Source organism: Candoia aspera, chromosome 2 (assembly GCF_035149785.1).
Source record: "Candoia aspera isolate rCanAsp1 chromosome 2, rCanAsp1.hap2, whole genome shotgun sequence".
Lineage (NCBI taxonomy): Eukaryota > Metazoa > Chordata > Lepidosauria > Squamata > Boidae > Candoia > Candoia aspera.
In genome coordinates, this window is record NC_086154.1 from 14,944,040 (window position 1) to 15,004,987 (window position 60,948).

The following is a 60,948-nucleotide window of genomic DNA, read 5'->3' on the forward strand; positions in this document are numbered from 1 at the left end:
GCAGTGTAAAAAAAAAAATCAAGATGGTGGTCATGACCACACAAAGCTCCACCCCTTTTTACATGTATCATATGTATGTAAATAGGTTGGGGTTTCAATCATGCAGTTGTGACCACCATCTTGACTTTTTTTCCCCTCTTCCCCATTGTGGACACCCCGCTATGTTCCACCAGCTGCCAAACATAAAAGATATTGCTGCAAAAAAAGTCAGAAATCAACTCCACAAGAAGGCTAAAATGACTTTTATTAAGATTGACTATAGTAACAAAATCTTGCAAGCCTGACTGCTTTTCTCCCCCACACACACACACACCTTATACTCATGGGAATTAGGGAGGTGTATGCTTGAACGCGTACCTTCTTCTTGTTTTGGAGTTAAGCCATGTTTTTCCCCTTGTCGCTTTGGTAATGGATCTAGCCTATCTCTGTCAACGTCCTTACATCTCTACATCAGGTGAGAGTTCCTAACACATTCGGAGGGAAGTCACTGGGTGGACCTTAAGAGGTCCCATCAATGGGAGAGCTGGAGGCAGAGTACTATGAGAGGTCTCGCCAGTGGAGCAGGGTTGAACTCAGAGCACAATGAGGGTTTCTGCCAATGGGAAGTCAAAGGTTGGGTAAGGCAAGAGTTGGAACCTGCAGCAGGATGAAGCAAGAATTCCTGCCTGTAGGAGGAAGGAAGAACATGCATGGCCTATTCTCCTTTAAGGGCCCACCCTTGCCATTTTGGGACAGTCTTCTAAAAAGCAGCTGACAAGTTGTGGAACAGCATCAGTGACAGAAGATTGGAAGAACAAAGAAAACTGAAGACTAGAAAGAGCTGAAGGACATGGGAGGAGAACAGTAGTGTCTGGATGAGGCAACCAACTTTCTCTAAAGGCTTCAGGCAACGGTCAAACGGAGCAGCCTAGAGTGGAAGTTCAAGTGGTCCAAGTGTTGGAGAAAATCTGAGGACTGGCAAATGGTTCAGGCTGCAAGTTCATGGCTGGTGCTTTGGGGTAATGCCAACACTGGTACTGAAGGAACTGACATATCAGGGCAACACCATAAAAGCTTGAACAATGGGAGCAGACTCCAGGATGGCCTACAGCTATCGCAGTCCTTCAGCAGTGCCCAGCAAGCCATGCAAGTGACTAGGCAACAGAAGCCCCCATGGGGAAGCTGGGCTCATGATGTCAACCCATATCCTGAAGGGGCTTCAATCGGGGCCATCATCTTGACTTTCTTTTTACCTCTCATCCAGCAGACTCCCCTGGTGGGGAGAGTAACGGAGGGTAAGGCCCAGATTAAGGTTATAAATTGAGAAAGGCCCAGATTAAAGAAGAGTTAAAACAAAATACAGCAGAGATTCTGAAAGGAAAAGATAAGGAAACCAAGTAGAAAATATAGGATTGTAAATCATAGAATCATAGATAATATAGAACAGTAAGAAATAGATAAGACAGGAAACAGGAACTCTGTAGGATAACTGGTAAGAAAACTGTTAGGGATATTTTGTAGCACTTTTCTAATTAAAAATCTTATTTAAGAGTCTGCCTCCTTGCTTGAGCCCGAGACCATCTCACCAAATGAACCTGCAGGCTGAGTTCACAGTTCCTAAGTGTGGAGACTGGATGGGCCAGAACCTGTGCAGTGTGTTTTGCTGCAATTTCCTATTCAATTCAATGGAGCTAGGAATAAATTTACTGGGTTCCTCGGTGTTTTGAGAACACGCAAATCTGGAATGGTTTCTAAACTGTCATGAAGACCTGTGTGGAAGTCCCCTCTCTGTAGAACGAGCTCCTATGACTTTAACATTGAAAAGTAGAATATTACTCAAGAAATATCATTGGACGTCAAGAATATGGTTTGTGACCTATCAGTACTTATTAGGATTTCCTTGTACAGTATGTTTAAATATGTACATCCTCTTATTTTCAGATTAAATGAATGGGTTTTCCTCCCCCAAACCTCCCTATGTGAACAGAAATTAACTTAAGTCAAGGTACACTTTGGAAGGGGTTTTTTTCTTTGCTAATTGCAGGTTACTAAATATCAGTTTCATACATTAAAATCAGGAGCAGGATAAACAATGTCTTCTAAAAAGGGTGAGATAACTCACATTAAGAACTATAAGAGCCACAGTGACATAAAAGGGGGTTAGTGACTATAAAATAGAGACAGCCAAGTAAACCTGTCTGTCTGTCTAATTTATAGGGTTGCCCATCTAACCACTGAAACTCTGGGTGGCCATATAAATTTGATTAATACATAAATACATTTGATTCTATTAGACGTAGAATAAATAGGCTATTCATAACTAACTATAAGAATATTAGTTGAATGTATATGTACACACATTCTGCTCCTGCTTCCATCCAAATCCCTCACACCTTTGGTAAATGTGTAATGTGATTGTCTAAATGCTGACAAACATACTCAGAGGCCAGTTTGTATTCACACTTTCTGGCTAAAACTTCATGTGGTGTCCTGGGGCTTTGCTTAGTGTATTTTTGATGCAGTCTTCTCCAACAAAACACATCACAAAACAAAACACAAAGGCTTCTTTGTTGGAGTACGCAAGAATGCATTCCTGCCCTGGATGGGGGTTGGACATGATGATCTTCAAGGTACCTTCCGACTCTTTGAGTCTATGGTTCTAGGAAGGCAAGAGGGCAGGGAGCTGAGGTAGACCCCTAGGCCCCTCCTGACCCAGTTGCCTCATGTGCAGGATGTGAAAGGAGCTTGATTAATAAAGGGAAATGTATGAAGCGAGCAGGAAGTAGAGATCCTTGAAGAAATCTCCTGAATCTCCCTACTAATCTTATGAGTTGATGTGACCACCTTCATCCTAAACTGATTAGAACTGGTCCTTCACTGCAGATGAAGGGAGAGTGTCTATACCACTGTTTCTCAACCTTGGCAACTTGAAGATGTGTGGACTTCAACTCCCAGAATTCCCCAGCTAGCCATGCTGGCTGGGGAATTCTGGGAGTTGAAGTCCACACATCTTCAGGTTGCCACGGTTGAGAAACACTGGTCTATACAGAATCTTCTAGAAGACCAACATATACATGGCATGATGTAACCTTGCTTGGCTATTCATAATTAACAATAAGAATATTCTGCTTACACATATCCTGCTCCTCTTCCATCCAAATGCCTTTTCCCGTTCTCAAGGAAGGCCCAGTGGTCATTCTTCTTTTTAAAACAAAGGTGCACCTTGTTCCCGCTCTCCAGCTTGAAGGTTGGGACATTCCCCGACAGAAACACAGATCCATCAGGATGTGCAGGAAACCCCTTTACACACCAGCCAGATGTGCAGAGGGGAAAGGGGAGAATAGCGTGTGATCCTTTTTATTTGTTTGTTTATTTTTATCCCACCTTTATTATTTTTTTTATAAATAACTCAAGGTGGCGAACATACCTAATACTCCTTCCTCCTCCTGTTTTCCCCACAACACGCTGCTGTTGTGGTACACACTGATCATTGTGGAGATCGTTATGTCACACGCTGATCATCGTGGGGAGCAGCGGAGATCTGTGTGTTCCCGCAACCCCCACCATGCATTCACAGCTGGATCTGCCTCAGAAGGCAGCATCAGAAGAAACAAACCATTTTAACTTTCCTAGTACAAAAAGGTGACTTATGTGCTGTTTCTTTTTCTACACCGCAAAGCAGGAAAAAGTGGTGTGACCAGTTCAGGTTCTCTTCTTCCTTCCATCTCATCAATCACTTTGAGGACACACACAAATGAACAACAGGCTGACTGAGCAAGCAGGAAACACAGGGCCCAGAGGCCTTGGGAAGACTCTGTTTTCCTCGAAAAGCTGTGGTTTGAAGCAAAGTTATTTTTTCCAGGCCGGGCCTTCATTTTTTTCCTGTTTTTCCAAATTTGCTCCAGCTACTTTTGACGGGCTCCAAAAACTTTGCTTTGCTCCAGCAGAGAACAAACAGCATGTTTGATGCTTGCTGTAAATATACTTCAGGCATTTGTCTGTCTTCCTCTGATGCCAGTAAAGGTTTGGGATTTCAGCAACTTCGCTTTGGGGGCAGATTTTCTTGGCAGAAAAGCAAAAGTGGCATACAGTTTTTCAGAATGTAAATAGGTAACTTGCTCAAACAACATGGTCTATGATTTAAAAAAAAAGTACAGGTAATTCTTGCTTAACAATCATTTGTTTAGTGGCGGTTCAGACTTATGACGGTGCTGGAAAATATGCATTGCAACCAATCCTCACACTTATGACTGTTGAAGCATCCTGCAGTGACGTGATCACGATTTGGGTGCTTGGCAGCTGGTTCACATTTATGACCGTTGCAGCATCCCATGGTCACGTAATCACCATTTTTGACCTTCCCAGCCAGCTTCTGGCAAGCAAACTCAATGGGGAACCGCATGATTTACTTAACGACCATGTGGTTTGCTTAACAACTGCCCAAAAAAAGTCATAAAATCAAGTTGGATTCACTTAATGACAGCTTTGCTTAGCAACTGAAATTCCAGTCCCAACTGTGGTCATTAAGTGAGAACTACTTGTAAAGTTAGATTGGATTGTACTCTGCAAAATCTGTAACTGAGAGAAATAAAACCAGTAGGGCTGACTTCTTTTTTCCACCAGCAAATATTATGAAAGAATCTTCGGGCGTTATATATATTATATATTATATAATATGTTATATATTATGGTTATAAATGAACTATTGTAAGAAGAATATTTTTTGCAGTATTAGGACTTAATTTCTCATTCATTTTCTACATCAGCGTGGACAGAAGGTGGTGTATATAGCAAAATCAAACAGTTATTGAAGAAACCATTAAAACTGGAAAATATAGGATAACACCACAGTTATTCTGAAAACATAGGCAAAAGCGCCAACGTAATAAACTTCAAGCAGCTGTAACCCTAGAGAGAGAGGGTAAAATATAAATGCATTTATAACTGGTGTCAAAAAGATCGGAAGCCGCTCCTTTATAATCTTTTCTTTTTTTCTGTTTTCTTTCTTACTATTCTTATTTTTTTGTTTCTTTCTTTTCTAATATTTGTATTGTTTTTACCTTGTTAAAGATTTCTTCAATAAAAATTATATTTAAAAAAACAAAATAAACTTCCGGCAGCAGAATATTAAGAGGGCATTTATACTGTGTGTGTGTGTGTGTGTGTGTGTGTGTCCGTGTTTGTGCATGCTTGCGGGGGGTGGTGGTGGAAGAAAGGCTCTGTGTGAATTCTTTAGTGCTGATTGTGTTGCAAAATGCCATCAAAATTGGCAGGAGGTAGTGCTGGCCCAGGCTTATTACATGTCTTTAAAGGGACTAGGTTCAGAGGAGGACAGAGCTATGGATCAGGCCAGCAGTATGAAACTCCTGTGTTTAAAAGTAACTTGTCACAGAATCCTAGTTCTATAGAAGCATAGAAAGCCTGTAACCTTGTTGTGTTTGTGGTAGGGTGGCCACCCACCTGTCACCACAAAAATGAGTGCATATAGGTAGTCCTCTACTTACGACCACAATTGGGACCAGAACTTCTGTCGCTAAGTGATGCAGTTGTTAAATGAATCACACCCAATTTTATAACCTTTTCTGCCATGGTCATTAAGCGAATCTAGCTTCCCCCATTAACTTTGCTTGTTGGAAGCCTCCTGGGAAGGTCACAAACGGCAATCATGTGATCCTGGGACACTGCAACTGTTGTAAATACATGCCAGTTGCCGAGCGCCCAAATTTTGATCATGTGACTGCAGGGATGCTGTGATGGTCGTAAGTGTGAGGACCAGCCATAAGTCACTATTTTCAGTGCTGTTGTAACTTTGAACGGTCATTAAATGAATGGTCATAAGTTGAGGGCTACCTGGTATTTGCATTTCACAGGCACGTTTGCAAATTTAGAATTGCTGTTTTCATTTTAAATCGAAGAACAGTATCTCTCATCCAGTATCTCTCATCCAATCAGCTATGTTTTGCTCCTTCTGTTTTCCTGGAACTGCTAATTGGTTGGGCTGTTTGCAGACCCCACTCCGTTCTCTCTTCTTAAAGGTTTTCAGCTGAGCTCACAACACAGCAATCTTCCAGTAAAGGTTTTTCTTGCAAAACAGCACATCCAACCATCCTGGTTTTTGGATTTCTCTGTAGCATCTGGCTAGCCATTATGGGTAGGCTCACAAAACATGCTGACCCACTAACAAGTCAATTGCATTTTAGCCAAGCTGGGTGAATCCAGGCTAGGTGGCCACTGTGCGGTGTGGGCTCAGAAAACTGGGTTGAGGGAAACACCATCAGGCCTGTGAATCCAGGCATTCAGGTGTCCCTCAGGAGATCCATTAAGACCTTCATCCAAACCAGGGTGTCCACCCTGTAGTTCAGTGGTTCTTAAACTGGGAGTAGTTACCAGTTTACCAGGTACTTACAGGGAGGTAATTTGGGCATATCCTGGGGGTAATGAAGCAATTTGTAATTGCCTGTGAGTCAAGGATCCCATTTGGGAATGTTGTTGCCAAGACACTTGTGTAAAAACAACAAAGTCTAACCTTTTTTTTTTTTTTGTGGGGATAATGGCATTACTTGGGCCTGGGAAAAGGGGTAATCAAACAGTTTAAGAACCACTGCTGTAGGTGTTGGATTGCCCTTAGCTATCAGAGATGCTGAAAAACATTCTGACGAGTATCGAATTTGAGAATAGATGTGCATTAATCAGCTACATGCAACCTGATCCTGCTAATTCCAGCTCCCCCTCTTTGACAGGCTCAGCATTCTTCCCGTCTTTTTATTCCAACCGCCAACACCACCCCCCACCCTCTGACAACCAACACTTGTGCAATTGTTCCCCAGGAGAAATAAATAAATCTCCCTTGCAGACAGCCAGTTTGCATTGTAACCATTTGCCTGAAAGTAGCACTTTTTGCAGCTTGCAGTTACAGTAAATCCCAAGCCCTAGGCAGGCAAGCCTAGACGAAACAATTATTTTGAAAGGTCATTGCATTTCTCGGTACCTCACTTTCTAATCCCAAGGGCATCTGCAGGGGAATTAAGTGATGTATTTTTGGATTATGTGTATCCACATTTTGCTATGTTATTAAATGTAACCACAAAATGTAATGTCAGTATGTGGGGGAAGAGCCAACTGGAGGATTTCTGGGAGTACTTAGTAACTTGATTAGATTCCACTTGTCAGGATTCTCTCTACGCGGAGGTAAAAAACGATACTACTTAATGGCTGTAAAGTAATATAGGTAGTCCTTGCTTAACAACCGTTTGTTTAGTGACAGTTCAGACTTATGATGGTGCTGGAAAAACTGGCTTATGACTGGTCCTCACACTTATGACTGTTGCAGCATCCCCACAGTCACATGATTACAATTTGGGTGCTTGGCAACCAGTTCGCATTTATGACCGTCGCAGCGTCCTAAGGACCCATGATCGCCATTTTCGACCTTCCCAGCTGGCTTCTGGCAAGCAAAATCAACAGGGAACCACGTGAGTCACTTAACAACCACATGGTTCACTTAATGCTCACAGTGATTTGCTTAATGACCACAAAAAGGTCATAAAATTGGGTCAGATTTGCTTAATGACCACTTTGCTTAGCAACCAAAATTCTGGTCCTAATTATGGTCATTAAGCGAGGACTACCTTTATGCTCCTTAATGTTTGTAATAGGAAGCTGATTGATAATAAAATATATAGGTGCTCCATTCCCATCATGTCTACAGCTGTCTCTTTAAGCAGTCTCCAGCTGCTGAGAGCTACTACATCAGTGTTTTTCATGCTGGCTGGGGAATTCTGGGAGTTGAAGTCCACACTTCTTAAAGTTGCCAAGTTTGAAAACACTGCACTACATTGTAATTGAAAACTTTTCAGGACCATCACATAAGCCAGAGGTTGGTAATAAAGTCTGAAATTTGGTAGGATTTGGGGCAAGAATGTAAAATGCTACAAGATTTTAAGACAGAATGCCAAAATGTGATTAGGACTATCTTTAAAATATATTTTCATTTTAGTACCCACACTAAGGGTGCAGTGGTCCCTGGTCTACATTAAGGATGAGAAATCTATGATCCTTTGGGTTTTTTAAATATAAAGTGCCATGAATCTCAAAATAACAAAAACAAAACACAGAACCAAAATCCATTGTCAGTGGTCAGACATGATGGGACTTGTAGTTCAATATCAAGAGGTCCCCATTATGCATCTGGGGACAGATCAGATACTGATGAATGATATTATTTATGATTTTATTGAATTTTAAACTGTTTTACTGTGAACCGCCCAGAGTCCCCCGTATGGGGGAGATGGGTGATGATAAAAATATGATAAATAAATCAATAAATCTCCTGGAGATGGTCTATCCATCTGCATTGCAGAGCTGAAACTTGATGGCCCATAATGAACCATCATCAGTCAATGATTCAATCAATGATAGCAGAGAGCAACTTAGACAGTTTGCCTTCTGGTAAATGGGTGATTGTGAATGTGCAAGTATGTGTCAGCCCTGCGAGGTAGTCCAGACAAGAAGCACACCCAGAAGTACTAGCTCTACTTTATTGTAAGGTTACATGAACAGAATCTTGCAAGTCTGAAAGTACATGTCCCCCCTGTCACCTTACAGGCCAAGGAACTAGGGAGGGTCCCTTCTGAGATGTTTACCATGTCTACCTTCCTTCTGTGGGCTCAGCTGCCACTTATCCAACCGTTGCCCTGGCTGAGGCATTTCCCTGTGTCTCCCAAGGTCATTCCCACATATCATTACAGTATTATTGTAGAATGTGCCTTCAGCCTAGTTACACGAAGTAATGTACTTGCTGTAGTTTATCACCATGTGTGGAAGCATGAAGGGGAAGGTGTTCACAGGCACCAGCCAGAAGGGGGAGATAGAGATCTCAGTGCAGCTCCCCTGGGAGAGAACATTAAAAAAAAACTTTGCAGTCTGCCAGCGGTTTGCAAGATGTTGCATTTTAAGAGCAGTTTAAGAGAAGCTGATTTAAGGAAAAGAACAATATTCTATGGCGGTGTAGTACAGGCAAAGGAAAACCCTTTTCTCTCTTTTTTTTTCCTGAATTGAGTTGAATGAAAAGGAGTAATCCCAACAAAGAAGGGGGAGAATAATAAAATCAGATTTCTCCATTATCTTATTAAAAATCAGTATTGGAGTCAATTATTGTCTGTATTTGACTTTTCTTTAAAAAAATGTCTATAACGTCCTCATTTTTCCCCCTCACTTGAAAGTACAGTGCTTCAACTCTGTATCTGCAGAATCATTGTTTTATCTTCCGGATCATCATTCCCATTAGAAATACTGTTTTCAGAATTGATTGCTTTTGCTTTATTTCCATTCAATTTTAATCATGTTATATGGTTCTATCATTGTTTTATTTACCATACAGTATAGATTAAAATTTAATTATAAAAAGTTGCAGGTAGAGGTATTTCTTGCACAACTCTAACCCCAATGAAATTTTTGTAGTTTTTGTTTTGGAGGGGGGGCACGTGAGACACAAATTCATTCAAAAGGTGGGGGCAGTACCGTGAACTCCGGCTTTAATTGATTTTATTGCCCTTCTTTCCCGGCATCTCAGGATCTGCTCTGCAGTGCCTGCAGTGTAAATTCACCATTTTCGATTTACCATGCCACACTTCTGTTGTCACCTGTGAAAGTGGGCAAGTTTGTGCTATCATCCATGGAAAAGCTGGTAAGGATTTTTTTTTAAAAAAAATTTCCTCCCTGTCTTCACCTGGGCTGTTTCCCCAGGTGCTTTATCTGGCATCACTTTGTTTTTCGGAATAATACTTTTGAATAGGTCCCCATAGAACCTAGTTATGGAATAAACAACTCTGGGATTCCTAATCAACATCAAGTACAAGTAGTCCTCGACTTACGACCATTCATTTAATGATGGTCTGTTAAACCGGTCATTTAACAACAGCCTCAGAATGTTGTTAAAGCACTTCCAAGCATTGCAAAATGTTGCACCACCCCCATGGTCACATGATCACATTTCAGGTGCTTGGCGACCGGCTCGCATTTACAACCAGTGGCAACATCCTGTGGTCACAATCAGGTTTTATGACATTTTTTGCCATTTTCAGCAAAAAATGTCCATTGGGGAAGCTGGATTAGTTTAATGGCCACCACAAAAGGGTCATAAAATGGTCCTGTGGTGACTCGACTTACAGCCACAACAACTTACAACGGAAATTCCTGCCCCAATTGTGGTCATAAGTCAAGGATGTATGTACAAGTAATGTCCTTGTAATGTCCAACCCGTTCACAACAACACAATAATGGGGTGCCGTATGGGTGGCGGGGGATTGCCAACACATGCCTCTCAATCCATGTCTTTTTTGTCCTGATCTAGCTGGCCACAAGCTCATCAAGCGGAAGAACTGTGTCCCACAGGGGAACTGTAGCAAGAACGATACCGAGACCTTTCTGAGCATCAAATACGTCACCAGCTATGAGTGCTGTGAAAGCGATTTCTGCAACTAGGGGGCCACCCTGCCCTCTGCGCACCTCTCCCTGCCTCTGCTCCTGGCCATTGGAGGCGCCTGGTTCCTTCGTTTCCTCTAATCCTCAGCCCGGGAAGGAGAGAAGACAATCTCTACAAGATGCCAAAGATTAAGTCTGCGGCCCTTCTACCCTTCTACCTGGGAGTAAGATCCACAGAGCTCTAGCCACGTAGCCGATTGCACTATAACCCTATCAAGCACTGTATGAAATAGACTCTCACCTTTTCCTTTTATTCAAAAATGCATCTGTTAATTAATCAAGGCGTATCCTCTATATCTTAGAGCATATGAATGAAGCTTTAGGAGCTGAACCTGGCTTAACGCTCCTCCTTTTCCGTCTTCTCGGCCTTCTGTTTTCCACTTCTTTTCCGCTTATTCTCATTCTCTGCAAGGCTTTCTTTGAAACAGGGTTGGGAAACGAGGGTCAGACCAGCGAGAGTTGTAGCGGCCCCCTCCAGGAAGGTTATGGTCAAGAAATGCTGGTGGTGGCCCGGGAAATTTCTCACACCAACCCCCTTAGGCCCCTTTTGAAGCCTTTCCACCCCTTGAAAAGCCGCTGCCTAATCTGCTTTGTACATTTTGTTCCTTTCCCAGCCCATAGGCGTAGCATTATGTTCTCTCTCCCAGCCGTCCAAAGCCTCATTTCACAGGATTTTTCCCAGCTACGATAATGAGTTTTGCCTTTTCCTCGGCATGGGTGGGACTTGTCACCTTCCCGCTCTCCCAGCCTTCTCCTGATGACAGGGCCATGTCAATGAGGGAGACAGGCCACTGGAGGGTGGCTCCCCCAATGCAATTCTGCCCTCCAACCCCACCCCCCATTCCACTAAAGAAATACCATCTGCGGCCTGCCTGGGTCCATATGCACAGACGTTCCGCTGAGCAGCACCGGGAGGTCTTTTGAGGCAAGTGATCCACTGGGTGGCTGATGAAAGTATGCCAAGTGCTGCTATTTTGGGGCTGCCCACGAGAGCCAGCTATGTTATAAAGGCTGCATACATAACATTCTGCAGAGGAGGAACTGGCTCCTGCACACCACATCAGGAAGGATTGCTGGGTTTAACCCTACATATACACCTACGTGTCTGCCGTCATCCCAAATGCCTGCAGGCATTTTTCTTGCATCCGTACTCAACACGTCACCCACATTCGGTTGCCGTCTCCTGAATTCGGCAGGCGCAATTCAAGCCCCTTTGTCTTGTTTTTTTTGATGCCCCCGTATCCCTAGTAGCTGCTTCCTGGAATTACCTGGAACACAGGTAAACCTGTCCACTTTGCCTTCACATGTTGAATTATTCCTATTTCCACATCTGTTTGTTTTAAGGTCAACATTTGTACACCTTTTCTCTGACCATATGCATTTGCATACACACTTCCTCTAGTACAGAACAAATGTTTTCTAAGATACACATAAGTAACAGGATTTTTTTTAATGTAATACATTTTTACACATACATTCCCCACATGTATACATCCTTGTGCTTTTTTTTTTAGCTGTGAATATAACAATTAAATGGCACATATAGTAGCTTCATTCTCCATTTTAGGTTCTGAAAATGCAGATTAATCCAAGTTTGCTTTAGAATGCAAGCTGAATAGATTTCTCCTTACTCTAGTTTGGACAAGCAGGATAAGCTAGATAAATCTCTGATCTGGTGCAATCATTCCCTTTTTTCTCCTGCTTTTAGCTTCTCAAAAAGGCAATGTTGTCAACAAGACCTATCTTTCAAATTAAGCATTCTACAACCAAGTTGAGAATGCTTAATTTGTAGCAACCTGTAGTAACTTAATTTGTAGTAACTCTGTAGTAACCAAGTTATTACAGAGTGCTCAGAGATGGAGCTGGGAAAATGCTTTCTGATCTTTTAGATTTGCTACAGGAAAAACAAGGAGTCTCACCAAGGAATTTCAGGAAATTGTAGGCGGTACTTGTATCCAAGAATGCTAATTGTTTTAGACAACTTTTTTTTGTTCTCCAAATATTTGTTCAGCTATCATTAAAGCTTTAAGCCACATCTTTCATTTTCCTCATTAGCAAGAATAGCTCAAATTAATGGAGTAAAGTATACACTGGTCCATGACTGTAATAAGGATTCAGTTAGATGAAGTAAAATATTAAGATGGGATCCTCCAAATACAGGATTTGCAAAACAGAAAGCAATATAGGATAATTGTATAGATGGGGTAGAAGCAAGGATGTTGGAAGATTGGAAAGGTATAATGAATGGTGTTTGAGTAAACTAAATTTAATTCATTTTATTTCATTTTCTCTTTGGCCTTTAATTTCTTTTGCTTACTATTTTACTTTTCTGCACTTTATGTAACATTGCTTACCCTGAAAGGGAATAGAGAGATTGGTGTGCATATATTTACTTTTTAAAATTGCTTTACGTTTGATATTAGAATTTCAGAATATGCTTTCAAGCAATGAAAAAAGCAACCCAAACTAAACAACTATACAACTTCCATAACGTAAAACTGAACATTCATTCTGGCTACTATATATTTTTTAACTGGGAAGTTGAAAGGGAAGAATTTATATGGAAAACCTAAGTGCATTGTAGTTCTAAATATGACCTTTTGGCTGTATTTGTATCCCCTCTTATCTGGAAGCAAGTCCCATTGAACTTAATGGGTCTTACTTCTGAGTAGATATGTATACAAGTATTCTGTAAAAAATAAACTTGATTCCTCCACACATTTGGGTTTTATTCCTTTGTTCTCTTTTTCACTCCAACCTTGGCATGATTTACAGCACTCCTAAAATATGGAATGAGCAAAGACTTCACACCTGCAGATTTTGATTAGCTGCTTCCACACTATACACACATTTACAGCAACCTGCTTTACTGCTTTACATTTAGGAGATAATTGAATTATTAGCTATATCCAGGCTAATGAAGTACTTGTACTTTCTTCTGCTGGTATCTGAGATACCTACATCTGCTGCTCTTGTTATTTTGGAAACAAGTCCAGAGGGTCACCATTCCAGATAAAATTTAATGACACTAGCTTTCACGTCTTGGTTGTTTTTCAAGTTCCTACATTATCCAGACTCAGCTTTTTATTGGAGATGCAGTTCCAGTAGCATTCTCATCTTGGTGACCACTAGAGGCACTAGACTGCAAGCTAGAGACTTCCTTTTTCTCTGTTTTCCTTTTCCTGATTGGATGACTGATACTCCACCTCTTCCTGTCAACCAACCCTGCGGGAAGAAGCCACTGAATTATCAGAAGAATCTGAACCAGGATTCTCCAAAAAGTTCCCAACAAAGGGGTTATGGATGGGCCCAGGGAATTCAAAATCCTTGGAGAAAGCAAGGAACTTAGCATGGAGAGAGGAGAAAGATCTCAGGCAACTGAGAAACTGTAACACCCTGATCTTGAGCGAAACCAAAAGTTGCTGTTAAATTGTCAGCCTTGCAAGGTAGTCCAGACAAGAAGCACACCCAGAAGTACTAGGTCCAACTTTATTGTAAGGTTACATTAACAGAACCTTGCAAGTGGTTCTGAAAGTGTCCTAGCTCGGTCCAAGCACACACAAATTCACAGAGAGGTGGTAGCAAACTTCTACGAGGTGAGTTTTTAAGCAATAGCAAGCAGCAGAGGGAAAGCCTTGTGCGAACGCACACATGCACACAACAGCAACCAAGTCCCCACAAGTCCAGCAAAACTTGCCTAAAGAGATAGTCCAAAATCAAAAGAGCAGGCACAAGAGTGGTCAGGCACACCCAGGGGTCCAAAGCATCAGCGAGGTCGTCGGCCAGACCAGGTTCAGAGTCACAATCACACGGGTTCGAGTCCAAAGGCAAGGCGCACAGAGTCTGGGTTCGTGAACGGCTGTCACCAATGGAGAGGCTCGAGCTCAGAGCTCTTCTTCAATAAGAGCAGTCCTGGTGTGGCTCAGTTAGGAGGGCAAGGCTCCTTCCTTCCTGAATTACTTTGCTCTGCTGTCTTTGCTGCCTGCTGAGCTCTTGCGTTGGGAGGGGGTGGTGATTCCATGCCCTCATCTCATCGCAGGGAGTGACGGCAGCTGTCCCTGCTGATTGCTGGCCAGCCCCTCCTCCTCTGCCTGCTCAGGCAGCAGTTCATCTGGTGACCCCGGAGCTGACTGTTATCTATGGCCGCTTCTGGAGTTGGCTGCCCTTTTACATCTGAAGATTCTGACTCTGAATCTGAGCCCACCATGCAGAAAGTACATCTCTCCTGCCCCTCTCCTGCTCCCTTTTACAGCCCAAGAAACTAGGGAGGGTCCCTTCTGAGACATTTGCCACACCCCCATTCCTGCTGCGGGGTCAGCTGCCTCTTATCTGACCATTGCCTAGTCTGTAGCTCTTCCTCCTGTCTCCCAAGGTCATTCCCACAGACCATTACATAAATTGTCATCTTGAACACGGCAGAACTGAGACATTATTCAATACGTTAATCATATTTATGACTGGTAACGCATTTTAAATTTAGTTCAGTTTTGGTCCTTGTCGATTTCACTCTTGCATTTTAGGGCAGTCTCTGGCCATTCCCAATCTGAATGAAGCCCTTTCCTCCCAGAAGGCTATGCATGGCTATTGATTATTATTTTCATGGAAAACAATGCAGAACTTGCAACAGTGCATGAAATAAACACATGTCCACCTTTCTGCAATTACAGCAAATCTTAACACTCCAGAAGAGGGGTCTTCCATTTCTTCCGTGAAACTGCTTTGGGTTCTAATGGGTTCTCCCTGGATTCAAACCTCACTGGTGCCTGATACAGCTGTGCATGTTCAGATATCAGGCATCTGGGCTACATGTGAAAGTGGTGGCAGCTGCTTTTATAAGGCTAGGAGGTTTTGGATTGTCCAGTCATTTGGCTGAAACACGCAGCAGCTGGTAACTTGGCTGCCAGAAATGTCATCTCGGCATTCCTCAACCTGGTGCCCCACCAGATTTTATAAGGCTAGGAGGTTTTGGATTGTCCAGTCATTTGGCTGAAACACGCAGCAGCTGGTAACTTGGCTGCCAGAAATGTCATCTCGGCATTCCTCAACCTGGTGCCCCACCAGATGTCTTGGGCACGTCCTATCACCGTACTCAGTTCTGCTACTGCCTGGGATTGTGGCAATTCTAGTCCAAGACATATGGAGGACACCTGTAGAGGACATCGGGAAGAGCCTCAAAGGACGGGAGGAAGAGCCGCTACCAAGAGAGTGGTCCCATAAAAGGGACCTGAGCCCAGGCCAAGAAATTAATTTGAGACAACGTCTCAGCCAGGAGCATCCCAAGTTCACATGAAAATGAGGGAGGGAGGGGAAAGCACATTCAGACTTGCTGGATTCTGTTACTGTAGCTGGCCAGGGAATTCTGGGAATGGAAGCCCACACATCTTAAAATTGTCGAGTTTGAGAAACACTTCCCTAGGAGATCTCTAAGGACCCTTCAGCCTATGATTCTATCAAAAAACAGGAGCAAGAAAGAAATCCCAGTCCCTCTCACACATGTGAAAGGGCCCTCACCCCACCTCCAAAAATCTGTGCAGCTTCTGTCACCAAAATGTCACCTTCATTCTTCTAAATATTTGCTAGCTTCAGTGCTCCTGCAGCCAATTCACTGGGCAATTTCTTAGCTGATGCAGCTGCCAGCCACTCTCTCCACGTTGACTACAGGTAGTCCTCACTTAATGACCATTTAGTGATGGTTCAGACTTACGATGGTGCTGAAAAAACTGACTTACAACTGGTGCTCACACTTAGAACCATCACAGCATCCCCACAGTCACGTGATCACGATTTGGGCACTTGGCAGCCAGTTCACATTTATGACTGTCGCAGCATCCTGCAGTCACGTGATCGCCATTTCCGACCTCCTCAGCCAGCTTCGGGCAAGCAAAATCAATGGGGAACCACATTATTCACTTAACAACCATGTGGTTCACTTAACGATTGTTTTGTTAATTGTGTATGCATAAAATAACCTAATGCCCCCTGAAAGAAATCCCAACAGGGCAATGTGCTGCAGGAAGAAAGGCCTTGTGCCTTCTCCCTTTAACTTGCTTACTCTTGAGTAATTCTTTCTCTCCCCCTTACATAAAGCTTTCCCTTTAATTCCCTTTATTTCCTTACGTTGCCTTTCTGCAGGCCAGCCTTTCTCATCTGGGGTTGTATGAGAGATCATGATTTAAAACAAAAACATTGCTTTTGGCTTAAGCCAGTTACTTAACAGAAATCTAATATGTTTGCCTTAGGAGTTTTTAAAAGTTATGAAAGGGAATGAAAGAGATTAACTTCAAGAAAGGTAAGCTAAGCATAACTAGCTGTTGTTCTTTTGCAGAAAGTCCTTTTTAATTTTAAATACAGGTAGTCCTCACTTAACGACTGCAATTGGGACCAGCAACTCTGTTGCTAAGTGACATGATCATTAAGTGAAACATCATGTGACTGTGCCTGACTTACATCAGTTCTGCTGCAGTTGTTAAGCAAATCACCCACCGTTGTTAACTGAGACATCATGTGGCTGCGACTGATGACTTCCTGCCAGCTTTCCCATTGACTGCTTGTTGGAAGCTGGCTGTGAAGCTCACAGGTGGCGATCACATAACCGTGGGACACTGCAACAGTTGTAAATGGGAGCCAGTTGCAAAGTGTCTGAATGGTGATCACATGACGTGAGGAGGCTGCGACAGCTGTAAGTTCGAGGACAGGTTGTAAAGCTACTTTTTCAGCACCGTTGTAAGTTTGAGCAGTCGCCAAACTGGGCAGTCATTAACTGAAGACTACCTGTAGGGGGGAAAAAGATGATGTTTGCAGGTACCATTCCTCATTAGCATCTTATGATAAGACTTTTAGCCCCACTTGGTTAAGGTAAAAGAAGGATTTTTTTAAATTAATTTTTCAAGATATAATTAAGACACATAACGCAGAATATAAGACCGATAGAATACAAGTCAAAAAAAAGAAACAGGAAAAACTAAAAAGGAAAAAGGAAAAACGTAAGTTTCCTTTAACTATATTGTGACTTGCACTAGAGGTGATATCCTGGGGTGGGGGGGACCAAACAAACAGAGTAAGCTAATACGTTGGCCAAAATGAACAGATCCCCAGAAAAATATCATTCTCTACTCGAAAGACCATTGACAATTATTACTGGATTATTAGGTCTGCAGCTCCCTGATCTCACTAATGTATTGTGAGCTGTAGATATAACAATTTGCATGAAGGGGTTCATTGAGACCTGAACCTCAATTCAATCCAGGGTAAAAATTAAAAAAAAAGTTGAGAACTCATGCTTCCAGGCTCAGTTTCTTTTGCTACTCTCCTTTCTTGCTGTCCCATCTGGGAGTCAATCTTGCACTCAGAAAGCATCATATCATTTTATACCTTTCCCAAACTCCCAATTTCATCTCCACTCTTTGGAATAAACCCCACACCAACCATTTCTAATTCTGATTTCCTTACTGACTCCAAGCTGTCTAACGAACAGCCTATTATCTGTCTGTGAGTGAGTGTGGGGTTCGCTCCCTGTGTATATACAGTAGCTTACCCTGCCAGTGTTGGTGGCTTGTGGTTTTCTGCTTGGGAGTTCCCTGATTGGGGTATTGTTTTCTGCTTGATCGTTTGTCTGGAGTTAATCCCTGCTTATCTGAGTGTCGGCTGCTAGGCAGGATGCGTTCTGGTCTTTTTGTTTCCTTCTGAGCTTTCTGTTGTCTCTTTTGAATGATGTGTAAATGTGGTTTTTCTCTATGTGTCTGTTGATGGCTGCTTGGTCTGAGTGCCAGGCTTCCAGGAATTCCCTAGCATTTTTGGATTTGGCTTGGTCTAGGATGCTCACAGGTTCCCAGGTGAAACTATGGTGGAGTCTGTCCATGTGTTGTGAGATGAACGATAGATACTAGTCTATTGAAAAACAGTTCACACTAACCAAGCGCTCCATTACCAAAGTGACAATCCAACCTCCCACAAGAGAAGCTGTGTAAGAACATTATTCAGACGAGTTCAAATGCACTGCAGCAACCCAGAACACCTGAAAAAGGAAACAGATTGCCTGCACAACATCTTCCTACAAAGTGGATAACCACACAACTTTATCAAAACGTGCCTGACCACCCAACCCACTACAGCCCAACCAACAGAAACTATGAAAAGGATAACACTGCCATACATCAGAAGCGTCTCAGAAACAACCAACAGACTATTACAACCACACGGCATCACCGTAGCACACGAACCAACTAAAGCCGTCCAAAACCAGAGAGTAAGACCTTTGGCTCCCTTAACGTTTTAATATCCAATGTTGAAAAGATGGTCATCCTGAGTATGCTCCACGGTGCTACACAGAAAATTATTGAAGTGAAAAACCAGAAAAAATGTATTTCATACTGGAAGAAGTCCCTCACTGGAGAACTCTCACCTTGAATCCATAAGGGAGAGCAGTTAAAACCATGACTGACCACTTTGGAAGAACATTGGATCCAAATTGGAATCACCATTCAATACCTTTTTCCCGTTGCAGCTGTGCACAGCATAAATGTGCCCAGGCAACCTCTTTTTTCCTACGCCCCACAATGTTATTGTTATCTAATCCCAGCTCAAGAGTAAGACAGGCTTAAGAAGTCCTTAACTGTACTGATGTTAAAATAGCATTTTTCCTCTATTTTCAATATCACCCAAGGACAGCTTCAAAGTGTGTAAAATCCATTCAGCTTTGTCACTTGGAGAAAAGTCAAGTGTCTGCTCTGCAGTGACTTGAAAAAGAGGCAGGAGAGAGATCAGCAAATGTCACACCTGTATTGTTTTCTGCTGACTCAAGGATGGGTGGAGGGGGCTTTAATCCAGATGTGGGGAAACTCCTCCAGATACCCAAGGCTTTCTTTTTTGACCTACCCACTCTGGTGCCTTCCTGAGGTGCCACACCAAATCAACACCTCTTCCCCAGCCAACCGAGCCACTAGATGATGGGAGCTACAATCCTGGAGGGTTGATCAGAGAATTAAGAACAGTCTGGTAGGATAAAAAAAAACACACAAAAGCCAGGAAAAAGTTACATCTTGGAAAAACATAACATTGCTCAAGAGTTGCTGGGTCTGGTCCAGGATTGTTTGACTCAGTGAGAACTGAAATGTTTCCTTTGTCACAGCAGCCGTCCTGATCAAATCCTGACATTCTCGTAGAGCTGTGGTGTGTATTCAGACATGGGGACATCTGTAATTAGCAGAGGTCACAGCGTGAGTAAGCCTGTTTGCGCTAACAAGTTAAAAATCAGCATGTTGCTCTGCATCCCTAAAGAAGTAAATGGAAGCAATAATGCAATAGGAGATATTTGCTTCGTTTGCCTTTTTTTTTTCCTCCTTTTGCTCAAAAGGCAGAACATAAAGCTTAACTCTTGAAGCTACCTCCCCCCCGCCTTTTTAAGAGCTCCTGAAAGCTCTTTTTTCTAAAGCTTCTGAAAGCAATTTTATATATTTACACTGCTATTCAAGAAAACTGTTTTTATTGTATTTTAACCTGTATTTATTTTAGTTTTATTGGAAACCTCCCAGAGTCACTCTTGAGTGAGATGGGTGGTTATGAAATTTGAAAAATAAATAAATAAATAAATAAAACCTGCGTCTTCCTGGCTGAGAACTACATCAGATCAGCAATTAAATGTCTGCATATCTATATCTGTTTGTTTATTTATTTATTATTCACATTTAGCCACCACCCATCTCCCCCAAAAGAGGGACTCTGGGCAGTTTACAGTAATCCCTCTGTGTTTAACTATCTAACTACAGAGAGATTACTAAACATTTATTTGCAGCCCAAAAGTAAAGGGCTGAATATTTGCATGGATTTTGATAATTAATGGCCTTTCTGAGATCTTGATCTGCAATTTCCATCCTGTCTGGGGGTGCCAAATGGGGAAGGGAGCACTTGCTAAGAGACTACAATATTTCAAGTTGTGGCATTTCAGATGCAAAAAGGTAAGATCTTATGCATGGTGACACTGCAGAATACATGTGAATTCCGCGTGCAGAAACAAATTTCACATAGGATGCGTGGTGAAACTTCAGGACACATAAAGCCTCAATTGCTAAAATACATCAATTTGCTCAGCAAAGGACATGGAGTGTACAGTGTCTCTTCACTGGTAACACCATTGCCTCCTGCCCCTCCTGTTGGTTCTGATTCACATAAACCAGAAGCAGTTTGTCACAGCACTTCTTCAGATGCTGATGCAGGTGATATGGTTGAATGCTCCTCAGAAGAAATCCAACTCTTTGGATATAGACTATCAAGCTAATTAGGAAGAACAGCTCTAACCAGCCTTCTCACGGGTCTCAGCCCACATATTTCATCCTCAGCAACTCTAATTTAAGAGATCTTTCTCCTCAACCCTCCAGAATTCATCGATCTGGATTTTCCATCCAATCTTATATTCGTCTCTCAAGCTTGGTCCCCTTTTGAACAGAATCTAGGATCCAGAAACGGAGGCATGCAAGCTGAGAAGATCCACACACCTACCTTTCCTGGGCTTCTTGAGATGGTCTGGGTACTTCTGGCTGGAAGAAGCGATTGCAAAAATTAGCACAACCCAAAGTGAAGATTTGCATCAAGGGCCCTCTACTGGCTAAAAGGCAATATGCAGATGCTAAGCTAAACTCCTTGAAGGATATCTTCAGAACAAAACAAAAGCATTAAATAAATGTTTCCATAACCTCATGGGGGGGGGGGAGAGGGAGGAAATAATATAGAGATTTATCAGAGAATCCAACAGGTTAAAGATACTAATGAGACTATTGAATCTAGCCATTCCTTCCTTGTCTGCACATGCACATTATTTTATGGAAATATATTAAAAGAGAAATGTAATGGTGATGTCTCAGATGTTAAGAAATTCTTTCCATAGTTGGCTTTTCATGGTTCAGATTGGTCGTACTGGAAATTTGTGAAACTGATCAATTGGAGCTGTGAAGCTATGTTCACCCTAAATGAGATCTGTGATCAGGACCATTTACAGATAGTCCTCATTTAATGACCATTTGTTTAGTGATGGTTCAGAGTTACGATGGTGCTGAAAAAAACAACTTACAACTGGTGCTCACACAACCGTCGTAGTGTCCCTGTGGTCACATGATCACAATTTGGGCACTTGGCAACTGGTTTTCATTTATGACCATCACAGCATCCCGTGATCACCATTTTCTACCTTCCCAGGCGGCTTTTGGCAAGCAAAATCAATAGGGAACCACTTGATTCACTTAACAACCATGTGGTTCGCTTAACTATCATGTGATTCACTTAACGACTGCTGCAAAACACCTTGTAAAATTGGGTCAGATTCACTTAATGAGCACTTCGCTTAGCAACTGAAATTCTGGTCTCAATTGTGGTCATTAAGCAAGGACTAACTGCGTTCTAGCAATAATATTCTATCACCTCAGACCAAGATCTTCCTGCCACCGTTGCTGTTTACAGGTCACCTAATCACAGTGTCTTCCCAAGCCCCACTTCATTTGATTCCAGCTTACCTACAGCTCCTTCTCCACAATATCAGCAGAGCAAGTATGATTAGAAATTGCAATATAACGCAAACCGCCAATGGTATCCATGGTATTCCATTTCTTTTGATTTCTGAGCACTGGGATGATAAACCATCTTTCACTGTCCCTATATCAAGGGAAAGGCAGAAACAGAGGACAGCAGCCAGAAAAAGCTCAAATAGTACAGCATATCATGGTTTATATATTGAAGATCCCACTATTTCAGGTGGGATTTCATTAGCTCCAACCCTGAAACCCTAGAGAGAGTCAGAACCAGACTAGATGGAATGGTCTGATTCAGAATTCAGTAGCTGCCTGACTTCCAATGTACAGGATCTCTTGTACGAGTTAAAGAGAGTTATAAACTATATAAATATGCTTTCTAACCCTTTATATGGAGCACTCCTTTCCATCTGTCCCATCACTTCCTCAAACCTAAAATGAAGATACCATTAATAATACCATCACACAGATAACAACGCACAATTTTGCAACTACTGCTTGGGAGAACACAAGCTCTCTATTTAATTTGGGCATCTTTCAACAGCAGCTACGCTGCTGAAAGTCTAGATTTGTGCATGTGTCACCTGTTTTGCGGGAGCTACATTGGCTGCCAATTTGCTTCCGGGTCCAATCCAAGGTGCTGGTTATCACCTTGAAAGCCCTTCAAGGCTTGGGGCCTGGTTATTTGAAGGACTGCCTTTCCCTAGTTATGTGTACCTGACCTACCAGAGCAGGGAGGCAGGGTATGTTGCAGGTCCCATCTATGAGGGAAGTACAGCTAATGGGACATGAAAAAGGGCCTTCTCCGTGATCGCTCCCTCCCTGTGGAACATCAGTCCCCCAGGGATACTGTAAGATTGGCCCCCACCTTGATGCTACTCAGAAGGCCTTGAAGACATGGTTCCTTCACCGGCCCTGTGGATCCCAGGTTGAGATGGAGCCGATCAAATGGCTGATTCGATTGGTTTTATAGTTGCTGTGGGTGGGGGGTGGGGGTTGATGGGTTCTTGTATTGTGGACTTTAATTCTTAAGCCACCTGGAGTCGCCATGTGTGAACTGGGCGGTCATATAAATCTGTTGAATAAATAAATTTAATAAATAAATACCATGCTGAGCCTATGCTTGAATTATAGCATAGAGTCGGGGGATTTGAGGGGAAAGGCATAATTCCGACATCAGTTACTCTGCTATTCTCCCACCTTGTTCACACACCTCACTCCTTGTCTACCGTTGGCTCAACAGAGGCTGAATAGAATTGGAACTTTTCTCCCAAGTGGTAACATGCAAAATGTAGTATTGCTATCTTTGTGATGGTATCATTAATGAGTCATTAATAGCACCTCTATTTTAGCTTTGAGGAAGATTCAGGAATAGGTGGAAGGATAAGAAGTTGTATTACAGTTTATAATTCTCTGGAAGGAAGAGGGAAATAAAAATAAAGCATCTGTACCATGTTAGGTTGGAGGCAATTAATAAAGTAGATCAACATAAAACAACATATAGTAGTGTTTTATTTCCAGGAGTATGTGCAATGAGAAATCTTTGGGTCATATGGGGCATAGATTGGGTTTTAATAACAAGACTCATGAACAGTTAACTCTTTGGAAAAATTCTACTTTGAAAATAGGTGTTAAAATATTCTACTGGAAAGTATGGGCAGAAGCCAGGATTATGACTTTAAACCAGTTATTATGTAATGACTGTTATAAGAATTTATCCTGACTTCAAACTGAATTTGGTCTTCCCAGTTTACAACAGTGGGAGTACCTTCAATTTAAGCATGTTCTAATGGACCAATGAGAGCCAGTTTGGTGTAGTGGTTAAGGCACCAGGCTAGAAACCGGGAGATGGTGAGTTCTAGTCCCACCTAAGGCACAAAGCCAGCTGGATGACCTTGGGCCAGTCACTTTCTCTCAGCGCTAGGAAGGAGGCAATGGCAAGCCACTTCTGAAAAACCTTGCCAGGAAAACTGCAGGGACTTGTCCAGGCTGTCTCCAAGAATCAGCCACGATTGAATGGATAAAAAAAAAAAAAAAGGACCAATATGGGCCAGATACTTTGTCCACTTTAAAGCGGGGGCAAATTAAATAAATAAATATGTTGTGTTTTGTATTTTGAATAATAATAATAATAATAATTGTCATCAACATAAAACCATAGAACATAAATAATAAACTTCAAACTAGATGAAGAGACAAAGCACAATTAATTTATAATCTATAAAAATTGTGGGAGGATTTCCCTTTTCCCCACAAAGGCTGTGATGTTTCTACAAAACGTGGGGATTCCTCAGCTGCAAGACCATCTCCTCACATAGGTGGCACTGTTGGACTAGAAAAGAAACAGTACTCATATCCCAGACTTTAGAAACAGAAGGAATGACCACCAAAAACACTAAAATATTCTAAAATATTCAGGAGGAGAAACGTACCCTGGGAAGAAGGTAGCAAAGTACTACAAGAACAGAAGTCGTGATCATTATCAGTCAACCTGAACATGATTTCAGTCTTCTGAGCAAAGCGACATTTGACATGCCTCTCCTTGTTTTTCTTCAAAGCCTCTTTTTTCAAGCAAATGTGGAGCTGAGAGGCCTTTTTCCCCTTAAATATGCTGGATCTTCCCATCTGGTCTCCTTCCAGGATTTGCTTTCTACCTTCCCACCAGGTTATCACATCCCTGTAGACTTCCTTGGGTGGAAAAAAACAGCTCAAGACATAGCAGACACTATTGGCCTGGTTGGGCTCCAACTTTTGCTGACTGCCTGGAAGAGAAAGGTTTAACAAGAAATTAGAGTAGAGAACTGCAGCAGGAGTAGACACAGCATTGGAACTCGAAGAAAATATCTGCTGTAGATGTCTTGCCCATTTGTAAAATTGCTGCCCCAGTGGATGTGCCAGTCACAAAACACCAAAGTACCACGAGACAAATTGGCAATGTTGCATTTTATCATTCCTTCAGCGTACATGGATGTTCACTATCAACTCTAGGTTCTCTTTGTCTTTTTTTCTGGGCAGGTAGACACGGACAAAGCAGTGAAATGAAGACACCAGCCATTTTAAAGCAGAGAGGCCCCTGTGGAATCGAAGGACATTCTTAGAAATAAAGATGATTTTGAAGGTTAGCACTTTGATTTGCAGCATGTCAACCTCTTTTTAAAAAATATTGTTTAAAATTAAAATGTATAGTGAGGCAGGGGTCTGGTCCATGCCAAGGGTAGGGTCTGTGGGCACTTTGGGGGACCCAGGGTTAGAGATAGGAGAAAGCAGAAGACCATACCTGGTCTAGCCAAATGTAGTATCCTTAAAGCAAGTGTTGAGAAGAAAGAAGATACAGTCAGTGGGAACCCGGGATTGCTTTTAAACTACAATCCCCAGACATCTTGCACCTGTCTTAAACATATTATGGGATCAACTTTTGGAAACTATAGTTTGCTTCATAAAAGTTTATGCCATAATAAAGTAGTTAAGCTTTAATCAGGGCCTGATTTACTTCCAGGTAGATTGAGGCAGCTGCCTCAGGCAATGGTTCGGAGGTAGCAAGAAAGGACAGCAAGTTGCCAATGATTTAATTCCTAAATATTGAAATATTTTCTGCCCAGGAGAGGCTGCATGAATCTCAATCAGTGGGATTTTCTGCCTCCATGGCCAAGATAACGTGCCTGGCCTTGGGTACCCATCCATCTGGTGGTGAGTGGAGAAAAGCTGCTAGTTTCTGCTGTACCTTAGCCTCCATATGTCTTGACCATATCAAGCCCTGGTTGTTAAAAACAACAACAACACTCTGAAGTTCCTGTTTTTGGAGACCTGCCAAACATTTGACCTAACCAGTTTCAGAAGAAGCTCAGGCATAGAAGATGAATCCCTTAAAGCTGTTATCTGGGTTTTAGTATCTTTCAAATGCTATCTCACTTACCTGTCACAACCACAAGATCATAAAAATGGTTCAGGTTACACCAGTAACGACCCGTGTCATTATCCACCACATGGTTAAATAGAAGTGAGTTATTTTGAAGCATCACAAGCCGGCTCCAGGCAACTGGGCAACGCTCTATACTGCTGTTGGAGAATTTGTGGAAGAGGGCAGTGGTTTTGCGTTGCTGGACAAAGTACCAGGATACTTTTTGAGTTCCAGAACAAGATGGACATGGGCAAAGCAACTCTGGGGAAGAGCCTTTCTCTGCATACACAGCTATGAGGAGAAAAGACATCATTAGGTCTCCAAACCTAAGACAATATTAACTAGCACAAAGACAGGCGGGCAAGCTATGGCCCGTTGACAGAATTACAATTAGTTAAGAAACAGCCCTCGCTTGGCATTGCCTACAATGACTGGTAGCCAACTAGTCTCTTTAGCTTGGTATTGGCTACAATGACTAGTAATCTCCAAGGAAGCTTTTCCAGCCCTTCCTGGAGATGTTAATTGACCTGAAATCTCCTGTGGATATTCTACCACTGGACTGTTATCCTTTCCCATCCTTTCGTCTTCAACCTGGTGCCCTGTAGATGTGCTTTAGAACAGTTCCCAGTATCCTGCAGATGAACAGAATCGTAGAATGGAACAGAATGGATTTTTTTTTCAATGGATCTTGGAGATTACCTAGTCCAGGCTCCTGCCCTTTTCAGGAATACTCTACTACAGCGTCCCTGACAGATGACCATCCAGATTACCTTTAAATGCCCCCAACCAACCAGAGTCCACCACCTCCTGAGAAAATCTGTTCCATTCCTGAGCAGCTCTTGGATGGTCCTCAACATCTGGAGGGTACTAAATTGGAGATGGTGAGTCAAACCAGTCTTCTTATTCTGAGAACATGTCTCAGTCTTCTCTTCTATCCCACCCTCTCCACCCAGCATTACCTTCTGGGCGCCTCCAGTTCTAATTCCAAGTGAGAGCCCCAATTCTTACAGATCTGTATTAATGGGTTCTCACCAGCCTCTTTCCCAATCTAAGAAGCAAACAAAATTCAGGTAGTTCTTACTGTTGGCATCACAAAGTTGGACAAGCAAGAAGAGGGTGGCCAGAGCAGCTGTGGCAGCCCTGGGAGTTCTAGCACCAGCATCCATTTCAGAGGGGAGATTCTTCCAGGGGAACATTATGCGAAACAACATAACAGGGCTACACTGGCTCTTTGCTCTGATCCATCGGAGGTCCTTCTTTCACATCCCCAGCATTATCTATTAGGTTATATTTGTTTTGTTTCTAAAACATGGTCATGATAAAGTGTCAGAGAAAAGCAAAGAGCATAGACATCCAACCACATCTATATCCGGCACACCCAGAGGATGCCAGATGGTGGGGCTTATCAAAAGGACATGAATTTGACCATGAAGGGAAGTAGTAGGAAAGGAGAGAGATTATGTGTGTCAGACATTTAATTGCTGTTAGTCACTAACTCCCCCAAATGATCATTTTTTAAATATGGCTATTATTATTATTATTATTATTATTTCACTTTTTAAAAATATCCGTTCAATCGTGTTGGACTCTCAGAGACAGCCTGGACGAGTTCCCTGCAGTTTTCTTGGCAAGGTTTTTTGGAAGTGGTTTGCCATTGCCTCCTTCCTAGGGCTGAGAGAGAGGGACTGGCTCAAGGTCACCCAGCTAGCTTTGTAAGGCGGGACTAGAACTCATGGCCTCCTGGTTTCTAGCCTGATGCCTTAACCCTGTGTTTTTTCAACCTTGGCAACTTTCAGATGTGTGGACGTCAACTCCCAGAATTCCCCAGCCAGCATGGGAGTTGAAGTCCACACATCTTAAAGTTGCCAAGGTTGAAAAACACTGCCTTAACCACTGCACCAAACTGGTTCTCTATGACGCCAGGGCCGCAACTGGGGGAGTGGGGGCAAGTGGGGCATGTGCCCCAGGCGCCATGCTGTGGGGGCACCAAAACGAGCACTGGGGGGGCGCCAAAATGGGCGCAGAATCCATGTTTGCTCCGGGTGACACAGACCCTAGCTGCGGGCCTGCATGATGCACTGAAGATATTTTAAGTGTTGTAATTCTGAGTCACCCCTAAGCAATTTTCAACTACTTATTTGAACAAATAATACATTCTGATACATAATATTGATTTATTTCTAAACAAATAAAACAGACTTCTGCCGATGATAGCAAAGGAGAAGCAGATGCTTTATTACTCCTCCATGCTAGTCCAGGAGAACTGCCAACCCCCCAGGACAGAAGAAAAAGAAATGTGAAGAAGTAATTGCTTTCCCTCTTCCTTTGCTTGGAGCATCCCAAGAGTCTCAATTCATCTGTGGGAGTTCTAGCCTTGGCACCTCTTCCCTTCTTGGCAAGCATATTGTTATTGCTAAGCATATTGCAAAGCGTTCAGCACTACTGTTTGCTGTTTGTAATGCTTTATCTTCTCCTGACCCAAACATGTGTCATAAGAACATTAACCTGTTAGTCCCTATTTCCCTTTCCTGTCAAACAGCAGACAACAGGAGCTGAGGTTTTTAAAAAGGGCTCTGTTGGCTAAAATATGATAGATTTTAGTTCTACCACACTGAATATAAGTCCAACACAATTGAAGGACATCATCACACGATAGAAAGTTATTTTAATGATGATGTCTTTTAGCTGCTAATTCAAACAGTGAGCTTTTATTTATTTATTCATTTATCTGATCAATTTATATATATATATATGACTGGGGGGCTTACAATATTAAAATGAATAAAAACATATACACGTACAGGACAAAAAAATAAAAACACCCAGCAGCCAGGAAAATCATAAAGGCAGCCATTAACACAACCAGGAGACGGGCTCTGCCACACACCTGAGGCCCCAAAGTATTTCTCATAGTATTTTGATTATGTTCCACCAAGTCAGCGTCAACTCTTAGCAACCATGGAAATAGAACAAGGGGACGCATGTCTCTTTGGTATTGGTAAGTAGACCGACCTCTTCCCATCTGCTGGCCATTCTGTCATTTTCCATATTTGCTGGCATGGTTTGGTTAGAACCTTTACTAATCGTTCTTCTATTCCTGGCCATATACCATCAGCTTCTGTGGCCTGATGTGGTAATGACTAGTACTGATCTAACCTTACCTTCTAGTACTAGAGGTTCTTGTGAACTGGGAGTTTCTTTTAAGGTATCCTGGATGTTGACATCTATACTGTACAGAATTTCAGTATACTGTTTCTTTGTTCGATTTTCTTGGAATCAATTACTATGTGTCTATTGGCATCTATTTGCACACCAGTTCAAGGCTGGAACCTCCTTCAGAGTTCAGAAATCTTTCCTTGTTTTTCTATCTGTTTCCGTCTTCAACATCTTTACAGATGTTGCTGTAGTACTGCTCCTTCTTTCTACTAATAGTTCTCTGAAATTCTTTGTTAACTTCCTTCCTGAGATCTTTGTTCTTCTTGGCTTTGGCACCTCCTCTCTTCTTGGCTCCCTGTAGTAACATATGGCTGTGAGAGCTGGACCATAAGGAAGGCTGAGCGAAGGAAGATCGATGCTTTGGAACTGTGGCATTGGAGGAAAATCCTGAGAGTGCCTTGGACTGCCAGAAGATCCAACCAGTCCATCCTCCAGGAAATAAAGCCAGACTGCTCACTTGAGGGAATGATATTAAAGGCAAAACTGAAATACTTTGGCCACATAATGAGAAGATGGGACACCCTGGAGAAGATGCTGATGCTGGGGAGAGCGGAGGGCAAAAGGAAGAGGGGCCGACCAAGGGCAAGGTGGATGGATGATATCCTAGAGGTGACGGACTCGTCCCTGGGGGAGCTGGGGGTGTTGACGACCGACAGGAAGCTCTGGCGTGGGCTGGTCCATGAAGTCACGAAGAGTCGAAAGCGACTAAACGAATAAACAACAACTCTTCTTGGCAAGCATATTGTTAGATCTCCTGCAAAGTGTTTCCTGCAAAGTCTAATGGTTATTATTTGGCTACTGATGGCATTGTACTCAAATCCTTTCTACGAAAGCAATTCCATTCCTTATTGTTTTTTGTGACCTGGGGAGTAAACTGTATGATCTATTGACTGAAAGTGTCCAGTTCCAGTCCATTTCAATATAAGTGCCTGTTTATTCTAGCTGGGCGACTGGGATACCCTCCATGCCTCGGGTGACCTGGCTGAGAGTATATCTACTTGACATACAACGTTCTTCCCTAATCCCTCCCAGGAACAGCCCCTTGCCATGATGAGGCAGCATAGCAGGACTGGAATTGCTAATAAGCTACAGTAAAAGCAGGTTAAATGGTGTATTATTTGCCGGCCACAAGATCTGAACTGCAACACACAGGTTTTTTTAAATCTCTTTGATGCCATCTGGTGGATGTCCAAAGTTTTGTTGCCCGGCTGTAGTAGCTCTAGTGGATGGCAGTCTGACCAAGGCAAAACAATGACGGCACCTGATCTTGACAACTTAGGCATCCATTTTCAACCATGACAATGCCAAAATGACCACAACCGGTGTTGCAAGCACATTTTGTCAATTGTATACAGGTAGACTTCTATGCTTGACACTCCTGTTAAGGATTTAATTTGCTCTTCTTTTTTTTTTTTGCGCAGCTGCATCACACCACTTTGCTTTTTCCTGTCCCAATGAAGGACTTTGCCTTGAAATAAATACTAATGTGCCATGAAGTGCTTGTCTTCTTGTCATCCTGACCGCCTGAAGGGGGAGCTACCTCAAGAACCAGATGCTGAAATTGCGTTAAAAAAAAAAAGCCTAGGCTGTTTTGGTTCCTTTGCCTTCCCGTACAGACCTCGGAAGTACAGCTCTTCCTGGCTTCTCCACCCTCTTTCCCGCGCTGCTACCCGGCTTTAGGTCCTTCCCCAAGATGGCGAAGCTACTGAGCTGCGTATTGGGGCCGCGGTTGTATCGAGTTTACCGGGAACGAAGCCCTGCGAGATTGCGCCGTCTCAGGGCTGAAGCAGACGATGGGTCCCAATCGTCTCTGGATATTTCTTGGGTGAGCCCGCTACTTTTGACGACCCCTTGAGAGACTTGGTTTCGCCCACGTCACCCTCTAGAGAGACTAGGGGGGAGGTGAGCGAAACCATTATCGAATCCGGAGGGGGGAGCGCAGTCGTGGGTTCCTTGATGCTAGCTTGCAAGAAGGGACCTAATGAATGCGTGCAATTGAAGAATTGGGTCGCTTGCAAGCTGAGTTAAAGGAGAACAAACCCAACATGCAGAATCCGCTTACTGAGGGTCCAAAGGGAGAAATGCAAGACAGAAGGCGAATAAACAGGTTAAAAGCAGCATCTTTTCTGCTGCTTTCTCAGCTGGTTAAGAAATCCAGTTTTTTGCCCAGTTGCGCTTTCCTGAAAGGGTGTTAAGTGGGCAATGTTCTTGCAGGCTGGCTTTTTCGGCATAGCAGTGCTGCAATGGCTAAGGCTAGCCCGGTCATACATCTGCCTGCTCTGCATCTGACAATGAACTCTCTGTTCAGTTTTGAAGTCTGTGTGTCTTTCTCCTTTAGAGCCTTCAAGACAGCTTGAGATCGCAAGAGCCAATTAAAAGAGCATTAAGCATCGTTGCAGGGCATGTATAAAAGACAAGAATCTCAGCCATGTGTGTGGAATTGCAATGGGTTTTCTAGGCAACCCTGTAAAGCTTGGGACTTTATTTCAAAGTTTATGAGAGGGAAATCCAGATATGGATGTATCAGTAACTATGATAAAGCTATTTCTCTCCAGAAGATGTTGCAACTGTGTCTCAGGATAAGCTTCTAAAAGTCACTTTTTGTCATAGAATCTGCCTAGACCTTGGGCATAAGATCCAGCTCCAGCAACACCCACAAGCTGCAAACTTCATTCTTAAATACAAGAATGACACCAATTGGTTAAGTGCCACCTCTGACTTCTAAACCTCAGAGGACACTTTCCATGTTGACTTGGCTGCCATTATTATTATTATACGCCCAACTCCATAAGTCTCTGCTGTGGAGCCACGTTTTATGGGGATTTCTGCGTAGTATCCAGGTTACATGTGACCTATTGGTTCATGCAGGACAGCACTTAATTGAACTCTAGTGCCACCTAAAACATGTTCAGCTGAGGATTGAAGGGGGAAAGTACCTTTTGGAAGGGTGTGTTTCACTGTCACATATTCCTGTCACAATTTGAAGGTCTCTGTTTTAGTTCATGGCTGTACAGGAATGAGGAACTAAGGAAAAGATGGTATCAGTTATACATGCACATAGCTTGCAGCCTGAGAAATGGAGTCAGGTGTGTCTCCTGTCAGTGGCACCTTTGGGCACACTTCCTCTGTGCTAACTAGAGTCGATGAAAAGAGGTTATTTCCCTCCAGAGCTAATAGTTGTAAATAATTCCAAAGATAACTTTAATCTTGCTTTATGAGATTTTCTATTTGTTTTTGGGTGCCCTTGAGTCACTTGACTCCTGGCGACCACATTGACAAGTCCATGCAGTTTTCTTAGCGACATTTTTAGGAAGGGGTTTACCATTGCCTGAGAGAGAGCGACTGTCCCAAAGTCACCCAGCTGGCTTTGTGCCTAAGGCAGGACCAGAACTCATGCTCTCTCAGTTCCCAGCCCAGCGTCTTTAACCATTGCACCAAACTGTCTGTCTTTATATTGTTACCAATATATAGCTTTAGCTTTCTAGAGATCAGACACGGGGGGGGGGGTGTTTGTTTGTTAACGTTAGCTCATAATTAGAGCCCAGGCATGCTCACAGTTCTGATCTGCTATCAGAAATTTTGAAGGCTGAATCTACGACTGCTAGATCATAAGTTGCACATCAGAGTTGGAAAGTGCTGCTGAAGTCAAAAATAGAAGAGTCTGGATGGGAAAGGGCAGGTTTATATGTTTACATTTTGTCAGTATGGTGGAGGTGGCAGGCGATGAGGCAAGAAAAAGTTAGATTCAGGATACAGGTTACATGCCATTCATAGCTGCATATGATAATCTATGATAATTAACATATGAAAATGATTAGTTATGAGTTATAGAGATCCAGTCTGGTGGTGTGGTGAAGGCATCAGGCTAGAAACTGGGAGACTGAGAGTTCTAGTCCCACCTTAGGCACAAAGCCAGCTGGGTGACCTTGGGCCGGCGCTCTCTCTCCGCCCAAGAGCCAATCAGGCGTGGTATGAGAGTTCTAGTCCCGCCTTAGGCACAAAGCCAGCTGGGTGACCTTGGGCCATCGCGCTCTCTCGGCCCTAGGAAGAAGAAGCAGGCCAGGGCAAACCACTTCTGAAAAACCTTCCCAAGACAACTGCAGGGATTTGTCCAGGCAGTCACCAGGAGTCAAAAGTGATTGGAAGGCACATACACACACCAAAAACAGATTAGTTACAATAATATTGTGGATTAGAATGACTACTTTTATAGCAGAACATCTTGAGTCAGGAGGAGTTTGTTATCTGCAGGACATTAAGGAAAGGAGTAAGGGTTGTAACTCTTATTCCCTTAATCTGACTCTCTCTCTTCCCTGTCACTGAAGGATATTGTGTAAAAAGAGAACATAAAACTGACAGATCATAAGAAAAACTGTTAAAATTACCAAGGAAGGAAATTGTGATTTAAATCAAGTATGCTGTTGGTGTCTTATTTATTTATTAATCAAATTTATATAGCTGCCCGTCTCCACACAAGACTCTGGGCAGCTCACAAATAATTTAAAAAGCATAAAAAACAGCAAACCAATACAAGAAATAAAAACCATATGAGATCGTGAAACAAAATTCATAGCCAAGGTAATCATCTCCATCCATAACAGTCAATACAGCCACTGCACCAGCTGTACCATACTCCCAGGTCCCCACGCCTGTTGGCAAAACCATGTTTTTGAGGCCTTGTGTCTCCTGTACCAGACGTACCCACCTGGGTGGTTGCATATGGATTTGGCTTCCGTTACCATCATCTGTCAACTGTGGCACTGAGAGTTATAATCCATTTCTCATGGGGAAGGGCATTAGGTAAAGAAAGGGTATGGAATAAAGACTAGACAAATTCTACACAACAGTCAATTTATTACAGCAAAGATATAAAATCAGGAATGAAAGGGCGGCTCAGGAAACCTGGAGCAACAAAGGTTATCTTGAAATAAAACGGTTCCATCAAAGTAGGCAGCCTCTTGTCTTCTAGATGTGATTGATAGGTGTAATTGCAGAAATCCCTGGGTATCAACCATGGTGACTAGATCTGATGGTAGCTGTAGTTGAACCATTGTTGAGGTCATTTGCCAACTCTTGATTGACTTTATCAAGGGAAGTGTATTTATTTCCAGTGTCGTTCGTTTTCGTTTTCCTTTTGTTCCTCTTCCTCTGTTGAGTAAGTTCAGAGCCCGGATGCTTCCCAGAAACACAAAACAGAAGTAAATACAAGCTTTTGCTTCTTGTAATTTCTGTGCCTTGGCATCCCAGCCTTTGTCTGTTGAGAACCAAATGTATACTCAGAAACAAAGGCTGACAGTGATTGATAAGCAGGTTGGGAAGAAAAGATGGTTGTTTCAAGAGCAGAGGTTCCAGTGTCATTCCGTCACTTCAAGATAGGACTGGAAAAAACATCTCTGAAGCCTTGAAGGACTACTGATCACTAGATGGCCGTGATCTGATTCTGTATATTTCTATATTTTCACTTTTATAGTGTGTGGGGGTGGGTGGGTGGGGAGTTACCCTTGTATGATTATAATAAACATTTGTAAGTAAGGAACTGGGTGGTTGCAAAGCCCAGGTATTTAACAAGCACCAGGCTTAGAATATTGGAGATATCCCCAATGAACACAGTAAATTATCCTCCTAGAAATATTCCCAAGAGCATCTCCTGGAGTCACAAGATTGAACTGCTCTTTCTCCAAAGACCTGGCAAGTCCCTGACCTCTGTTACCAATCTTATAACAATAGTGAAAGACCTGTGCTTGACCTTTAGGTATTTTTTACATTGTTCTTTTAATTACACGAAAAAGAAGCATGTAGGAGAGAAGGGATATGATTTAGACAGGATTGTTCCCCCTAGCTGCCTCTCTAGATCTTCTGGGTCTTGAGGTCCCAGATTTTCAAGCCAACATGGGAATTCTGGAAGGTGTATACACTCAATGCATCAGGAGGTTGGATCTAAACCATCTTGTGTAGGCAGCATAGTGTTCGACATGATGATACATGCAGGATATATGAATATGGGTTTTGTAGGAGAAATCTAAATTGGTTAATTGTACTTGTATCTTACTTTTCCTCCAGGGAACAAAGGGCAAGATGCCTGGGGTTATTGCATAATATTTCAGAAATAATGCTTCGCACACCTTTTGGCGCTTGTGCAAGGAAGTCTCACTCATCTGCTGTGATCACTGTCACCTCATGCTACTGTCCTTCAGACAGATGGTAGCCTGTGTATGGATTACACATGGTTTTGGAAAGAGTTGGGTTTTGCATTGAGTTTTAGAGAGTCGACCTCAGCCCACAACAAGCCCATGCCAGCCTCAGAAATACAAAATTAAGAAAAAGCTGTAACTTGCTGCAGGCCATGTAAATAGCCATGTTAGTGCAAATCCCTTATGTTTACTCAAATAGCTAAACCTCCTCAGAAAAGCTTTCGAGAACATTGTTACTGATGCAGTAGGTGCAAATCCAGGGTTGGCTGGCTCCTTGGTCAAAAACCACAATAAAATGGGTTGGCTGGCTGGCTGGCTGAGAACGTGACACCCAAGCTCAGCAAATGTCTTGCTTCTTTCAACAGGAATCGTATTACCAGCCACGGACCCTTGAAAAACATGCAGATAGCATCCTTGCGCTGGTGAGTGTCTTCTCCATTTCATTTGGGAGGGAGGGAGAAAGAAATCAACAACACAATCTAGGGTGTATTCAACAACATGATTCTGCTAAATTAGTGTTTTGCAACCTTAAGATGGGTGGAATTCAACAGACAAAGGCAGAGTCCTTGCTGGCTGGGGAATTCTGGGAGTTGAAGTCCACCCATCTCAAAGTTGCCAGGGTTGAGAAACATTGCACTAGATAGAGCCTGAAGCAGTGCCAGTCATAATACCAACCCCTTCTCCCTTTTTGCTTTGCATTTGTACTTGTGCAAGCCACGTTCAGGACAGATCCTCATCAAAGACGAAAAAGGCATTATATTTTAAACATTTCCCTGCTTTGTTTGGTTTTCTTTCTCCCTGCATGTGATAACGTAGCATATCAGGGACTGATACCTTAATTCTTTCCCTTTGGAGCCTTCCTCCAGGCTCTGCAGGTTTTCCAGCTATTAAGCCTTCAAATAGGGGGCCTCCCTTACGGAACAGGTACAGCGTAGAGTCTGCCACCTCATTCTGCAGGACAGTGAAGGGGAGCTGGTGTCCCTTCCAGGGAACTCGGGTTTTCGCCTCTCCCTGAATGCTGCCTGGTTTTGTGAAGCTGTTGGGAGAAGCCAGAGCTCATTAGGAGCACAATGGAGGCATGTTTACTCGCAGTACAGTCCCCCGTGGATTTCAGCAGCAGCGATGGATACACCTTCTCCAAGCCATGTCGCTCTTTCCAGACTCGGCTGCCTGTTCATTTCAACCACTACGCTTTCCGTGGCCCTCTCAGCTCCCCTGCTGCTGCTTTCAGCCCAGTGTGTCTCTCAGGACCCAGAAACCCCCCAGCTCTGCAGAGTTTCTTGGAAACGTTGGTTCTCTGTGTAACTCACTCCTCCCTTTACTCTGTCCTTGCAGGCTTCCGTGCTGTGGTCCATTTCTTATTACTCCTCCCCACTCGCTGTGTTTTACCTGTACAGAAAAGGTATGGGCTGCTGGTCCTGTGTGATTCCTTGGGTGTTACATGCCGGCTCTGCCCCATAGCAGTAGGGTGCCCTTTTGGTGCTCTGGTCCCCTTCAGAAGCGTTGGGTGTCACCTGGCGTCCACTGCAGGTCACCAGATTGGGGGCTGCTATACTGGACAGGTTTTGTAACTTGGAAATGATGCAGGGAGTAGCATAGTTTGGGGATCATGTATATGCTACAAGAAGTCAGGTTCAGACCCAGCATCTGCAGGCTGGTTTAGGAAAGGTGTCTGCAGGGTACCTTGGAAAGCTGCCACCAGTTGGTGAAGACAGCCTAGAACTGCATCATCTAGAGGCCTGGGATGTTCTGAGATGTTCTGCACCAGGCAGCCCATTCCAGTCTCTGGGCTGGAGGATGCTTCAAAAGAACTGCTGCTGTGGATGGAGGTCACCGTGTTGAGTCTCACATTCTGCCACAAAGGCAATTGGTGATTAATTGCTTTGGGCTTGCCTCCATGCCTTCCTTTTTGGGTGAGATGCCTAGTCTGCCATCCCCAAACCTTCTCCGAGAGCTGTTCCCAAATTACCATTTTTCATATGGAAAAATGGAAAAATTGTGGACCGTGGAGAAGAATGTCCCTGGACACCTCCTTAAAAAGATAATGCCTTCTTTGCGTTATCAAGCTCAGCTCTTGGCGATTCCATGAACAAGTCCATGTAACTTTCTTGGCAAATAATACTGCTTTGCCATTGCCTCCTTCTGGGATGATTTTTCAGCTTCTCTGGGGATTTCCTTGTGGGGATTTCCTATCCAAGTACTAACAAGGCCGGATCCTGATTGGCTTTTCAAAATCAGTCAAGGTCAGCTGGGTTCTGCCATTTAGCTGGCCTTTAACTGCATTTCCCTCATTTCGATTCATGTTAAGGTACATCAAATTAAAGGAAATAAAATAGATATCCTGGCTTCTGCCCATTTTGGGGGGGGCCTCTGGAGCATCACTCATATGTTAAATGTAGTCTTTAGCCCAAAAAAGATGGTGCCCTCCTATAACACAGGTGGCTACTTGGCCATTGGATTTCTGCAAAAGGCCTGAATATTTCAGAATACGCAGATTTTAGGCTGAGCTGATTCTTAATTCGGACATAGAGGACATACGTTGGAGATTTGATTTGCAAAACAGAGAACCTCCAAGACAAGGGCTGAGGCACTAACTTAGCGATTTATTTTATATTTGAAGGGTTGATGTGTATGGAAGCCTCTTGCTTTTTCATAGGAAGCTCTCCTGGGTCACAAGGCAGCTGTAGTTCAGTGGCAGACAAAAGCTTCACTGTGAGGATTGGGCGGGGGGTGGATGTCACAGAGCATGTGCATGCTTGCTTCTGCCCTGCAAATGTTTATTCAAAACTCCTATTTTATTACCAAGCGGGATAGCCTGCCAGTAATACGAGACACACGTTGCTTATGGCACGGAATGTCTTGATCAGCCACTTAGCCAATATAATACTTAGAAACTATAATAAATCAAGTAAATGAACAATTATTGCTGGCATATGTTAGTCGCTTGCTGTTAGTGCCTCCCAAGGCCATGTGTAATCAAAATCAACACAAAGAAACCATCAATTAAATACAGCCAAGGCTGAAATAAGAACTTGGTTCATGATGACTGCAGGCAGTCCCTGCAGTTTTCTTGGCAATATTTTCAGAAGTGGTTTGCCCTTGCTTTGTTCTTCCCAGGGCTGAGAGAGAGGGACTGGCCCAAAGTCACCCAGCTGGCTTTCAAGCCCAAGGTGGGACTAATACTCACAGTATTCTGGTTTCTAATCCAGCACCTTTAACCACTCTGTTCAACCAGCTGGCTTTTACTTTGGAGCTAACCTATTTAAAAACACAGTATGACAATAGAGCCTCGTGTGGCGCAGAGGGGCAGGTGGCAGTATTGCAGCCGAAACTCTCCCCGCGACCCGAGTTCGATCCCGGTGGAAGCTGGATTCTCTTGGGTAGCCGGCTCAGGTCGACTCAGCCTTCCATCCTTCTGAGGTCGGTAAAATGAGCGCCCGGCTTGCTGGGGAAGGTGATGACTGAGGAAGGCAATGGTGAACCACCCCGCTACAGTCTGCCAAGAAAACGTTGCGGAAGCGGCATCCCCCCAAAAGGTCAGACGTGACTCGGTGCTTGCGCAGGGGACCTTTCACGTGACAATAGAAATAGATAAGGACTGAAAGGCAAGAGAGAAAATACAAACTGCCTGGCACCAAAAATATAATCAAGGGTCAGGCTTCACCCAGCTTGCATGAATGGAACTGCTTTGGGCACACAAAAGAAATCCAAGAACTTAATTTTTTTAAAGGAAGTTGGGAATTCAAAATCAGAAGAACTCACTGGCCATGTGAGAAGTCACTCTCTCACAAAATAGACATCAGGCAGGCCTGCTGTCAAGTAGCTACTTGTCAAAACTTGATCTATGCAGATCTACGCTCAGCTAGAAATAGATGGGAAGAAGCACTCCTCCAAGGCATGAGGGCCTGTGAAATTTTGCACCAGCACTTTGAATTGGTCTCAGAAACAAACTAGGACCCTATAAAAGGGGTAGCATAATAGTACCGTATAGACATCATGCTCAGTGCCAATCAGTAGCATAACTTCCATCTGTTGTCCTCGGAAGTGGTGTCTTGTACAGCTACCAAGGTATGTGTTCCTTTTGTGAGGCTATTTCCGTCCAGGTACAGCCAAGGCTGATGTATCAGATTAAGATGATAAAAGACGCTCCAAAAATATTTGTGTTTCTGAAGATCAGGATGGATCTACATCTACAAGGTGTACAGCTTTATCGTTAGAGGTATGCTGTTTTTAGAAAGCTCAGATCATTTGACACAGAGCACTTAATGGTCTCCCTTTTGATTATCTTTTATGCCCTCATCTCAACAGCAAGGTTAACTGGTTCCTAACTTCAGTGTAGCAAAAGCGTTCTGCGGTAGTTGCAGCACTGAAGCCGTTTTCAGCCTGGTTTCTTTTTGGATTAAGATTGTGACATAGCTAAGTGGATTTACGGGTAAACGTTTTTCTGTTAAAGACGTGAATGCTATTTTGAAGTATATTCCAAAATGGTAGGATTTGACCATTTTTTAGGAACTTTGGTTAGGGTGAGGAATAGCCAAGAAAATTATATTGAGTTTCCACCAGCTTATCTGAGCTGTCTGCAAGTAGGTTCCACCCACCTCAGTTCTCATCAACACAATTAAAAGACTCTGCTGGCTGGAAATTCATAGAGTTGCCATCCTAGAACATCTGGAGGGCAGATTAGGGAAGTCAGTAATCAGACCTCCTTCCTCTCTAAGAAAAAAATACATCCTTAGCAAATCAGCCTTTGATGTTCCAACTCATTGCTCTGAACACCTACCCTTCCTCTTCCTCTCTTTCTTTCCAGGGTATTTAACCATGCCGAAAGTTGTTGCTATTTCTCACTATGCCGGGACCATGCTCCTACTCTTGGCTGGGATTGCCTGCCTGAGAGGTGTGTGCTTTGAGGGGCCTGAAGGTTGGGTGGTCAGTCTGCTGACTCAGGAAGCCATAATTTGCCTAGATTGGAGAAGATGGGATCTGGTCTCTGCTTGTTCACTTGTACCTTCTCTTCATGGTAATAAAAGCCAAAAACTAAGCCCTGGAGGAGTTTCAGTTCTAAACCTCAACAGTGAAGGGAAGGGAGAAGATCGAAGGGGGGAGATAACACAGCAGAGACAGGAGCGTTAGAGAGAATAGTTGTGGTTGTTTTGAGGAACGAAGGGTTGAATCTTTGAGGAGGGACTTGAAGGGAGAGAACGGAGGTAGCGCCTCATAGTGTGCTGGGTGGGAACTCCAAGCAGAACGGACCAGTGAGGGCTTCAGCCACTGAAAGGGCTTGTGCTGCTTTTCAGGCATCGGACGTTGGACAAATCCTCAATACATCCAGTTTATTACCATCCTTGAAGATGCTCACCGATACGGCACACCTGAACACAAGGTTAGAGTAGCTGTGACTTACAGACGCTCTCCCAATCAGCTTCTTAGGTCTACTGCAGTTCCCTGACTTAGAAGCCTTTGGGCCTCTAGGAACACCAGTGGGGTCAGTTGTAGCATGATAGCCCCAGATAGACTTTCCATGTACTCCGTTAAATCGCCAGTTAAAGATCTGGGATGCCTGCGTTGGAAAAGCCTTCCTGTTGTCAGCATAGCTTAAGACTGGAACATTCTTATTGTTCCATAAAGTGTGGGCTCTCTAGCCAACCATTATACAGTGTTCACATGTTTAACCAGGGACCGTGGAATTGCATGTCACCCCCAGGAACTTATAGCCCTCCAGAACCTACCATAGATTACCATAATCTACTTTTTCTCTACGATAGAAGGGAAAATGTATTAAATATGTAATTAGAGAGTAATCATATTTGCTGTGTTTAATTTTGAGTAAATCAAAGTCCAACTATAGTCATAATCCAAGAAAGGTTTTGTTGTGTGTTGGCTGGTGCTCACATTTATTGATCACCCTTCAGCCTTGATATTAATTCTCTTTTTAAAAAGACTAAATTCTGGGTGGTTTTAATGTTGAGGAAAGTGTTGCTTGTACTTTGTTCTGCATTCATCTAGATCTGTTAGAAGGTTCTTTGAACCTAGGAAAGGAGACTGTAAGCACTTTAAACAAGGAAGGTTTATTTCATGACCATACTTCGTATGGAAGGATGTTGACTTTAGCGGTTGCATTAATCTCACGCCACGTGTTGTTTCTCATACTTTTCTCTTTCTCATTATACTTCACAGAAGAAACTTGCCAGCTACAACTTTGACTTCAGGAGCTGGCCTGTAGACTTCCGGTGGGATGAGGTTACGAGTCGGTGAGTTGACAGTGAGGAATAATTCTATTCTGTCATCCATTTTCTGTTACCTTCCCTCCTTTCAGGTAGAGACAGAAAGCTTGGCTGCACTTCACAGTATTAAAGGGTGACAGATGTGAATGGAATGGAGAAATGCAGAGGAAAGCTTGCTATTGCAAACATTCAAAAGACATCTTGTATGTTTGTACATAAATGGCATAGGTGGAGGTTTACATATTAGCTAAGCAGCATGCATAATTTTCAAGTGAGCTTTGGCGATTTGCAGGACTTCCCTCCCTCCCTCCCTCCCTCCCTCCTTCCTTCCTTCCATTTGTATGGCTGCCCAGATTTTGCGTACAATCTCTGGCCATTTTGTGGAAAATTTAGCATCAGGCAACCATATCCGAAGGTTACGTTCTCTATCTGGACAATGAGTGCCGTTCTTAATTCTTCCAACATTCTCTGCAATGTCTGGACAACGCAGAATGATCTGGCTTTGATGTGCTTTCTCTGTTGGTCTTGGGAAAAAAATACACACAGCCTTTCCCTTTGAGGCAAATTAATCTGTTTCATAACACCCGCAGGTCAGATTCAAGAAATGTCCCCTTGTTGCGGTCAGAACCAAAGCATCGAAGTGCCGTCAGTGGTTTTCTCCATGCTGTCAAGAAGTTCCCCTGCCAAATTGCCAGGTAAACGTCTTGCTCATGTTTTAGCCTTTGTGAAGGAGGTTAAACATGGCTGAGAGTATAGGAATATTGTGTAATTTAAGGCAAATGTTGAACTTAGGAACATCCGGATGCCTATCCAGTATCACCCCAAAGGCTAACATGTTTGCACTGTGACATTTTAGATAAAAGTAAAGATTCCCCCAGGTTGAACTTAACTCTTGATGATTATACAGATACGTCTGTGTTGTTTCTTGGGAATACCTTCTTTTTGATTTTTGATTTTTTTTGTTTGTTTTGGTTTTGGTTTTGGTTTTGGTTTTGGTTTTGGTTTTTGTGGTTGCCCACTCAAGTTCTGGCCAGGTTTGACCTTGCATGCTTATTTTTCAAATCCGTCAGAGTATAAATACTGTAAATATTGAAAGGTAGGCTATCTGAGAAACTGCTTAAAAGTTTGCTTTGTTAATTGGCCAACAAATAAAAAGAACTATGGAGAAAGAAGGAAGCCTGATGATTGACCCAAGGAAAAGACATGTGTAATCTTGGCACAGCAAAGTGTTTGGATTAGTTGGAAGCTAATGAATATAGAAGAGAGTATCTATAGCTCAGGGTTGAACTGCAGAGTCCTTGGTGCTCCGTGAGCTTGGTGGTTTGCTTGCAGACATTTCATCATCCCACTAGGTAACATCATCAGTGCGAGGGAGGGCGGGGTTCGCTCCCTGTGCATATACAGTAGCTTGCCCTGCCAGTGTTGGTGGGGGTGCGGTTTTCTCCTTGTTAGTTCCTTGATTAGGATATTGTTTTCTGCTTGATTGTTTGTCTGGAGTTAATCCCTGCTTATCTGGGTATCGGCTGCTGGCGGGGATGTGTTCTGGACTTTTTGTTTCCTTCTTAGCTTTTCTATTGTCTCTTTTGAATGGTGTATAAATGTGGTTTTTCTCTATGTGTCTGTTGATGGCTGCTTGGTCTGAGTGCCAAGTTTCCAGGAATTCCCTAGCATTTTTGGATTTGGCTTGGTCTAGGATGCTCACAGTTTCCCAGTTGAAACTGTGGTTGAGTCTGTCCATGTGCTGTGAGATGAAGGAGTTCTCATTGTGCCTTCTGACCGCTAGTTGGTGTTCGTGGATGCCCTCTGCTGCTCTTCTGCCTGTCTCTCCTACATAGTGGCTGTTACAGTCTTTGCATTGTATGTTGTACATAACTCCTGTTTTTCCTTCTTGGGCTATTGCGTCTTTTGGGTTGCTTAATATGTTTTGAAGAGTTTTAGTTGGTTTATGTGCTACGGTGATGCCGTGTGGTTGTAACAGTCTCTTGGTGGTTTCTGAGATGTTTCCGATGTATGGCAGTGTTCTCCTTTTCATGGTTTCCATTGGTTGGGCTGTAGTGGGTTGGGTGGTTGGGCATGTTTTGATAAAGTTGTGTGGGTATCCACTTTGTAGGAAGATGCTGTACAGATGATCTGTTTCCTTTTTCAGGTGTTCTGGGTTGCTGCAGTGCATTTGAACTCGTCTGAATAATGTTCTTACACAGCTTCTCTTGTGGGAGGTTGGATTGTCACTTTGGTAATGGAGCGCTTGGTTACTGTGGCTTGTTTTTTGATAGACTTGTGTTTCTAACTTGCCATCGTTTCCTCTGCTGATGTGGATATCCAGGAAGGGGTAGTGTGTTGTTGTTTCCTTCTTCCCTTCTGAATTTTATTCCTTTGAAGATGTTGTTGATCGTTGTGTGTGTCTTCTTTAGTTCCTTTTTTATTACGATGAAGGTGTCATCTACGTACCGGATGCATACTTTTGGTCATACATGTGGGAGTGCTAGAGTTTCTGGACGCTGCGTTACAATCTCTGCCTTGAGTCCTGAGAGTGGTGATCCCGTGGGTGTTCCTCTGATTTGTAGGTCTTTTTCGGGTACTTTGTAAAATCCATCCGCAAAAGTCACAGTTCTATGTAGCCAGTTGATAAAAGGATTTTGTTGTACAAACCAGGGCATCCCCAAGATAACCAGAGGACCCCCCACTGGAGCTACAACAAAGGGCAGTTTTTCCTGATGGGAGCCCATCTGCAAGGCGACCAATTCCCGTGGAAAGATTGACTGCTTTCCCTCCCGCCATAGTTCCATCCAATTGGGTGAAGATCATAGGTCTTGGCAAAGGGAACGTGGGCAGTTCCAGAGCCGCTACGACATCAGGGTGCATAAGGGAACGGGAGCAGCCCGAGTCTAGCATGGCCCAAACTTCCACAGTTTTGGTTTTTGAGCCCAGTTTAACTTTAACAGTCAGTGTGGGGAAATTTCCACTCACCGAATCGTGGTTACGCCCGGTTTCTTCCACCTGCCCTAGGGCGCCCTTCAGGGCAGGTGGTAGGCTTTTCCCGCCGGCTGCTCGAATTGCAACTCTTCTTCCTCTTCTCCGAAGGGTAGTTCTGGGGGGTCCAGTTCTGCGACGGCAGCCTTCAGTTTTCGCGGTGGAGCAGGAGCAGGCGACTTTACTGCAGGTTTCGTCTGTCGTTCTTCTGGACGACGTCTGGGGCACGACGTGGCTCGATGCCCTTCTTTCCCACATCTCAGGCACTGACCTTTGGAGAACCGTCGTTCCTTTTCCTCTTCCCAGGTTTTCGGTTTGGGGCGGCTGGCAAGTCCAGATGTGCGCGCTCCTCTAGCAAGTCGGGATTGTCTAAGCTCTTTGGTATGGGCATAGGTTTGCAGGGCATTTTCTGCGCTGCCCGCCAACTGAATCCACCCGTATAGCGTTTTAGGATCGTCTCTTCCTAGTGCCCAATGAAGGATTTCTGGTTCTAGCCCCTGCTTAAACATTTCAATTAAAGTTGGCTCAGACCAGTCTTCTACTTTCCCTGATAACGCTTTAAATTCCAGCGCATAATTAGCAACTGAGAGGGACCCTTGGTAGAGCTTCCTCAGGGCGTTTTTAGCTGTTTCTTGGGCTAGAGGGTCTTCGAAATGCTGTTTAAGTGCCCACAAAAAGTCATCGAAGTCCTCTAACTCAGTTGCCTCGGTCTGGCACAGTTGCACATACCAATCAGCTGCCCTTCCTCTCAGTTTGTTGGCAATGAAATTGATCTTGCCATGTTCTGACCGAAAGTTCCGGCCCCAATCCTCCATATAATGCTTAGCATTAGTGATAAAGAAGGAGAGTGTAGTGGGATCCCCATCGAACTTCACTCCAAACGGTGGGAAGTTTCTTGGCGGCTCAGCTGGCTGTGGCGGTTCCGCGAATGTCAGCGTACGCCGAGCCCCCATGGGTGGCCGATCCCTAGGAGGTCTTGCCTCTCGCCCCCCCACCTGACGGGCTGATCGGGTCTTGCTTCTCCCCCTGGGTGGCAGGGTGCTATGCCTTGGGTACTGTGACGGCTCTTCCTCCCAATCTTCCGGGGTGGGTTCTGCACCTCTGGGGAGATCCTTAAGGATTGTCACTATTAGATCCATTTTGTCCTCTAATGCTCTCATACGAGCAGGAGTGACCGGCTCTTCCAGGGGTTGGTTGGTTACCACCACCCTCGGTGACAAGGGAATTTCGGGCTCCCAGGATAGTTGTGGAGACCCCCTCCCAGGTGCTCTTTCCATTACAGTTTTGTGTTCACTCCTGAGGCTCTCCTGCATGGATATCAGCAACTCATCTAATTGGACATCCCGCATCTCCCGACGTGCCGCTCTTTGCGCTCTCGAGGTTAGAGCTGGCCGGATCCTTGCCGCCTCCTGCTCTTCCTCGCTCCCTTCACTCGCGCGAAGCTGATGTTCGGTCATCGCTAGCGTTCCCTCTTATCCAACGATTGGATGGGGCTAGCGGAAAATGGATGAAATGATTCTCAGCTTTATGTAATGGTTGCCTAATCCCAAATACTCAGTCTCACAAGCTCGGGCTTAAGGATAACTGATTTATTAAAGGAATAGTATGCAAATACAGAGAAAGCTGAGAATGAGCAAAAGCGCGCCAAATACAAACTTAAAAGCATTGCCTGTGAGCGAGTTCTGCCCCCATCCCACGTCAGTGCGCACCCCCTCCCAGGTGCAAGGAACCGTTAGACGCGCCTGGGAAAGTAACCTTGAGCAGGAGCGCAAACCCAAACATACATTCCAAGCCCTCAAAACAACGGAGGGCGGAGGAATGGAAAAACCCGGGATGGGTGAAGAAACACAGAACAGAAGATGACATGTGAAACGTTACAATGTTAACAGCACATTGAAATGGGTAACATGACAGCGCGGCAGTGGGGAGTTGATAGAATATTCGCTCCCCTCTGTGAGATGTCCAAGCTTTTTTCTAAGCTCTTTGGCTATGTTGTATGTTGGGTTCCTTGGCAACAGCACAGTTGGACAAAGAGGTGTGTCGGGCTTGTGTATTTCTGGGCGTCCCTAGAAGCATCAGAGGAAGTGTGGGAGGATGGATCCACTGCTTCTGTGGACCTCCCAAAAATCCTCCCACACGTCTGTGGACACCCAAAAGCACACAAGCCCGACATACCTCTTCATCCAACTGTATTGGTACCAGGGACCCCAACATACAACATGATACGTAACGTGACACGTAACATGGGTGTTAACAGAGTGCGTCTGTTGCCTCCTACTTTCAAAAACAAGAAGGCCTTATTTAAACACGTCTTAAAGACACTACAACATCCAGGTTCGGTTTTGCTGCAAAATCCTGATAAATCAATCCCTTTGGAAGGTTATTGTGAGCTGGTGGCTGGGGATGAGAACTTAAAGACCGAGGTTTTCTGTCTGCAGTTGTGGAGTTCTCTGAATAAAATTTGGCAGGGGGATTCCACGGTTGAGACTCCAACCCTTCGCTTCCCCATCTCTTCGTTGACAGCTTTATAGTGGCACACACCTTTGGACGGCGCATGCTCTACCCAGGCTCCGTGTACCTGCTGCAGAAGGCTCTGATGCCCATGTTGCTTCAAGGACAGGCTCGGCTGGTGGAGGAAGTGAGTAAATACCAACCAGGAATCTAGGAGCCCCAATCCCCAGACTTCTTTCCAGTCCATTTCTCGTCCCAACACAACCCAGAAATTACAGTTCCCTGAGTCGTTCTCCCCTACCTGCCCCATCGTACCCTGAGAAGCTGCATTTGGGAAGCTTAAAGGAAGGTAGATGGTGCTTGAACCCCAAATAAAGGTGGTCCTTCTCCTTGCAGTGCAATGGAAAACGAGCAAAGTTGGCAGCTTGTGATGGAAACGAAATCGACACCATGTTCATGGATCGAAGGGAGACCTCAGAGCCACAAGGCAGCAAACTAGTGAGTTGGCACCAAGTCACGGTTTAACTCACAAAGGCTTTATTGATAAATCCGCCTTAGTTTCTACCCCACTCGTTCTTTACCACGGTCTTACAAAAGAACCTACCAAGGTTACTAGTCTGCCAGGAGGAGAGTAGACTCTGTTTCCACATCACTGACACCAAAATCAAATGGCCTTCGAAGCAGGAACTCTTACCGATCTGTCTTTTATCACCCTATTGGCTCACCTGCATGAAAATGCCTGGTTGCCTATATTAATAAGGTGTTCTGGAGATTGCTGGCGAAGAGGAGGGTGGCCCTTTTCAGGGGGAAAAGCGCACACACAGCACTGAATCTCTTTGGTTTCCAATCAAGAGGACCAGAAGAGAACGCCTTAGCTTTCTGGGGTTTTATAGTAGGATTTGCTAGTGCCTTTCCAGTTTAGCGGGATTTTGTATCATAGAGTAGAACAGCGAACACTAGAGCTAAATCTTCTGATCTCAGCGTGGTTCTTCGCTCTATATTCCTGACATAAATTGTTAACTATACGGTTGCTTCTCAAAGAAGCTGATCCAGCCCTGTAATTCTGTGGGACAGTCCTTCCGTCCCCTGCTTTGCCTAAGGTGCCTCATGCTTCTGAATCGAGATTTTGCTCAGCAGCTGGTGTAACAGATACACTGTCTAATAAAAACTGGAGGAATCTAGGTTCAAGCTGTCCTACACTTACAAGTAACTTTGGACAAGACTTGCTATCTATTACCTGTCTAGCTAGCTATCTGGATATGAGTGAGCTACGCTTCACTCTGTCTAAGATATCTTATAGACTTGCCGTGTGGATTAGATGGGAGCATGCCCCTGAAAGTTGCTGAGCATTCTTTAGAAATCAGGATAGCGTGCAAATCTAATCAAGTACAGGTGGTCCTCGACTTACGACCATTCGTTTAGCAACTGTTCAAAGTTACAACGGTGCTGGAAAAAATGACTTGTGACCATCACGGCATCCCTGCAGTCACATAATCAAAATTCAGGCACTTGGCAACTGGCGTGTATTTACAACAGTTGCAATGCCCCAGAGTCATGTAATCTCCATTTCCAACAAGCAAGGTTAATGGGGGGAGCCGGATTCGCTTAATGACCACATGATTCACTTAACAGCCACAGTGATTCACTTAACGGCTGCAGCAAAAAAGGTGGTGAAATCAGATGTGATTCACTTAATGACAGCCTTGCTTAGTGACAGAAGTTACGGTCCCAACTGTGGTTGTAAGTTGAGGACTATCTGGAACTTATACAAGTTAAGTTGGCTCTCCTGGCAGGGTAATTTGGGCTCCAGTGCAACATCCTTTTGTCATAGTGAAGGCAGGACAATCTCTTTCTCAAACCAGGAGCCTCTCATCAACCCCAGGCAGCACAGCCAGTTTTGGTGCTGTCTGGATGGCAGGGAAGACATTTAGTACCAGAAAACTGAGGTTCCTCTTAAAGGAAACTTCAGGCTTCCTACTGCAGGAATCTTTATTACCTCTTATCCCTGCTATCACAAAGAGGATCAAAGTGGAGTTGTAAAGCTTCATAGAGTAGGAGCCAGCAAGTGTTGCACTTTTTGGGTGCGACACAGGAAGTACATCCTTTTTTTTTTTAACTTCCATCCTTTGGAGTAAGAACACCTGTCATTTGCATTTGCAGGGAACTAAGCTGTCAGCTCCAGATCTAGGACAGTCCAATGGCTTAAGGCATGAAGAGGCCAAATGGAATGCACAGGAGGATTTTCTTTTCTTTTTTAAGTAGTTCTTCATTGCAAAACAGAAGCATCCATTATTTTGTAGATAACTCATCCAAAAATAAAACTGCTCAGAGATCGCAGCATCTGCTGCTCCATCGCTGCTGGTTCAAGGGTTGCCACAGAGGAGCTGGGGTGGGTGATGGTCTCTGCGGCTTTGCTGGGGAGGTTGGTTGATCTCCATTCACAGGTCCTGCTGTGCAGTTCCTCTAAGGGTAATCCCCATCAATGTCCCAGTACGTACCGCTGTTTGGATAGACACGGCTGCTAATAGCGCACAGAATGTGCATAGGCAGGAAGTAGGTGGAGATTCTCTGAATTTTGGCTGGTTGCACAGTACATTTCCTGTTGTTGTTGTTTTTGTTGGAGTAATAACTGCCCTGTTTTTGTTTTTTTCAGGTGATTTGCTGTGAAGGAAATGCAGGCTTCTATGAAGTAGGCTGTCTCTCAACCCCCTTGGATGGTATGGTCCATCTCTCTCCATTGCACTGTTTCAAAGGGGAAAAGACTTTTAGATGAACTAATTCACTGGTGGATGGATTGCTGGATTAACTGAACTGTTAAGTGTAGCTTACTGTGTGTCCAGGAATTGAATTAAACCAGGGATTCTCCTAAACTGAGTACAAGGAAGTGTGGGCTCATCATTGGGGACCCTCTCCCTTCTACAGTGTTACTGGGATTGAGCCAAAGAGAGGGATGCTTTCCATTTGTATCCTCCCCTAGGATGCAACGATTATCTTTGCTAGTTCCTTTTAAGCTGCTGGAGACTAAAGAGTGCTCCCCTTCCTTTATTTCTGGCCTAGTCCAGCGTTCTGTCCAGCAGACGGTCTCCCTTCATTTTGAACAAATCCATTTTTAATCTGGAAAAGTGGACAGTGTCTGGATGGCAAATTAGGTCACTGGGAGAAGTCATCCACAGCCAGAGAGGTAGTTGGGATGGTGCAGAGCTGCAGTTATATGCTGGCATGGACAACCACGTGGAATTCTGCACCTTCGGTTCCTGTCCAGGTTTCCAGAGCTGAAGTGAGGGAGTGGTGGAGACATGTTCTGTCATACCTCTCTGGTCATTGCAGCAGAGTGGTGAGATCCTGCAGCACGTTCAAGGCAAACCTTGGTACAGTACTTTGGAAGTTACACTTGCAAAATCATCACAGCTGCTTTAGGACCAGATAGGGTTGATGTTGTGTAGGGATCCTGCTTTTCTACCCTAGACAGTCGTCCTCCTCCTCCATTGTGCTTGGGAGGAGGATCATTGTGTTATCACTTGATCCTTCCTTTCCAGCTGATTTTTCTCTTTCTGTCTTATAGCTGGATATTCTGTGCTGGGATGGAATCACCCTGGGTTTTCAGGCAGCACGGTGAGTTACTCTTGAGATTATTCTGAGATTATTTTTGAGTTCTCCAGTGATTACTCTCTTAAAGAAATCTGATCTAGACCTGTCCATTCAGTAGCACTGACCATACTGCAGACCAGTAAGCTAATCAATAAATTCTCATCTGGATTAAAAACATTTAAAAGTACTAACAGTTATTAGCAGCTAGGCTGAAACAATAGGTCTTTTTTGAAAGCCCTTAAAAGAAGGTAGGAGAGCCAGTTTGGTGTAGTGGTGAAGGCACCAGGCTGGAAACCAGGAGACCGTGAGTTCTAGTCCTGCATTAGGCACAAAGCCAGCTGGGTGTCCTTGGGCCAGCCACTCTTTCTCAGCCCTAGGAAGGAGGCAATAGCAAACCACTTCTGAAAAACCTTGCAAGAAAGCTGCAGGGACTTGTCCAGGCGGTCTCCGAGAATCAGACACGATTGAGCAGATAGAAGAAGAAGAAGGTAGAGCCCTACGTGGAGTACCTTCCTTATAAATCTTCTAAACAATTTAATTTCCCACTGCTCTGTTTTGTCTCTTCTGCCCTGAAGATCTTTTGCTTCCTCTTTGGCGAAGCTTAATAATAGTCATTGTTCATCTCTACCTGGAAGACCCAGGAATACTTATTTTTAAAGCAATTCACTTGGGCTTACAGAAGACAGGAAAGAAATGTTGGGAGTCCTTAAATACACAAAAGCTGAAGTCCAGTGAAATGAAATCAAACATTTTTGTCTTAGGAACATAGGAACGTCTGTGCTCTATATTTAGGTTGATCCCGAGCAAAATACTTTGCCCTTTTACAATGGAAGAACCGATCAAATCTATTCATCGGTTTGCATCCAGCTAGAAGTAATGCTACTCTTCATTTTGGGCATGCACACACATTCTGGGAAATGTTACATTTTTCCTAGAGGAAGGCTATGCAGTAGCACTACCCTGTTCCTTTGTGTGGATTTCTGTCCTATTTTTGTAAGGGCAAAAATAGCTGGTGAAATAGGTCGTCTGATTTAGAATGACGAGCAAGGCCCTTGGGGAGGGATTTTTGTAGAAAAGCAAAGGAAGAAGAGAGGAAGACTCTCTTCCTTGGCCTCCCTGCTCCCAGCGTCTCTGCATTAACGGTTTTCCCCACTTGTCTCAGGGAGTGCCACTGCCACAGAACGAAGCCAATGCCATGGACGTGGTCATGCAATATGCCATCCACCGCTTGGGCTTCCTTCCTGAAGACATCATCCTCTATGCCTGGTCCATTGGGGGCTTCACAGGTATCCAGTAGCAAGGCCTGGGAGGAGCTAGGAACCCCTAGCAGAAGAGAGAGGTTGGAGGGGGGGCCATTGGCAGACAAGGGCAGGACAGAGCAGGCATCTGGAAAATGGCCAGTAATTGGGATTATGTGGAACAAGATGGGTCCTGTAAGCCTTGGATACAGCCCCAGGCCCCTGAAAAACTGCCACCCAGTTGTCACTTTCAATAAGTCAGAAGGGGAAAGGTATTAGATTGTGGGGGTGATTAATCCAGATTTCATTCAACTATCATTTGCATTTAAATAGTTGTTTCATTCTATCTTGACCCTCTTCTCAGTCTTGGCCTCCCCTTATTTGTTGATGTCAGCCCGGACCAGTAGACTGGACCAAGAAATGGGCTTAAACTACATTTATCTGCTCCGTCTGTCTATCAGTCAAATTTCATCACCACCCATCTCCCCCAAAAGAGGGACTCTGGGCAGTTTACAATAAAGCATGTTGCCTTGATAATGGTCTTTCCCTCTCTCTGTCAAGGTCATCCTCTATATCTCTACAGCTACGATGCAGGCCTTGCGGTAAAGGCCCAATCTGAATTAAAGTTACACACCTCGAATTTTGGGAGGTGCCCATTTGAGGGATATAGAGTTTTGCCTTGCCAAGTTCATGTATCTAGAAGGAAGGTCCAATCAGGGGTTTGGTGCCCCAGGTGGAAAGTCCAAATAGAATCCTTTCTTGTAGTAATTATGCTCAGTCCACTGATTACCCGTTGTATGCTAATGGAAATGAACTTTTCCGTACTTGGCGGCCCCTAGTGGACATAAAGAGATTAGAGTTTGGAATGGTGCAATTTTATGAGTACATAAGATCAACTTAAGATAGGAACGATTCAAGTATTTGTGTGGAAGCTGACAGTGGGGTGGTAGTAGGTGATGTTAAGACAGCGGGAGACCATCTGTAGCTTTCCAGATGATTCTGGCCTACAGTTCCTGGCATCTCTTGGAAACATATTCAGTGATGAGGAATGCAGGTGGAGGACCACAGATGTCCTACTCTGTTTTATGGTTTCATGATGTCCCTGCTTGAGTTCCATCTCTGTGTAGTAGGTGCTGATTTTTCTTTCTCCTCGAACCCAACAGCCACGTGGGCAGCCATGTCTTACCCTGATGTCAGTGCCATCATTCTGGATGCCTCCTTTGATGACCTCGTCCCTCTTGCTCTCAAGGTCATGCCGGAAAGCTGGAGTAAGGGGAAGAACAAGAAATGAACAATTCCTTATGGTTCAATGGTTTCATCTCTTTCCCAGCCTTCTAAATGGTTCAACCAGTGTTTCTCAACCGTAGCAACTTTAAGAGGTCTGGACTTCAACTCCCAGAATTGAGGAGTTGAAGTCCAGACCTCTTAAAGTTGCTACGGTTGAGAAACACTGGGTTCAACCTATGAGAGAGTTAATGGTTGATAAGAGCTGAACCAACTTCTTCCTTTTAACCACTTAAGATAGTTCTCTTTTCCTCCAGTAAGCTCTGCTTCTTTCCCCTCCCTTGTCATCCTGGGACTATCTTTATTATTCAAATTCCAGGTTTACAACATTAATATCAATCTGTGTATTATGTTGTAGATGTCAGGGAGTCGTGAAATCCCCAGTCCCAAGTCGTTACTATGTTAAGAAATGCTTTTGGTTGGAATTCTTTTTTTCTGTCTTCTGCTCTAACCATGATGGAGGTTGGTTGGGTGTGTAATCTTCGCAACTCTGTTAGGGCTTTGTTTCTAATTTGTGCATTTCAGACTGCTGGGGGTTGGATTCTCAGCAGGATTTTCCCTTTGGTGAGGAGGGCCCCTGAGACGTGCAGTGTTCTTGTAATGATCTGTTTACAAATGTACAGGTCGAGCAGATAAGCCAGGGAGCACCAGCCCAGAATCCTGAAATGCTCAGTTAAGGCTGCAGACCTCTGCGTGTTCATTCATTTAGGGGTGAGGCCCACTGAATTGGAAGGAACTTGCTGGAAAACAGACACATCCGTTATTTTTTTACAGATTGTTCTGTCTCCCTCCGTGCCGTCTACACAAACTGGCAGAGAGTCATTGTGATGTAGCGGTAGAGGTGATGGAATAGGACCAAGGAGACCCGGGCTGATGTCTGCTCTTCCCTGCAGAAACTCACTGGATGGCTTTGGGCCATTCCTCACTCTTAGCCCAGCCAAATTCACAGGGTGGTGGCTGTACAGGTTAAATTGGAGGAGGGCAGGGTGCAGTGTATGCCACCTTGGACTAAGACAGAAATCTTCATAAATTTGGAAGTGCTCCAAGCTTTCGCCTGCAGTTGTTTCAACTAGTGGTGTCAAGGATTGGACCTGAGGCTACCTGCCTATAATATATGTGCTGTTCTGCTGAATGATGATCTCTTGTGGGGACAGAACGGTCAGAATCACCCTTCATAGTTGTCACTGAGGCCATGACTTGATATACAGGGCTGTGTGCAAACTACTTGTTGGTGTTTGTCAGGATGCATCTCAAAAGCATTGTGCAGAAGCTTCTCCACCACCTGTCTGCGAGCACCTGTTTCTTCCTCTCAGCATCCAGGCCTTTCCCCAGATCCTTACAAAACCCATTGCTTGAAAATGGTTAGGCTGCTTAGTTGGAGACCCCAGACAGCAATTATTTTAAAAATGATGGGTAGTTGGCTTGGCTTAGAGGCTTGCTTGCTGGAGGAAAAGGTGATACAACGTTCTCCTCTTCGTCCCACAGGAGGCTTGGTCACCCGGACAGTGCGACAACACTTGAACCTGGACAACGGGGAGCAGCTCTGCAGGTGGGAGCAAAGCCACTGCCAAAAGCATGTTGGGAGAAGCCATCCCCTTCTTGGCTAATTTTTAAAATCAAGGTCGGGCAACCGGGTGCCCTTCAGGCTTTTTGGTCCACCACTCCAGCCCATGACCAGTGGCCGAGATCTAGATAGCCCAAAACGTCTGGCCAGAAGCAGGTTCCCCTCCCTTGTTTTAACCCATTGGGGCTTTGTTTTTGTTGCATGTCAGCAGCAAGTGGAGGAGAAAGTTAACCAGGGAGTTGTCCATTCATTTCATCATAGCGAAGGTTCAGTTCTGAAATGCACAGGAAGGGCTGTGGAAGATCTAAGCAAATATCTGTAGCTCAGGGTTGAACTGTGGAGTCCTTGGTGCTCTCTGAGCCTGGTTGTTCTCTTGCAGAGGTTTCACTGCCAGGCTAGGCAACATCTTCAGGGCACTGAAGACGTTGCCTAGCCTGGCAATGAAACCTCTGCAAGAAAACAACCAGGCTCAGAGAGCACCAAGGACTCCACTGTGGAAGATCTGGATAGCTGCAGCCAGAGAGCAAAATCAGTCAGTGAATAGACTTGACAGAAGACAGCTTCCCAAATTCCTGGAGCAAGAAGGGCGAGCGAGTGTCTTTTTCATACCATCCCTCTTCTAGAAAACTATCTCAAAAAACTGGTCTGTGGTGTCCACTTTTTGGCATCCCTGTTTCTTGCATCTGATGCAGTACCTGGTGCTTTATCACTGTATTAGAACATCTGTGCTCCTGCTCTGTCTTGCTATGGTAAGAAAAATATAGTATTACGTAACTTTTTAATGAACACTAATATAGCAAAGAAATTCATGGTTAGTGGATATTTGCATAGTCCCTTGGTACACGATAGTTTCCTGAACCCGGAGCCCCCCCAGATACGTTGGCCTTGCGACTCCCAGAATGCTGAGCTTCTGAGACAGAATGCTGGGATTTGAAGTTCCAGAAGCTACTGAAGGTGGAGCTTTTCCAGCATTTGGTTGAATAGTTCATCGGCATATTTCTCTTTGAATTAGTTCTACTGATTGAATTGTTGATGTTATTTTGGTTGGTTCTGTTACCATTCTTTTTATCTATTTTTCATTATCACCATTGTTACGATTTTTCCTTGTCTTGTATAATGATTAATTCTTGGTCTCACTGATTTCCTCATTTTCACGAGCACCCCACGTGGCCCGTTTCACTTAATTTGAGCACTACTGTAACGCTGCGTACGCTAAACCTAGTCTAAGTCTTCCTGTGGTCTCCTCTTCAGGTACCTGGGTCCCGTGCTGCTGGTCCGCAGAATTACATTACAGATGTTTGTGCGGATTGTTTTGTAAATCAGCATGCGTCTGTATTGATTTGGCACTATGCAAGTAGTGTAATAAATCAGTAAGTTTCAAAATATCTAGAAGATGCCAAGCATAGGGAGCCTACTATAGCAGGCTGGAGAATGCAGAATTAAAGAAGTCAGAACTTCTTACCATGGAAAGTTCTTCCTAGTTCTTCTCACCCTTTTGATTTCTCAGCTTCTAACACTTAATGTTTTCCAAGTTGTGAGTTTCACCCCTGCCTTTTGTAGCAAAACGTTTTGCAGAACCCCCTATGTTGCTCTTCCCTTCCAAATACGCCAAAAATAAAACAGGTAATTCTCCATTTCGTCTGAAGCAGGCAACTGCCAGTTTCAAGCAAGTTAGTTGGAGATGAAAGCTGCTTGCTTCCTGGCTATATGAAGCCCTTGTGAGCATGCAAGATGCATTCTTGTACTTGCTTTTTGCCCACCCAGTTATTAATAAGTTTGCATCTGCATCCTGGCTTACCTCCATCTGGCACCCCATGTGGCCCGTTTCACTTAATTTGAGCACTACTGTAACGCTGTGTACGCTAAACCAAGTCTAAGTCTTCCTGTGGTCTCCTCTTCAGGTACCAGGGTCCCGTGCTGCTGGTCCGCAGAACCAAAGATGAGATCATCACCACGTGAGTAAAGTAGCAACCAAGGAAGCTTACCCAGATGCCCAGCCAGCCCTGCCAAGTTGGTTGAGTTGTTAGTGAGGAAGCAGTGAACAAATGTAGCTTTCCTGTAATGGTGGCCCTTTGGAGTAGGAAAGTTCCATGTCTCTCATTCGCTGTGGCCTTAATTCTATTTTTTCCTGACTTTCTAGGGTTCCTGAAGATATAATGTCTAACAGAGGGAATGACTTGCTGCTGAAGTTATTACAGCACAGGTGAGTAGATCTTGTAGCTGAGACTAGACAGAGAGCACAGACAGAGAGCTCCCCAGTTATAACTGATTATTTTGGGTTTCATCGGCCAGATTTTTCCTAGCAGAATTCGGTTTTCAGACGTAGACTACATTTCTCTGCCATTTCCACTTCAGCATGTCAGGAAAGCACACACTCAGTTTTCAGCAAGGACACCACTAAAATTCAGTGTTTGGGGGCAGAGAATCCAGAGGCCACAAAAATAGGTTTTTCTAGAACTGAATTTGTTGGCTGACTACTTGGAGGATAGGTTTATAAATAGGTTTGTGTCCAGGCCGTGACAAAGTCACTCTGGGGTGGAAGCCGATGGGATTCTATCTCAGCAAGTTCTACCTGCCCCAGGTATCCCAAAATCATGACTGAAGAAGGCATCAGAGCCGTGCGGGAATGGCTGGAAGCTTCTACCCCCATGGAAGAAGGTAACCTGGTCAAAACCTAAACTTGACCCCAGACAGGTGAGGCGGTGAGGCTTGTCTTGACAGGTGCCAGAGCTGTTGCCGGTTTGGGTGAGAGGTTCATGTTAACCATCCTGTTCAGGGATTCTTGGTCCCAAGGCAAGACAGTTTGGAGGACAGGCATTGGTTCCCCAACGGAAAGGAGAAAAGGCACTCTTTGCGTCCTCAGACATATTTAAAGAAGGTCTGTCCCAAAGATGGGTGGTGGAATTAAAACTGGAACGTTGCTGTGATGCTACCGAAATAAAACCAAGAGAGCTACAGCAGTTCTTTCCAAAATATCCAGATGCAGCTCCATTGGATGTTCTCATTGTTGGTTTTATTGTGTGCTGCCCATATAAATTTGAGGAGGGAGGGAGGTGCTCCCTTGCAGTCAGAGCATTGCCCCACCTTTGCCTCTCCCTGACATTCAAGCCAGAAGGCACTGCTCATGCCATCCCCTTGTCATTGCAGCCTCTGTTTACAGCCGCTATGAAGTAGAAGATGACTGGTGTCTGTCTGTACTGAAGTCGTACCAAGCTGAAGATGGCGATGAATTTCCCTGGTGTGTTGGTGAGTCCAGTGCGAGACGCCTGGAGAGCAGAGAACAAGGCTTTGCCGGAAACCAGCTTGTGGAATTGCCAGGAGACCATCTTGTCTTGGTTGGACAAAGTCTTAAAAAGCTGCTACCCGGCTGGCCAGTTGAAATTTGAGGACAGGAAAGATGGGCTAGTAACGTTGTGGCGCAGGAATTCACTAGTGATATGCTGTATTCCAACAACTACTTTTAACTCAGCAGACCTATAATGGTGGCTGCATTTCAAACCAGACCAGCCAGTGGGAAAAATGGAAGAGGTGGAACTGACACAGGATTGGGGTGGGTGTGTGAAAGGTACACACCAGCGAGGATGGGTTGAGAGAGTTTAAGGGTTTGGGGAAGCTTGACTGTACCATCATATATCTTAGAAACGACCCCTGTCGCATCGTTTAGAACTCCTCAACCGTCGTCGGAAAGAACAGGTTGCTGACCTCTTAGGAACACAAGAGGCAGTAAAAGCAGAGTTTGATCATCTGAGTAGGAAGACGGGTGTCTGCAGGGCGTGGTCCAAAAAGTCAGGTTGGTGGCTGGGGTGGTGTGATTGAAACTCTGCCAGTTTTTATGTGCATTGCACAGATGACGTCCATTAAAAACTGGGTGGAGCTTTGATTGCACCATCACAGCCACCAACTTGACATTTTGGACCACACCCTGCAGGCACCCCTGTGGAAGGGTGTTAGGTTAAACCCAAACACCAAATTTGCTGCCCTGAGGTTCTGCTGCATTTTGCCTCCCAGCTGGAACCTCCTCACCCCGCCCCGTTATTATTTTCAAACCAGGTGAAGACATGACCCACGACGGGAGACGACAGCTTGCACTATTCCTGGTGAGTCCTCCTAGCCTTTGCCCGTATATTCTGCTGTCCCCCCACCCCATTGCTCCAGCACATCTGCCGCTCTCTCATCCACCATTTCCTTGTCCAGCCAGGTAGGTTTCCCGAGACTGTTGTGGTGCCCTTAAGATTAACTCCATTTTGTGCATACAGACACCCAGCAACACCTCAAGCAAAGTGTTTGGAGGCACTCCAGAAAGAACCACCAGAGTTATCCTGAGGAAAAGGGAATATTCTTCCCCAACTCTGAAAACTGTTCTTTGAGCCCAGAACATTAACCTCATTTTTTTTTTTTTAAATTTTATTAAATTTGTCCCCATCCATCTCCTCCCATTGGGGGACTCTGGGCGGTTTACAATAAAATAGTTAATTAAAACAGGGAACATACAATATAAATACAATATATAAATATATCATTACTCTTAATAAATAAATAAAGAGTAAAAACAAGGCTATGAATAAAATCCAAGTTTGCTCAGCCCACCCTCATCCAGATGGCATTACAGGTAGTCCTCACTTAACAACCATTCATTTAGTGGTTGTTTAAGTTCAGACTTAAGATGCTGAAAAAACCGACTTATGACCAGTCCTCACACTTAGAACCGTTGCAGCGTGTTCCCTCCACCATTACGTGATTATGATTTGGGCGCTTGGCAACAGGTCCACATTTATGACTGTCACAGCATCCCTTGGTCGTGTGATCGCCATTTTCGACCTTCCTAGCCAGCTCCTGGCAAGCAAAATCAATGGGGAACCGCGTGATTCACTTAATGATCAATCAGTCAATATTTTATTATGGTCACAGACCAGAATTCACTTAACGACCACATGGTTCACTTAACACCTGTGGTGATTCACTCAACAGCCGCCACAAAAAAGGTGGTAAAATTGGGTCGGATTCGCTCAATGACCGCTTCACTTAGCAACCGAACTTCCAGTCCCAAATGTGATCATTAAGCGAGGACTACTTGTGTGTACAAGAGCTGGTTGAAACTTCCTGCCCATCAGATCAGTGGCAATTGTTACGACTTTTCCCCACGTACTTGATGACTTTCCTTGCTGGTCCCGTTAAAAAGGGCAGTTTGATGGCCGCTGTTGGAAGGGCGGACCTAAGGCTTTGGAGAGCAGAGATGGCCCGGAGACTAAGGGTTGGGTTCCCCTAATGTAATTTTTTTTTTCATTCCACAGGCACGGAAGCACCTGCAAAATTTTGAAGCGACACACTGCACTCCACTCCCTCCCCAAGAATTTCATCTTCCATGGAGCTTATAGCATTCTCCACCCCCACCTCCCATTCTCCTGTAGCACTCACAGCTTCTCGTTCGGACGTCCTTCCTCCTCCACCTTTCTGGTGCGCGCGCGTGTGTGTGTATGTGTGAACGGCCATCACTATTCCTCCCCTATGCTGTAAATCTGCTTCTCTCCCCTGTAATATTGATCCTCCGACCCCAACCCTCACACATTGTCGTAGGGGTTCACAATAAAGATGGTATTTTTTATATTTCCTGACTCTTGTCTCAGGAGCTGCAAGCCCCAGCAGGCCTCGTCTGGTCTTGGAAGCTAAGCAGGATTGGTCTTGAATGGGACAGCAGCAGGAAATTACAGGGCTGGGGTTTAGGCTGGGGAATCAAAAAGGCAGTGGGAGACCATTTCCTGGATGTTGCCAAGGAAACAGCGTGCATATGTCCTATAGTCCCTAGGAATCAAATTCAACTGGAGGATGTCTTTACTGACTCTTCATAGATATATCGGGAAAGCAAAAACCTTTAGGTTGATAGGAGCCTAATAAATTTGACCATCGTGCTGGGAGGTTTTCCTGTTACTGGCCGAGCTCTTTGTTTTGGAATGTCACAAATATTCCTGTGCTGGGGACAGGATATACGAATAGCCTTTAACCATCCTAAAGGACGCCTAGAAACAAAAAGGCCAGAGAGTTTCCGAACAGCTGAAAAAAACAGTCCATACAAGGAGTGAAGACGGAGTAAGCCGGAAGCTTACAGATAAATATTTAAGAAAGGCTAATATCCTCAAAACTAAATGATGGTGTAAATGGGACTGCAAAGTATTGGCTTGCCCTTTGGGCCAGAAGGATTTTGATGCAGTTTTTTCTTAATTTCTTAGTCTAGGACAGTGTCTCTCAACCTTGGCAACTTTAAGATGTGTGGACTTCAACTCCCAGAATTCCCCAGCCAGCATGGCTGGCTGGGGAATTCTTGGAGTTAAAGTCCACACATCTTAAAAGTTGCC

At 44.1% G+C, this 60,948-nt stretch overlaps 2 protein-coding genes across 2 annotated transcripts; one reads left to right on the plus strand and one right to left on the minus strand.

The window, feature by feature from the left end:
• Positions 1 to 18,249: 18,249 nt before the first annotated feature.
• Positions 18,250 to 27,117, minus strand: LOC134489913 (lymphocyte antigen 6 complex locus protein G6f-like). Its single transcript, XM_063292786.1, has 6 exons — positions 26,957 to 27,117; positions 25,891 to 26,166; positions 24,350 to 24,739; positions 21,963 to 22,158; positions 20,956 to 20,993; positions 18,250 to 19,653 (listed from the first exon to the last, which is right to left on the minus strand). Exons 1-6 carry the CDS (start codon positions 27,084 to 27,086, stop codon positions 19,601 to 19,603), a joined length of 1,083 nt encoding a protein of 360 aa, XP_063148856.1. The 5' UTR covers positions 27,087 to 27,117; the 3' UTR covers positions 18,250 to 19,600.
• Positions 27,118 to 30,750: 3,633 nt separating this feature from the next.
• On the plus strand, positions 30,751 to 60,202 carry ABHD16A (abhydrolase domain containing 16A, phospholipase). The gene is made up of 20 exons (XM_063291285.1): positions 30,751 to 30,916; positions 35,648 to 35,704; positions 36,618 to 36,684; positions 40,090 to 40,176; positions 40,577 to 40,662; positions 41,457 to 41,530; positions 42,094 to 42,198; positions 46,997 to 47,111; positions 47,321 to 47,422; positions 49,578 to 49,641; positions 50,487 to 50,536; positions 51,675 to 51,798; positions 52,914 to 53,018; positions 54,520 to 54,583; positions 56,500 to 56,553; positions 56,739 to 56,801; positions 57,180 to 57,256; positions 57,746 to 57,844; positions 58,649 to 58,695; positions 59,890 to 60,202. Exons 1-20 carry the CDS (start codon positions 30,785 to 30,787, stop codon positions 59,971 to 59,973), a joined length of 1,656 nt encoding a protein of 551 aa, XP_063147355.1. The 5' UTR covers positions 30,751 to 30,784; the 3' UTR covers positions 59,974 to 60,202.
• The last annotated feature ends 746 nt before the right edge of the window (positions 60,203 to 60,948 follow it).

Coding starts and splice junctions, on each gene's coding strand:
- LOC134489913 (XM_063292786.1), bottom strand. CDS start 27,086: ATGTTGTTTCGCATAATGTTCCCCTGGAAGAATCTCCCCTCTGAAATG. Junction 24,740..25,890: donor TGATCTTGTGGTTGTGACAG/GTAAGTGAGATA, acceptor TTTCTCTTCCAG/GCAGTCAGCAAAAGTTGGAG. Junction 19,654..20,955: donor TCTCAAGAAGCCCAGGAAAG/GTAGGTGTGTGG, acceptor TGCTAATTACAG/ATGTCCCCATGTCTGAATAC.
- ABHD16A (XM_063291285.1), top strand. CDS start 30,785: ATGGCGAAGCTACTGAGCTGCGTATTGGGGCCGCGGTTGTATCGAGTT. Junction 40,177..40,576: donor TGGGATTGCCTGCCTGAGAG/GTGTGTGCTTTG, acceptor GCTGCTTTTCAG/GCATCGGACGTTGGACAAAT. Junction 56,802..57,179: donor CTGAAGTTATTACAGCACAG/GTGAGTAGATCT, acceptor TACCTGCCCCAG/GTATCCCAAAATCATGACTG.